Genomic DNA, 72,089 nt, shown 5'->3' on the forward strand with positions numbered 1-72,089 from the left:
CTGTAGGCCACCACGCTTATCACCATGACAAAAATGGAATAATCTCAGAACTGTAAGCAACCTCAATTAACTGTTTTCCCTTATAAGAGTTGCCATGGTCATGGTGTCTCTTCACAGCAACAAAACCCTGACTTAGGCATCAGTCAAATCCAATTTTTAAAAATTAAAAATAAAATATAAACATTTAGTACGTTATTTTGTTCCATTCATTATAAGAATTTTTTTGTTCTTTTCTTGACTCTGAAGTAAATACTGCTTTTAGGATTTCAATGTAAAAACATCTAAGCATTCCTTTGTAAAAAATTTCTGCCAAAACAAGCAACAGAAATAACTCCAAAAAGTTGGAGTACAGGGAATATTTACAATTTTTATGTCATCAATATAATGTTTCCCGTTGGAACATTTCTATCCATGTTCAAAAGTAGCTTGGGAAAAACAAGCAGGTTTTATGAGTGAAGTTCAGTTAAGATATATGAAAGCCACGCTGAAAGTGTTTAGAGTTATAGTAAGTTGGGTGAATTTACGGTACAGCGTATGGTGTCTTTCTAAATTCATATGGCACGTTGGAAAGATTGTAGTGTGAAGAAATCGTAGGTTAGTCATTCATTCTAAGCACAGTGATGGAAAAAAGTCAATGCTGAAGCTCCTCCGCAGTTGCAAACCCTATAATTTTGCAGTTAAATCTCATAATTCATATTCACTTGTTGAAATTCTACTGCTTGAAATATTAGAAAAACCTAACACATCAGCTGTGAAATGGAGGAGACAGATGCAGAAACATTGTTGCCTGTGTGAAATTAAAAGTGCTCAGGGTCCTATAACTCAGAGCAATGTAGGATTCTAATTTTCCTATGCTTTCTTCTCTCTTCTCTAATCCTCCATAAACTGGCAATTCTACAAGGAGTTACAGAGGCACTAAATGCAGGCACTTGTTCCCAAGGCCATGACTTTGAAGCTGCAGAGCTTCCTCTCCCAAAAGAAAATAAAGAAAATCCTTGTTTTGTTTCTATTTGATGTTCTTGGGCTCTTTGTTGTTGTTGTTGTTGTTTGTTTGTTTGTTTGTTTGTTTGTCTGTTCGTTTGCTCCAAACTCAGAGATGTTAATGCTGCAGGAAGTGCAGAGGAGATTAAGGAAATGCTCTGATTTCTGAAGAACTCAAGTTAGGGTAGAAAAGAAGGAGTTTGGGAAAGCAGCAACTCTGTGTGGGTTTGGCAAAGAGTTAGGAACATAAATCAATTAGACAGGAGGAATTGCTGTGAAATACATCCGCCCAACTGATTGTTTCAGAAGAGGACAATAATTCACCATTAGAACGATAGCCATTGAGCAAAATGTGTTGATAAAATTAGGCATCGTAGGTCAAAATGATCTGAACCCGAACTTTACGCTTCCTCTAAAAACTGACTCAAATATATCATGAATGTAAATGTGAAATGCAAAGCTTCAGCCCTCAGGACACCATGAGGAAAATCAGACCGTGAGAAGACTACAATGTTAGACATGATGCTGAAAGCTCAGTCCTCACGGGAGTTCATACTTGAAACACTGAACATGTAACAGCAACATGGACCCAGATGTTCAGAACTGCTTCATCTGTAACAGCACCACAGTGGAAACAACCGCTAAACCCTTCAAACCTCAAATGGATAAACAAAGTATGAGGAGATATAAATAAATGAGCTACGAATACACTAAAAAATGTAGGTGATTTCAAAGTGCTTTTTTTTCTACACAGAAACAAGTAGATTTCAAAATGTTGCATTATAGGAGCTTAGGAATGGGTCAATGCTTAAATATGTTTGCTGTGCAAACAGGATGTTCTGAATTTGAATATTTAGGATCTATATTAAAGTTTGATATGTTGAGCAAGCTTCTATAATCCCAGTGCCCTTCTGGGTAAGTGGGAGATACAGACACGAGAAATCATGGAATCTCAGTTTTGCTGGAGAAAAATACCAAATAGAGTCTATTTCAAACAAGGTAAGAGTTGAGAATGAACATTCAAGATCCTGTGACTTCTACATGTGCACATTTACATTCAAACACACAAGAGTATGAACACTGACACATATAGCCCTCATGTCAACACTTACACACAAAAATGTTATTCTACTTTCACAACATGCATGACATAGTAAAATGATAATGAAGATCTCCTAAATAAGTTGTTACAAAAGTTGTATGTGGTTCCAATGAGCATTTTCCCCCCTGGAGAAAGAATTTTTTGCCTTCTGCTGAAATGTATTCGTTTTGTAGGATGATAGTTCATCATACCTGATCATAATACAGCTTCCAATATCTATACATACAAAACAAAATGAAAAAAAAAAGTGTGTGTAAAGGCTGTTGAAATGTGAATAACACCTACAAATTGGTTAAAATTTTTTTCAGGGTGGCAATGTGCTGTGGCCATCATTAACAGTCACCAACTTGAGACTAAAATGAGCATAACTCCCCTTTTTGTAATCTTTGCAAGGTAGCATATTCATAAGTGGAGCATACAATTAGAATAAAAGTGAATCCCGAAGCTTATGGATAATTAAGAGCATGCGCCATGAAGGAAAGAGCCATAAATATCTTGAAGAAGAAACTCATTGTTCAGTTTTTATATTTACCTAACAGTACAGAAATTGAGACAAATTTGTATTTAGTAATATAAAAAATAGATAAAACACAAAGTAACTTAAAATTAAAAACCCAACGGAATGTAATAGTAATCCCCTTGGTAGTAAGATTTACCATATCAAATTTATTCTTTTAAAGTGCAGTATTCTAAATTAACATATATTTTTTAAAACTAGATAATAGGTTAGTCTTACTTCATAGTTTCTGAAAGAAATAAGTTCTGGAGAAAAAACTCATACTGTGAGTTTTATGGTTCTAAGACAATATCATCAAATTTAGGAGAGGCTCTGACTCCTATAACTCCTCATTATGCTGGCCTTCATTTATATGGATTTCATTGTATAAGGAAGATGGCAAAAAATATCCCACTCTTATATTCAATTGCATAGAAATAACTCCCTGTAAACTTTTCCAAAATTAATTCTTCTTGTCTTCAGACAATCTGAACAATTGGGTGACTTGGGACACTAATACCAACCTTCGATCCTTCTTTACATGCCACATGCTTCAAACATAATGGATTGCTTGTTTTGCCCAATTATGTCTCAATGCTGCGGTGGGGGGGAGATTCTTAAAAAACCCTGACACTTGCAGGAAGTCACCTTCACCTTGCTCTGTCATGCAATAGCTGTCAAAGATGTCTCTTGACTGATCTCCATCTCAAAGAAGTATGGTTTATATAGCAAAATCTCTCTTCTTCCACCAGGACAATTGGAGGGCCTCCTCCTTGTAAGACTTATTTCAACAGTGACAAGAATCTCAGGTGACAACAACAAAGATAAATACTGTGGATTATAATGTAAGATTTATAGCCTGCCCTTGCCTTGCAGCAACAGAGATGGGCAAAATCCTACAGACGCTGTTTTTGTCAAGTTAAGAATAAAGGTTGGGACTAAATCCAGAAAGCATTTCAGCTGTCAGTGACTTTGCATGAGAATGAAATTTTCTCGTGGACATGACCTATTTTAAAAACATGATTGCCTCAGCCTTGTGCATGTAGAAGTTGGCAACTGCTTGGGAACCTGAATGGAATTAAGTGAATCATCAACGTAATGAGAAAAAAATAATGGGAAGAAATGTAAGAAGATGTGGCTTCCCTGAGTTTTTCCCATGTTATATGCAATGTGCCTTGAGACCAAACCACTACGTGTTAATCCATATTTTAAATATAGCATCGCAAATATATAATCTCTATGTGTTAAGGTTCTTGTTTCTTTTGTTTGTTTGTTTTGATTGGTTTGTTTATTTTATTTGGGGTTTGTTGTTTTGTTTGTTTGTTTTGTTTTTTGAAACAGGGTTTTTCTGTGTAGCCTTGGCTGTCCTAGTAGACTCACTTGGTAGACCAGGCTAGCAATAAACTCACAGAGATCAGCCTGTCTCTGCCTCTCTGAGTAACTGGGATTACAGGCTGTTTGTATATTTTAAAGAAAGAGAGATAGCATAAAGTTAGATGAGCAGGAGATGGGAAGGGTTGGGAAGAAATTGAGGGAAGGGAAGAATGTTATTAAAATATATTGGATAAAAAAATCTTTTCAATTTAAAAAATCTACATATTTTTTCTCATTTAAAAAAAAAATTTTCCCCAGCAGCTGGGGATAAGTTCTTACCAAGTTTCATTTCTTACCAAGTGATTAAAAGGCATAGCATGTATAACTGACACAGGTTTGCTTGATTGTTCTGTAAATCTCCTTCCCCAAAGGATGTTCCCAGAAAAGTTCTTGAAGCATTATTGTGCACAAAAGGAGGATCATGGGAGGTCCTGTCTCAAGGGCTGCTATGTCAAGGGTAGGCCTCCAAATGGAGGGCTTATGAAGTACCCAGGCTACTGAGCTATAGACTTCAGCATCTGTACCTCATCTTTGAAGGAGGCTGCTCTTCACATCGTATTGTCTTTTTTACCTCTTTGAGGAGAAAGAACTCCACCCAAACATCTGCTCTGGCTTTCACGTGAGCTCTTCTGCTATAAATCCCCAGCACTACTTTTAGGCAATTCTGCAGACTTAATTCTTTAACACTTAAAAAGTGAAGTGTAAACAACATTATTAAAAGTCAGAACCAGCCTTTGTCCAATATTTTTTCACAAGTATGACTCTACACTTTTACAAATGCCTCCATGTCGTTTACTAAATTTTACTAATTGATAATTTAGTCTCTAATAGATATAGATTAGTTCATTTATTGTCAGTACCAAGACCTATTTGACCATGTTCCTGTTACTGAAGATTTAACATATTTTTAACTTTATAATAGATAATATTGTGTCTTTACAAAGAACTAGTTACCTACTATGATGTTTAACCTACTTACTTGTGTGGAAGTAGAATAACCTAAGAGACAGAACCATGAGTGTGTCAGGAAGGTTTAACAAAGGAAGGAAGACCCACCCTAAACCTGATCTGTTTAACAAGACTTAGAGAAAAAAGGAAACAGTGCAAAACCTACGTGCCCCAGCAAACATCACTCCCTGCTTTCTGACTGCAGAAGTAATACGTCAATCCATCTCATATTCTAGCCCTCCATGTTGGACTGTATCTTCTCAAACTGTGAGCCACAATAAATTCTTTCTTCCTTCAGTTGGTTTTGTCATAGCAAAGAGAAGAGCAACTAATGCACCTATTAAACAATAATTTACTAGTGATGGAAGAGTGGCTATAAAGTGAGTGAATAATTTGACTTAAAACATACTTAACAAATTGTATTCCAGTAGCTAATACAAAATTGTCCTCTTATTAACAGTATACAAAACCTCACATTGTCTCATTCTCTCCCATATACTTTATTTTGGTTTTTTAATCCTGTCATTTGTATTATAAACAATATCATGTATAGAGTTATTGATACAAAACCTGCGAAGCATCTAACTAAATATGCAAAAGATGAAAGATGTATGTCTAAACCCATTACATTATATAATGATATGCATGGATTTATACACATTATGCTTCCATGGGGCTTTTAAAAATAAAATCTAATTACAATTGAAAAATGCAAAACCCACTTCCACATTTGAACTTAGACCAGACCCTTGAGGACTCTCTGATTCAGTGTTTTCCATCATTTATGCAAAGGAAGGCAGGGGAGTCTCCTTTGGGAGGAATGACAATATGTGAAGACTTTTTCTTCACAAGGAATCTTTTGGAAGAGTTCTTGTAGGATTTCTGAATAAATATCCACAAATTAATTTGCAGGACCAAAGCAGTCTTTTCCTTCACATGCAGTAGAAGAGTCAGGGAAAGCTGACCACTCCACTCTGTAAAAATGGCTGATTTTGTTCTTTAGAGGGCCTCAAAAGGCTGTGGGCTGCAGACTATCAAAGCAGATGCTGAGACTTATGGTCAACCTTTGGGCAGAGTGCAGGGAATCTTATGAAAGAAGGGGGAAATAGTAAGATCTGGAGAGGACAGGAGCTTCACAAGGAGAGCAACAGAACCAAAAAGTCTGATCACAAGGGTCTTTCCTGAGACTGATACTCCAACCAAATACCGTGCATGGAGATAACCTAGAACCCCTGCACAGATGTAGCCCATGGCAGTTCAGTGACTAAATGGGTTCCATAGTAATGGGAACAGGGACTGTCTCTGACATGAACTGATTGGCCTGCTCTTTGATCACCTCCCCCTGAGGGGGGAGCAGCCTTACCAGGCCACCGAGGAAGACAATGCAGCCACTCCTGATAAGACCTAATAGACTAGGATCAGAAGGAAGGAAAAGAAGACCTCCCCTATCAGTGGACTTGGGGAGGGGCATGTGTGGAGAAGGGGAGGAAGAGAGTGGTGGGGAAGGGAGGAGGGAGGGAGCTACAGAGGGGATACAAAGTGAATAAAGTGTAATTTAAAAAAAAGAATGCCAGAAAATATTGTATGTCATTCCATATGCTAATATGAATATTTTAATTATTAAAATAAAATTTGTCCTTAAATTTTATAATTCTTAAATATAATACTGATTTTATATCTTGAAATGAATAAAGAGGTATTTGCATGTTATAAAACAAACAAACAAACAAAACTCTCAAACTTGGAAGTATTATGTTCCATCTCTTCTCTTCCAAGAGAATTTCATTATTTGTTACAATCTTTAAGATGCACAGAAGCATATTCAGTTGTAGAAACACTATTTAGCAATGAAGTTTCTTTCTTAACTCACATTTAGGCTGTTGAAAACACTTAACTTTTTAAATATAAGAACACTGAATGACGTGATAACCCACCCACGGTATTTGTAAAACTATGTTTGTGAGCCTGCACAGATACTATTCAAAGATAATAACACAAGCCGTAGTCCAAACTAATTGTGTCTTGACATAACGCTGTGTCTTGAGCCAGTAAACAACAAAGCACTTTCTTCAATTTCATATTACACATGGCTTTATATTAATGAAGACACTGATTTCTATTATAAAGAAAATTCTAGATAATTGTCCAATTGTATTTAAGATTTTCCACAGGTATCGCAAATACAACGAACATTACATGCTCTCTGAATGATTTGTAACTAAAAATGACTTTCTCAAGAAATAGAAAGTATTTATATTATCATTAAAAAGCAAAGTGAGATTCATTAAAGGATAATGGCTTTTCTTAAGGGAAAAGAAAAAGGTGAATCATATATGTTGATATTCTTGGATTATTCATTAAAATAAACCAATGTTCAGTGATACTTATTCTTTTACAGAATCTGAAACCACATAGAAAAGTCCAAGGATGAGATTTCTTTCCAGAAACTATGAGGGTTCACACTTGCTGAGACATATGCTTAACTGGAAATGCTCCAAAATGAATAGAAGCTGTTTCTACTGGAACAATCCTTTTGATTAGAGTTGGTTGAGCTATATACTCAATTATCATGTGGAAAGCTACAGTTTCCAATAGACAACTGAAAGTATTGCTAAATGTCTTTCTGAATTTATTTAATACACAGAAACAATCAATGCCATAATTAATAATTCTTCCCAGTAACATCAGGACTGCAGAAAAAAATGGGAAATAAATGAAGTTAGATTGATGACCTTTAAAAAGCTGTCAAGATAAACACAACCATTAAAAATGATGGCATAGTAGAAGAAAAGTTTCTGGACACAGTGAGAAAACCTCAAGTTTCTCCAAAATGTGCCTTTTTCTTTTTTATCCTACATAAAGAATCACAAGAAAGTAGCTGCTACAGCTCTGCTGTAGCTCCCATAATGAAGAAAAGAGGACTGGTGGAAATGGCCATAGGGATTTTTTTTTTTTTAAGTTTCTATGCTCTTTCCTCTTTCTACTCCAGAGAACATGTTCATTTGTATCGTACTCAATACAATAAAAGACACTTTGAAAGACACTTAAATAATAGGCTAATGTAAACCCAAAAAAACTCAGTCACATCTAGGCTGTAAAGTATTATCAGAATAGTTTCAAAGGGAGGGGGGCATTTCTGGGCTGACCATTTCTTACGGGGTTACCAAATTGTGTGCTTTTCTTTGGGAAAGGCTAGACATACCTGACTTCTATCAATGATGCACTGTAATGTGTAAGAGGAAGGTAAATAAAATCTTCACAGAACTTACACAAAAGAAAAGGATATTTTCTGTAAAGGTACCCAGAATGGGAAAAGACATTGTTGGTTGTTCTTCAGACTGGATTTACTACATTTATAAATAAGAAGGTTTCAGTAGAACATTTTGTAAATGAAAACAAATAAACAAACAAACAGATCTTGTCTTTATTTTCCATAGTCTATACTAGGTACTGAGGGGTAAAATTATGTATGAAAAGGAGATTGAAGATTTGGGAATGTAGAGAATAAACAAGTGAGGCAAGATTTCCAGGGAGTCAAAGTTTGAGACACAGAGAACAGGAGTTGGGATTAACTGAAGGTTGAAAAAAAGGGAGGTCAAGACCCCTTTAAAACAAAGGAACGAACCTAATTAAAAATGGAGTACAGAAACATAATGAAGGCTATACACCTAAAGAAGATAAACAAGAAAGTAGACAAGAGGTAAGATGATCAATCCTTACTTAGAAAGACAAATGAGATGTACACTGGACATATGACAGGAGTCTACCGCAGAAGGCATCTGAAAAGACCCTACCAAGCAGCGTTTCAAAACAGATACTAAGACTCATAACCAAACCTTCGGCAGAAGGGGAGTTAGTATGACAGGGAAAGGATAGGAGCCCCACAAGGACCATATATATCTGGATATAATCTAGAACCTTTACTCCGACGAAGCTCATGGTAGCTCAAAAACCAATTGGTTTCCCATAGTAAGGGGGACAGGGACTATCTCTGAAAGGAACTCAATGGCAGGCTCTTTGACCTCCCCAACCCCCAAGGGAGGAGCAGTCTGGCTGAGCCACAGAGGAAGACTTTGCAGCCAGCCCTGAAGATACCTGGAATATAGAATGGCAGAGAAACACTTAAAGAAATGCTCAAAGTCCTTAATCATCAGAGAGATGCAAATCAAAACAATCCTGAGATTTCACCTTACACCCATCAGAATGGCTAAGATCAAAAACTCAAGAGACAACACATGCTGGAGAGGTTGTGGAGAATGGGGAACCCTCCTCCATTGCTGGTGGGAATGCAAGCTTGTACAACCACTTTGGAAATAAATCTGGCACATTCTCAGAAAATTAAGAATAGTGCTTCCTCAAGATCCAGCTATACCACTCCTAGGCATATACCCAAAATATGCTCAAGTACACAACAAGGACATTTGTTCAACCATGTTTGTAGCAGCTTTATTTGTAATAGCCAGAAGCTGGAAATAACCCAGATGTCCCTCAACTGAGGAATGGATACAGAAATTGTATTTACATTTACACAATGGAATACTACTCAGAAATTAAAAACAAGGAAATCATGAAATTTTCAGGCAAATAGTGGGATCTAGAAAAGATCATCCTGTGTGAGCTATCCCAGAAGCAGAAAGATACACACGGTATATACTCACTTATAATTGGATACTAGACTTACAAGATAGGACAAACGTACTAAAATCTGTACATCTAAAGAACCTAAACAAGGAAGAGGATTCAGGGTAAGATGATCAAACCTCACTTAGAAAGCCAAAAGGGATGGACATTGGAAGTAGGAGAAAACAAGAAACAGGACAGGAGTTTACCACAGAGCGCCTCTAAATGACTCTACCTAGCAGCATATCATAGCAGATGCTGAGACCCATAACCAAACCTTGGGCAGAGTGAGGGAATCATATGAAAGAAGGGGGAGTTAGTAAGACCTGGAGAGGACAGGAGCTACACAAGGACCAAATATATCTGTGCACAGGGGTCTTCTCTGAGACTGATTCTCAAACCGAGGACCATACTGGATACAACCTAGAACCCCTGCTCAGACATAACCCATGGCAGCTTAGTGTTCAAGTGGGTACCCTAGTAAGGGGAATAGGGACTGTCTCTGACATGAACTCCGTGGCTGACTCTTTGACTCCCACCTGAGGGAGGAGCAGCTTTGCTAGGCCACAGAAGAGGACATTGCAGTCAGTCCTGATGAGACCCAATAAGCTAGGGTCAGATGGAAGGAGAGGAGGACCTCCCCTATCAGTGAACTCAGAGAGGGGCAGGGAGGAGATGAGGGAGGGAGGGTGTGATTGAGAGGGAATGAGAGAGGGGACTACAGCTGGGATACAAAGTAAATAAACTGTAATTAATATAAAAATAAAAATTTAATTTAAAAAAACAAAGGAACAAAGGCCATAAATGCCCAGATAAATGGTTGAGTCTTCAGAAATAAGAATGTTTTCTTCAGAGATAGAGCAAGAAAGCAGTAATTATTAGTCTTCAACCTAAACTACATGGGAGTGATAACATATATCATTGAAATATTCATCCATTCAAACACCATTGACAGACTACTTAATGTGTAATAGACTATATATTATTCAGATATAGCAACTTAAAAATCACTTATAGAGTTACTGGTAAATTAAAAGCAATGAGTAATATTTTAAAATAAGTCCATAATATATAGAACAAGCTTCAAAATCAAGTATTGCAAACTTTATTTATTAATTTGTACATAAGTCATGTATATACAACTCATACATAATATGTTTCTTTGAAATCTCTATTTATCATAGGATGTCTAAGTTGAGAAAGAATCATTCATATTCTCTTTCTCTTCTACTATGACCAAAAATAGTTGGAGATGAGTTTTTTACCTGCACTGAGACTCTGCCAGTCTAACCAATACGACATACGTTTCTGCTCTGAGTAAAACATTGGAATTAGAGAAATGTCTCAGTTGCTTGCCCAAATTACACTATGAGAGAAAAACTTGTGGCAACCTGAGTTTTTTATGTGCAACTAGACAAAACAGTTGACGTCAGCAAACAATACCTGACCTAACAAACCTGCAGTCTCCATGACTTATATTGCTGGTGTGTGAGTGTTTTCTAGAAATTATGATTTAGTGGTGTCTTCTCATAATCCAGTACAGCCTACAGAGTGGTTTTCAGAAGGCATTTTATTTGTTTAACTGCACCTAAAAAATATTTCCTGTAACCTCATTTTACCAAAAAGTATCTTTTTTTTCTTTACAGGACAGGCTGTGCATTGAAAATGAATATTCTAATCATACACTAGTCTTTTCATAATCCTCAGGTTGGTAAGAAAAATTATTAATGAATTCATGTGACTTAATAGAATAGGCTGAAAAATCACAGTCATTTTGTTTAGGAGGTTTGAGTAAAAGAGCAATAAAGGATTCTTCCTATATGTAATGATATTTAGGTTTATAGTCCTTGTCCATTTTCTATTGCTATCATAAAGATTACTATAAACTTGGTGGTTCAAGTTAACAAAAATGTAGTGTGTTACAGTTCTGTAAGTTAAAGTCCAGGAAGCATTTTCTATGCCTTGGAGTGACTTGGGCTGAGTTCCTTCGCAAGGCTCCAGGAATATATTTGCATCTCTACATTGCAACTTGCCATAGGCTACCAGCATTTCTGAGATTTTGGACTTTCCATTTTCTTAGCAAGCATTGTTATATTTTTCTGACAATTCTTAAGCAATTATTTCTCTCCCTATCCCTTTATTTTGCCCCCTTCCTTTTTACTTTTATGAATAAAGAGTTTAATTTTAAAATGATTTATAATTACACATTTTAATAATCTACTGAATTTATTCATTGACAATTTCTTTTTATTTTTCCTTCTTTATTTATTTATTTATTTTCTATTTATTACAATTTATTCACTTTGTATCCCAGCTGTAGCCCCTCCCTCATCCTTCCCCAATACTGCCCTCCTCCCATGCTCCTCCCCCAGTCCACTAATAAGGGAAGTCCTACTCCCCTTCCTTCTGACCCTAGCCTATCAGGTCTCATCAGGACTAGCTGCATTGTTGTTCTCTGTGGTCTGGTAAGGCTGCCCTCCACCCTCAGGGGGAGGTATCAAAGAGCCAACCACTAAGTTCATGTCACAGACAGTCTGTGTTCCCCTTACTAGGCGACCTACTTGAACACTGAGCTGCCATGGGCTACATCTCTGCAGGGGGTCTATGACCTCTCCATCATGGTCCGAGGTTGGAGTGTCAGTGTCAGAAAAGACCCCTGGGCCCAGATTTTTTGGTTCTGTTGCTCTTCTGTGCAGCTCCTTTCCCCTCCAGGTCTTTCTATCTCCCCCTTCATTCATAACATTTCCTGCACTCTGCGCAAAGTTTGGTTGTAAGTCTCAGCATCTGCTTCAATACCTTCCTGGGTCAAGTCTTGCAGAGGCCCTCTGTGGTTGGCTCCTGTCCTGTTCCGTATTTTCTCCCTCTTCTGATGTCTATCCTGTTTGCCTTTCTCAATAAGGACCTTACTTAGCTTCTTTAGGTACAGATTTTAGTATGATTATCCTCGATTATATATCCAATATCTACTTATAAGTGAGTATGTATTCTGTGTGTCTTTCTGTTTCTGGGATACCTCATTCAAGATGTTACAATTACTGTAACCCCCCATTCATTTCTATCTACCCACAAATCAACTATCCCTTCTTCCATTCTATAAGTTCCTCCACCACATTTGTGTCTTCTGCTTTGTTTTGGGAACCACTGAATTAACCATGGCCATCCCATTCACCATGGGATTCAAATCATTCACTGTAGCCTGGTGCATATATCAGTGAGCACAAGACTGAGGACAATGACTGCCACTCCTCCCAGTTTATCACGGAGAGGTCGTACTCTCTAAACATCTTCTAGCTTGTTGAAGACCATTGTAGAAACCGTCAGCTGCTACCGGATCATGACTGCAATGGCTCTTCCATGCTCAGAAGACAGAATTCCACACAGATCTTTTTCTTATCCTCTGGCTCTTACATCCTTTCTTCTGTAATATCTCCTGTGCCTTTGAGGGCATAAAATATCTGTCTTAGGCTGAGCACTCAACCATCAATTGTTCTCTGCATCTAAGCAGCCATCTGTCTCTGTATTCACTTTCATTTTTCTAAAAATGATGCTTCTCTGAGTAAGGCTAAGACTAGCATTTGCCTGCTCATACAAATGTAGATATATAGAAAGCACACTGGTACCATTTCAGTTTCAATAAACAATCACGGTAAGCTTGCTCTAGAGACTTAGACCTCTCTGCTTCTCCATGATTGGGTTTTTGTTTCTTTGCTTATTAAGACAGTCTGTGGTGTAGGGTGCACAGAGATTGAAGAGTTTTGAATACTGTTATTATTAGAATTTTCATTGTGCATTTAGAAAACCCTGCTTAATAGAAAATTAATAAAAGGAAAAGCTGACAAGGAAAAGCAACAATATTAAAGATCTTAACACTTTTTAAATGTTAAAGCTTCAGTGAGACGAAGCTATATTTTTTATATTTCATACAGTGTCATCAGTATTCTTATATATGAACAATTATCAGAGAAGCCAAAGCATGTATAGAAAGAGACTGTAGGAAACAGTAGGCTATCTCAAACAAGGAATCAAGGCACATGGAATCATATTGATTTATTTTTATCCTATGAAATCTGAGAAATGTCATAATTTTAAAGGTCAATTTTATGTGTAAAATACACGTTAGAATATTCCTAGCATAACTGTAGAAAATTTAGAAACATGACATTTTATCTTGCCAGTCTCAATAATTTGAAAAACGTACGCACACATACACATACATACACCCCCCCCTCCACACACACACACATACCCTATGTGAAAGTTCTCTTGAATGATGAAGACGAACTGAAAGAAATGCTCAGTGTCCTTAGTCACCAGGGGTATTCAAATCAAAATGACTCTGAGATTCTATGTTACACCTGTCATAATGACCAGGTGCAAAAACTCAAGTGACAGCACGTGCTGGCAAGGTTGTGGACAAAGGAGAACACTCCTCCATTGCTGGTGGGAGGTCAAACTTGTACAACCACTTTGGAAATCAATCTGGAGCTTTCTCAGAAAATTGGGACAATCTGTAACTTAAGACTCAGCTATATCACTCCTGGCATATATCCAAAAGATGCTTTACCATACAACAAGGACGTTTGCTCAACTCTGTTCATTGCACTTCTATTCATAATAGCCAGAAACTAGAAACTAATCAAATGTCTCTCAATCAAAGAATGTGGGCATGTTTACACAAAGGAATACTACTCAGCTATCAAAAACAAAGAAATCACAAAATTTGCAGGCAAATGGATGGAACTAAAGAAGATCACCCTGAGTGAGGTAACCCAGACCCAGACATACATGGTATATACTCACTAATAAGCAGATATTATCCATATAGTACAGGATAACTATTCATAACCACAATTCACAGATCCAAGGAAGATAAGTAACAAGGAGGGCACAAAGAATGATACTTAAATATTATTCAGAAATGGAAATAGAATAGATAGCAGAAGTGGTTGAAGAGAAGGAACAGGGTTGTAGAATGAGCATGGAGAGAAATGAAGATATAGCTCAGACTAAAGAGAGGCTGCAAGAGGAAGAGGGCTTGCCAAGAGAAGGGAAACCATGGGCAGGGGCATCTCTGAGACACGCTGGAGACCTATGACAGGTTAGGCTTTTGGGAGGATATGGGGGTGACTATAGCTGAGACTTTTAGTAGCAGGGGTCATAGAGACTGAAGAGGGAACCCTCTAACTATACTGGACTCCTAGTGGAGGAAAGGGAACACCAACTTACCCACAAAAACTTGAAAGGCAAATTTACCCTACCTACAAGATGTGCAGAGATAAAGATAGAAAAGAGATTGAGGGAAGGTTCTGCCAATGCCTGTTCCAACCTTCTACCCACTCCATGGGAAAGCACCAACTTCTGACCCTATTAACATTTCTCTGGTATGCTTGCAGAGAGGAGACTAACATAGCTGTCCTCTGAGGAAAGGCTCCACCCAACAAGGGATCTAAGCAGATTCTGAGATTCACAGCCAAACACTGGGCTGAGCACAGACAGTCATGTGTAAGAATGAGGGAAGAACAGAAGGACTCAGAGGGTCCTTCTTGCTCAGGAGTTCCAAAAGAAGACCAACAGAGCCAACTAACCTGGCCCCAGGGGAGCTTATGGAGCACAAACCAAGAACCATGAATGTACTTGACCTAGGTCCCTTACACGTAAGTAGCAATGGGTAGCTTGGCCAACATGTGGGTCCCCTAGAAATGGGAGCAGGGCTGTCTCTGACATGGACTCTATGCCTGCTTTTCAATCACTTTTCTCTGGTAGGGCTGCCTAGCCAGGATACAGGGGAAGAGGAAGAACTCAGTCCTTATGCAACCTGATGTGCTAGTTTGAGATGGTAGGAGGGAGACTCCCTTTATCTAAAGAGTAGAGGAGAGAGGATAGGGGAAAGTTGAAGAGAGGGTGGGAACAGGAGAAAAGTAAGGGCCTATGATTGGATGTAAAGTGGATTGATTGATTAAAAATAAAATGAAACATAAACAAAAATTATAAAACACCACATAATTATGAGAAATTTCTATACAATTTCAATGCCTTTTATAACTTCTGACTAAAAGAGTACCATAGTAGATGAGAGTTTTTAATACTAGAACAACTGTGAATGACTTAATGTTTATTGTACCAATTCATATCAAAAGATATTCTAAATTTAGGCTTTCTGTTAACAGGATTCTTTTCCCCCAACCTCTCCTATGACCACTTCTATTTCTATCTGTCATCAATTAAACATCTAACAAAAAAAATCACCTAATCACCTAATTTCCACCATTGTTGACAACTTGGCTCTGATGAAAAGAAGACCAAAGTATTCACATATAGGGAGAAAAACATAAAAAACATGTACTAATGTGACGAAACTGATCAGATTAAAGTTCTACCAGGAGATCTGCATGCAACCAACCACAAGGGTTTATCTTGTGGGTGGGCAGGGCTAATCCTGGCAAGACAGAATGCGATACAGAGTTGTTTTTCTTTTAGAGAAAATGGTATAGAGTGTGCAATGATTCCAATCCAATATCATCTGTGACACTTTAAAGACAAACAATTCTCAGGGGTTGCCAAAAACATAGAAATACCCCAACTGTCATCAAAGAAATGTAAATAAGTAACACGATGCTCTATCTAGGCAGGAGATGTAGGGTATGTTTGACAAGCTCTTGGGGGTCCAGATGTGTGACAGTTCAAAGTACATAGGAGATCCTCACCTTGGAACATGCTTACAGTTCCTACATGAAGGGCACCATCCGCTGTAGGTTTAACAGCCACAAAAAATTTCATTTTTTCTGACCATAAATAGACAGGACAGAGCCCCCCTCCCCTACCCACCCACATCTCTCCTACACCCTCGCTTCTGGTGAAAATTTAACATCATATTGTCTTCCACTAACTGAAAGGCATTCTCAGCCTTGGGCTCAGGAATTTTATTGGGAAAATCAGTTGTTCTGACTTCTATGCTATGCTCTCATTCAATTCATTTCTACGGATGTTCTGAAACAAGATGAGTATCTACTGCCTTACCGCATGTATCCCTAAGATTGGCTCTCCTAAACCTATTTTATTGCATGTAACCATTCTTCCTACCCTGATTTACCCAGACATGGATGGACACCAGTGACCCATCTCCCACATCTCCTCTACCAAAATGAGCATGTGGCGACAGACATCATCAAGCATGAACTTTCTGAAGTGGCAGACATCATGGATGAGTACAGGTAGTATAGAGGCAATGTTGATTTGGAAATGTCTCTCCTGGATCTTCTTTTTCCTGGAGGATGACAAGATTAGCATCTTGTCAACTGCAAAGGTTCTATCTTCCAAGCCATCCAAAAGACTCTCACACAAGTCCTGAAGTCCCTTATCACGCAACACTAACTAGGTCTGGATCTAGCAGTTCCTGGTGAGATGGAGAAGGAGTTCCTGATCCTGACTGCCTGTCCTTCCACTCTCAGTAACACTCATTTTTATGTGTCCATGAAGAAGTGACTTGCCAGTTTAAAAGAACCCGCCATGTAATATCACCTCTTTCCCAGTAGAAAGATTTCTAACAAAGTAAACAACAAGCTTGGATAGTTTTGTGCATTGGGAGAAACACTGCTAGATTATGTGTTATTTTATGTTGAGTTTGAAGTCATAGGTGTCCTCAGCACATTGGAGGTGTCAGATTGGAATGGTCAGCTCTGTGGCCACAGAGGTTGAAAATTCTAACATGAACTTAGAAACTGCTTTGCTAGAAAGCATTGATTTCCCATTCTAGCTCACAAGGTAATGAAAGAAGGAGGGAGGAGAGCCTGTCATGTCTGCCTTGGTTTTGTGTTAGTGTCCCTCACTGAAGTCAGATTCCTGCTTGACTCTGCACAAAGGTCTTAGTCATTCAAAGAGTGTCAGTCTACCTAACTTAGTTTGCTCCTATTCAAGGCTGAAGACACAAAGGTAAGATTCCTTATCCTAAGCCTGCAAGTCACCTGCAATTCCAGGGACACTAGATGGTCACCCCTGCAGGCCACCCCTTAATTAGGTTTGCTTTTGGCTTCTGCTCCTTATCTCCCTCATTTAAGTAGAGTACATCAAAAGCCTGAAGAAGGACTTGGAGTCACTGAACCCCTTTATCTTTATCTGTTCCTCAAGGTGAACATTGCTTTTCACCATTCCTTGTTTTTTCAACTGTTGTACTGGGACAGTTGGATGTACTTAGTCCCTTGTGGAGGTGGAAAGGGAAGGGTACCTAAAAACTCTAGTAACAAAATTATGTCTTTAAGAATTAACACACTGAGAAAATGTCCTTGTGAAGTACACATGTGCCCAGGAGTAAAGGCAATTTAATTTCTCTTTTAATTAGAAACAACAGCAAAACTCTGTCTACAATAACCCTGAGAAGTTGACAGTATGAATCCTTTTAGAGACAATGCAATTTAGGCTGAGAAAGTTTAAGTTGTGTTTATGTGGTTGGTTGAAGTTTTTTACAAGGGTGCTAAAGCATTTAAAGAGGTGGTTAAGTCAGAGTGCTTCTCCCTGTTCGCAGTCTTAAATGGGGCTTTCTACAGACATTAGAGGAGCGGGCACAGAGGCAAAGAGCTGACAGAATTGTTAGTCATAATTATTCTTTCCATTTATGCAAAATTAGCATTTTAAGTATATATACAAAGTAAATGAGCTTATTATAACACCCTTTACATAGATAATATGTATCTTACTCATACTCACATCCCTGTTCCCTTCTCCTGTTCCTGCTGCAGTCCAGCTAGTCTGGTCCTTACCCTTTCAAATAATTGACTTTTCCTTTATATATCTCATCTATGCATCTACGTAGAATGTATGTATGTATATATCTATCAATCAATCTATCTATATATTCTATTTATCATGTACCAATCATATATATATATATATATATATATGTCTATATAATCTATATCTATCTACCTACCTGATATATATCATCTGTTTGCCATTTACTTAAAATTAGATTCTGTAGTTCTATTATAGATATACTATGTATTCTAATAACATGGAATATTATTGTTTCTGAGTAGGCTTTTTACTTTTATTCTTTCATTTAGCATGATATTCTCCAAATTCCATTTATTTTTCCCAAAATGTATAACCAAGTGCATTTTGGTTACATTTTGGGTTTGTAGTTTGGTTAGTCAAAACCAAAATAAGAACAGTGAAGACATCATAGAGAATGATACAGTACCTGAAGCCGAGGAGACCTCACTGGAGTCATTTCCAAAACAGTGTTCTCAAACCAAAGGAGAGTGGTAGCTTTCTGCAGGGAGGCTATACCTGAGAATACAAGGAGTAGCCTCTTCCTGAGCATCCTCTGCTAAAGAGCACAGCAGTTAAAATGATTGAGAGGATTGCTTCTGCTTATACCAAGTTCTAGCTGACACTGAAGGAAAGAGCACTTGGGAGTGCATTAACATGTTAATGCCTCTGAAGGTGCCTGCTGCCTTAGTGGCATTGCATTATGTGACTCCATTCTAACTGAAATAAGGTATAGCCACACTAAAATTTTGATTTGTATTTCAATACTAGATAAGGAGATAAGGATTCTAAACATATATACATACATATATATTATGTATATTCCATTTGTACTTCATGTATTACGAAGTATTTGTTATATGTATTTGCCTATTTTTGTTTTTAATTTTTTTACTTCTTTTTATTTTAGATGTACAGTTTATGAGACCTTCTCTCATTTTGTAGGTCATCTCTTCACTCTGTTAATCATTTCTTTTTCCATAAAAAGCTATTTTAAGTCCTTCCCTTAATTATTAAAAGGAAGGTATTCAAGAACTTGGCATAAATTAGAACCCCTGTATGCTTTGGTAGGAATGTGAAAAATGGGATGACAATGAAAACAGTGTCATGGTGCCCCAAACTATTTAGTGCATAGTTACTTTTGCTTGGCCAAGCTTGATTCTAGACAGATAGCCCCCCCAAAAAAAAAAACTAAAAAAAAAAAGAACTTCCAAGAGAATCTTGACACACAAATTCTTAGCAAAGTGATTCACAATATCCAAAATGTAAAAGCAAACCAAATACCCTCAGTGTTGCCCAGACCTGCAACATGCATGGCATGCACATGGAATGTATTTTTTAGTCTGATTTTAAAAAAAAATACTATGTTTCACATGCTAGGACATATCTGCAGTTTGAAATCACTGTGTTGAATGCAGCAAGTCAGTTGCTTAGCTGGCTGTGCAATTGCACTAATAAAATGCATCTAGCACAGTGAGATTTATAGATAAAGTAAGTTAGTGGCTGCCAAAGCACTAGGACAGAGGGATAGAGTAAATTGCCATTCAAAGACTGCTGAGTCTTTATTTGATGGATGAAGAATTTCTAGAGTTCAGTCTCATCCATGCAAATGCATTTAACTTAGCAAGACTAAACTGTACACTTGTAAAACTGGTTTACCATAGAAAGTTTTATGCGAAATATTTCACCATTTTTTTTAATTCTACATACATCCTAGTAAGAGTCATGGATTATAAAGAACAAAGATAAATCAAGGAAATCCTGCAGCCAATAGGAAAGCACAGTACTGACAATGACTTCAAATACACAGCCTCTGCCTCCAAGACAAGTCCCAGAGTATCACAACAAAGGGTTAAATGAGAGCAGCTACGCTCAAGGTAATATCCTACAATACTATGTACAGCCAAAACCCCACTAATCTCTTGCTTCAGGCAGAGAGAATCCTCTTGACAGGCACAGCTACTATCCTACATGAGAAAAGGAAAATGGAAAAAAAAATATTGAGTATTATCTACCAATGTGGGTATTCCAACATAAATATTTAAGATCATAAGGTCTGATATTTTAAACAAAGTGTATGCTTAAACAATTGAGACCAAAACAATGTTAAATTTCAGTGAAATTTTTGAATAATCCATCTATCTGCTGTCTTATTTCAAAGAATGAACATTTGTCAATTGCATATATATATATATATACATATACATATGTATACATATATTCTGCAGACTTCAGTCATAATAATCTTAAAATGAACATAACCTTTCTCATTTTTAACTGAGGTGGGTATCCTGGATAGTGACTGAAAAGTCACTAAAAATAGGTCAAAATCCATCTCAGTGGACTTGTCATGGAGATAGGTGGAAATGAGTTTTGAGATTCTCAGGAGACTTTCTACTTCTGTTCCTGGAAAAATGTGTAAGAGAAAATAAAATGATTTTTTTTTTTTTGTAGGAAAGCAAACCCACTGGTTTACTTCACTGTGATGACTGCTGAGCTACCAGATGTTTCCTGCAGGACAAAGGTGCCCAGTGAGATTCAGTCTATATTTATAAAAAGAAATGAATAAGACTAAGGTCCACCCAGAGTCTTGGGATATCCACTGGTCATTTGGTATAACTTGCTGGCACCTGTTCTTAGAGCCCTGAGCGTTTGACATGATTCTGAAGTTCTTTCAATGGTTTCCTTTTCTCTGAAGCTCCAAACACAGCAGAGGAGAAAAATATAAAATGTACCAGTTTGGGGTTCATCTGGAGTCCTGCCCCAGAGAATTACCTGGAAGAATTTTTCCAGGAAAGGATAAATCATCAGTTCCCCAGGAACTGATGGAAAAAAATATAAAACCTTGGCCACAGAGATAAAATCCTGCATTCTACTGCCACAACCAGGAAGTAAGCAATCCTTCACTGTCCGACCATATATGTTCTACATGGCAACAGAAGGAAGACTTAGCATGCACTGAAATCAGCTTCATGGCTTGCCTAGTTCCGGGGAAAAGCATATATGCACTCTTTTGCTGTGTTTGCATTGTCACAGCTGGCAGTTCTTGGTCTCATTGCCCACTGAGAAAGAGCTGAAGGGGGTGGGGGACAGCTACATGCAGAAAGTAGAAGCATTTAGTGAGGCAGAGCTCTTAACCATGTCCCCCCAAAAATAATTAGTAGACTGAACATAGCTGACAGTGCCTGCACTGTGGGTTAGTGTGAAGCATCCCAATTAAACAGAGAAATAATTCAATGCTTACCCAAATATACATATCACAGCTAATGTTTCTAGGTGCATTTTAAGTAGTTTGCTGCCCAGACAGCACAAAGGATTGCTTTGCTCAGCTTGAGAAACGGCCCTGCATGCCAAGATGTTTCTTCAAAAACCACAAAACTACTTGATATACAGTGTGCCTAAAAAAATTCCCAAAAGGTATCATAAATTGAATTTCTTAAACATACTGCCCACAGATGAAGCAAAGCTGTGGTTTAAGTGAGAGACAGATGCTGCATTCCTTTACATAAAATTCCATCTGAAAGGAAAACATTGGGAATTAAAGCTGTTACATTAAATATGCTATTGTAAGTTGAAGTTTATCTGCATGAAAAGAAAAATATGCATAGGTGCATGAAAAATCAACCACAAAATGACAGCGAAGGTATTTTGAAATGTAACTTACGTATGGGCAACATCAGTTGTTCTAAATTTAATTTATTTTTTATTAAACCCACCATGCTCATTCGATACTTGGAGACTCAGGGTATCCTAGTAGTTAAAAAAAAATTAACTGGTTTAATCTGAATGTTAGTTGTGCACGACTCTTTTACAAAAAGGTTAACATCAGTTAGAGTAAAGCTAGCTTCTGAAACAAATCATCTCTTTACATGTGTGTGGAACTGTGAAGGTAGATGGCAGATAGATGAAGCTTAGAACGTGTTTAGGTCTTCATTCTCACTCACTCAATTCTCTTGGGAGGACACATTGTCTTTGTGGATCTTTGCAATGGTCTCTTGAAAACATCCCGAAGAATGGACAATGTGTGGCGAATGTGGTCACAAAGAAATCTCTAAACCTCCTACTGCCCTGCCTTAGTCTCAGGAAATACTGGAGACAGTAACACAGTTACACCATGGCCACTATGTCCTCTCCAGAATGAGGTGATTGATCTTTATGGAAAGATGAACATGTATGTCTCCTGTCTCAAAAAACCTGGATGGTCATCTGTGATATGTAAAAGGGCAAAACTGAGATGCCTGACAGCATGTTTGTGGTGGGCAAATTAAGATACAAGCTTCAAGGGCGCAAAGGTATCATGGTACACCCTAACCTGACAACAGGAAACATTCCATGCACCTGGATAGGAACTGGTAACCAACACATTAACCTGTGCAGAGTTTCATTGTTCAATTTCCACAAGAGAAGTTACATATTATATAGCAAGAATGTGTGATTAAGAAGAAATACCTAATCCAAACCAACTTGGGGAAGAAAAGGTTTATTTCTGCTTCCTGGTTACTCTCTATCATGGAGGGAAGCCAAGGCAGGAACCTGAAGGCAGGAACTGAAGCAGCCTTTTAAAATTATTTTTTGAGATTTTATATATATATATATATATATATATGTGTGTGAGATTATAATATAATTGCTACATTTCTTCCTTCCTTTTTCTCCCTCCATTCCCTGTCATATACCCCTCCCTCTTCAAATTTGCTGACTCCTTCTTCACTCAAGTATACTGTAGCTTCATTTTTTACAAACCCTAATAGCACCTGCCCAGGAATTACACTGCCCATTGTAGACCAGACCCTCCCACACTGATCATTAATCAAGACAATGTCCTACAGACATACCCACAGGCCAGTCTAATAAAGGAATTCCCCAGTGGAATTCTTCTCAGGAGACTCCAGTGTGTGTCCAGTTCACAAAAAGTAACCACCATAGTTAATATAGCCCTTACGATTGATATCCTGCGCCACCAGGGCCTGTCTAAGTTTGATATCCTATGAACAGATAATTGATGATATTTAGTTTGCTAACATAGTTACGTGTTGGAATGTATATGATATTTCATGAGAAAAATGTTTTTTTAACCTTATTTTTCTTTTATTGAAAATAGATTTTTTTTTTGGTCAGACATGAAGTTTGATCTTTAAAAAATCTTGAATCAGAAATTTTTTCTTATATAATATCTAATCTAGGCCAAAGAAAAAATTAAATATATCAAAAGTCATGTACTGCAGACCTTTGTCCCTTGCCATAAATAGTAAAGGTTTGCCTTTAGACACAAAAGAGCTGTGAAGAATACATGGCATAAAGAAATGACTGAAGACAGGGTCTGTTATTATTTCCTAATTTGGCTCATTGTTTTATAGCAATTTACAATTAGTGTTAGAAGAAAAAGTGATTAACTTAGGATAAAGTGAATAAAAAAAATTTAAAATAAAAATTTGACCAGATGTAGATTTTTTACACTTAATAACTGTCGATAGTATATATGCTTCATATCTCATATATGTAAAATAAGCATATTTTATCCCTTATAGGCAAGAAATAATTTCTCTGAGAATTATGCTAAGTTGTAGCTGACATGTCTGATTTAAGTGAAAAAAATAGATTTTCAATGTGAAAAAAATAGATTTTAATATAAAAATATTTTCTAGGCTCATATTTTCTTTAACTAATATAATTTCCCTGAGTATTAAAAAATGTTTTAAAATAGGACATTAAATTCTTTTTCTCATTTATTTATTTTATTCACTTTGCATTCTTATAGCCCATTCAGGAAACGGCTGAAGAGAGGAAACGAGGTAGAAGAGGAGGCACAGAGAGTTAGAAGTGTGGAGATGAGACCTGTGAAGAGCAAGGGCAGGAGGACAGCAGGCCTGTGGAGAAAGGAGAAACCTCTGTGAAAGCTGTAGACCTAAGTAGGGTAGGCCCCTGGGAGGATCTCAGGGGATTCAAACAGAAACATTAAGTTCTAGGATGAACCTGATGCCTCAACTTGTGCTTTTATGAGCAATTTTTTTTCTTTTCGACAGGACCCCATACTGCCCTAGAACCGAATATGCTTATGGCTGCTCCCCTCCTAATATTCATGTACTCGTTTGCTCTCCAAGAATTCACCAGATATTGCAAGATATTTCCTGCCTATATCTTATCCTGTAAAGCCCATATTCTATTCACTATTATCCAGCCAGGGCTGATGATAAGTGCTTTATTTTATCCAAATGCTTACCAGAACCAACAATGTCCTTCAATTCACTGTACTTCTTCTGAAACTGCCCGGCCCTAGAGTTAGCAAAGCTTTGAAATGCTAGTCTTCGACCCATACAACACTATGAGCACACGTGTCTTGCTATTTAACAAAGTACCAGCCTCAGTATATCCTTACAGATGATGATGATTTTAATGCAGAGATTACGAGAGATGCTGCACAGATAAAGTATGATGCACATTCTACAACAGAAAGCTTCCCAACAAATTATTAAACCTTTCTATTATTTTTTCCTATTCCCTGAATAGTAGTAACATGAAAGGAACCAAGCTCAAGTCCCCCGGTGAACAATGCTACTGGAAATGCAGTTTATAAAACACATCCTTGACACTACCCAACAGCTCTGTATTTAGATAACTTTTCTAATATCTTCAGGGCTCTTACAAAAGTATTTTATTAATGTCTCCTTTATTGGTTCTTCAAATGGAATTCAGAGTCTTATGCACTGAGCTATACACACATCCACTAATGCTTTATTCCAATGTCAACATTTTGCAGCCTGTGCCAGAGTGTGTGATGCCGTCTTTATAAAGATAATAATCACAACCCTGAAAGCATGATGTGAGCATCACGGCATCCCACAGCCTCTCCCCTGCCTATCATGTAACTGTAGACTGTTGACCTCTTCAGATGCTGTAGCTAAGTACCAATGCTAGGAAATGAGCATTTATTAAAAAACACGGGTTTTCTTCTACTGAACACCAAATTCACTCTTTTATCACAATAGTTGAGTGTATGTTGGAATTTAGAGTCTTATATCTGAGTTTCAGATTATGCTCAGACATTTTTTATTGAGATTTTCACAATCCATGGGAGCTATGAATACAAATGCCCATTGGGGCTTGTATGTACATTCTTTATATGTACATTCTTTATTTACATGTATAGAAAATATAGAACACTGTGTACACGTTTAGTCCTTACAGTGCCATTTGCAGAGACAGAAGTGCATTGAAACCATAGCTGCAGTTCTGGTTATAGCCTATATATTCCAGCTTTTTGTTCTTTTAAATTTATGTTCACACACAATTGTGTACTGATGGAAAACATTATGGAGATTTGGTGCTGCCAATACAGCGTGTGGGCTATTTCAGGCTCTCTGACATGCTACCTTCTGTTACTCTACTTTATTCTTGACTCTAGGAGGCTAATAACTCTCTAAATGCACTTTTGGGGAATTATTAATCCTAATAAACATTTCAGCCCACATCCCCAGCTTCATGGGCTGCTGGTATGACAAAGAAGTAACAGGACTAGAAAGAGGCGGCATGCCATGCCCAGTGGAATTTGACCTTGTTTGAACGTTAGTTACGTGTTGAGTGTTTATCTCTTTCTCCACCATCGAAAGAGGACAGAACTCTAAATGAGGGCATCATATGGGAAGGCAGAAAAGCAGACCTGCTTAGGTTTTAACCAAACACCATTTTTTTCTTGTTTTTTGTTTGTTTGTTTGTTTGTTTTTGTTTTGTTTTTTTATTACTAAGAAGCTCAACATTAGCAAGTTCACGAGTAGAAGCCATATCATGGCAATACATGATGGGAAATAATTATTTAACCAGATGTTCTTTATCCTGATTGTGTGTTAACTACTTATGCCTTTATCTCCTGATGTATATAAAGTCTTTCTCCCTTCCTTTTCCTCTTCCTCCTCCTCTCTTCCTCATTTCTCTCTCTCCCTTCCTCTCCCTTTTCCTCTCCTTCTCCTTCTCTTTCTCTCAGACACACAAACACAAAAAACACAGTATGAGTTCAGTGATTACATGTAAACCTTTAATGACTCTTAACAACCAAATCAAATATCTATTTATGGTTTTATATTGACATAAGTAGCATAACGATTTTCTTCTTGAAATACGTACAAAAGTTAATAAACTATTATATTGATTACTTTCTAAGATTAAAATATTTTGTTACTTATGTCTTCTCTGATACACTCTTATAATCAAAAAGAAGAAAGACAATTAAGGGAAGGGATTTAAAACAACTCTAGGATATCTGAGCAGGTTCATACTGCTATTTCGGTTTTATAATGTGATTTCCTCTCATATTTATTAATTTGTTTGTTTTTTAAGTCACTTTAATTGTAACCAGTAGTAGGAAAAGCCAGGTCTCTGGGCTGAAGAGTGGGGCTCTGGTTTTGTAGATTCTACAACAAATGCTACCCCACATCTCTCTTTGGTAGCAACTTCCCATTAAAGAATGCACCGGCCTTTTGCAAGATTAGGATGTGTTAAGTCTGTATATTTAAGGACATTGACAAAGGAAGGTTAAGGAAGATTAAAAATGGCACTTTAGATCTGATTTCTGCTGGCTCGAGAGCTGTCTCAGTGCTTAAGATCACTGGCTACTCTTCCAGAGACCCAGCCTCAATTCCAAGAACCCACATGGCAGCTCACAAAAATCTGTAAACTGTGGCCACAGGAAACTCAACATCCTTTTCTGGCCTCCGCAGGTATTACATTCATGGGAAATAATTATTTAACCAGATGTTCTTTATCCTGATTGTGTGTTAACTACTTATGCCTTTATCTCCTGATGTATATAAACTCTTTCTCCCTTCCTTTTCCTCTTCCTCCTCCTCTCTTCCTCATTTCTCTCTCTCCCTTCCTCTCCCTTTTCCTCTCCTTCTCCTTCTCTTTCTCTCAGACACACAAACACAAAAAACACAGAACTCTAAATGAGGGCATCATATGGGAAGGCAGAAAAGCAGACCTGCTTAGGTTTTAACCAAACACCAGATTTTGTGATACACAAATATCATGCAGTTAAAACATCCGCACATATGAAAAATAAAGATTAGATCTGAATTCTATTTAGCTCATACATGTCACTGTCATTATTAAAAAATACACTTTACTGCTCTCAAAACTCAGGGAGTTAGGCTCAGCATGCTGTCTTCTGTTGCAACATCTAGCATATAAAGGGCTAAGTCTGGACCAAGCATAAATTCTTTTAACTACTGGACCATATCAACGGAGGTGAAGCAATGATCTAGAAGCTCAGAAATTTCCATGTTCAGTTATATAAAAAGGAACTCCAAAATATAGATATGTTTTCTGATTGTGCCCTAAATAAATTTACATTTTAATAATTACTGTTGTTTATAGAGTTTTTGTTTTAGGGGTTTTACTTATTTTTATAGGCATTTTCTTTGTGTATTTCTAGATATCCTGTTAGATTCAGTCACCAGGATGGTCTTCGACTCAACTATCCCTCGGCCTCTGTCTCCCAAGGACTGAAATTAAAGGTATGTGTACCATGGCCAGACATTTTATAAGGTTTTATTCTTTTATTAGCACATATCATTTGTACAGTATAATAGATGCTTCATTGTCACATTTGCCTGTGTCCACAGCTTCCATTTCCCCCTAATTTTTTTCCTATAATAGTTTTAGAGTTTTTTATTTTACATTTAAGTCTTCAATCTATTTTGAATTGATTTTTATATGGGTCGAGGTAGGAGTGTTTTGAAAAATATTGTTTTCCTGAATTTGTAAGTAAATCACTTTTATCTGTCATGGACTTTCTTAGTTATATTATTTACTGTACTTTATTTTTGCATACTAACTTAAACTTATATTTCACATTTTCACATACAATGAATTTTTAGTATGATATTTTATTGATTTTTTGAGATTTATCTGCATTCATACAAAATATTTTGATCATATTTACACTCCACATCCCCAACCCTACTCTAAAAACTACCCCTGACCCTCTGAATTTTGTGTTGTTCTTGTTGTTTGTAACCCACTGTGATCACTTTGGCTGTCCATAAACACACAGGTACTGGAGCATAGACAACCTACCATAACGGAAATCTAAGTATAAACTGGAAGAAAGGATTTAGCTTATTTTTAAATAAGCCAAATTGTTAAACAACTGAACTTGCTTCAAGGAAACATTATTACCTAAAAAGTACATACAGATCTGAACTAACAAGCTTATCTAATCAGTCACTCCAATCAGCATTGCTATTAGCATAACTATTAATTATTTCTAAAAAGAGCTCCTGAGCATAGAATATTAGTTAACACTATTCGTGTCACGGTCTTCTATTGTTTCATCCTTGAAAAAAAAAAACTGAATACATCCATTGTCTTAAAATACTGGTGCATGCCAGGAATAAGTACTGGTGACGACCATGCTAAATGGAAAATGAGTAGCATGTTTAAATGTAAGTTTCCTAAGAGTGGATATCTAAGTCTGACTTAATAAAATGAATGCATTATTTAAAAGATGTGCGTATACATTTATGGTTACCAGAATTAAATACTGTAGGCTTCTTTTAACAAAGTAAAAGTTAACGGCTTCCTTGAAGTAAGTGTAGCATGATTCACTGTGAAAAAGTGCCCAGTATGTGTGAACCATTTACAAGTAAGCCAGAAATAATGAGCTAATATGATTTTGCAATGATTTTTCTTATTGGATGGATGAAGTATGGTTAATGAGATATTATATGTCTTGAAGTTTACAAGTCTGTCAAACTGGGACCTTGCCAATTTAATACATATATAAATATGACTATATTGAATTATTAGCATTTATTAGTAATACATTTTAATGGTTTCTTGTGACATTTTCATATACGTATACAATGTATTTCAAGCATATTCCACCCACGTCAGCCTCTTAGTCCCCTTTTCTGATATTTTCTTCATGGTCTCTTGGCTTATTCTTTTGTATAGCTAACTCATTTTGTTATTTTAAATTGATAACAATTAATAATAATTTCACATGGATTTGAAATTGTCAGTCAAGGACATTTCAGCATCTTCTTCTGGAAGTCAGCTCTTCATTACTTTTACTAGTTTTGTTTCTTTGTTTTCAAAATGTGCTGCAGTTGTTCCCTTACGTTTATAATTGCTGGAACCAACTGACATTATTTAGTTTAGTTAACCTTATTTTCTGTTCCCACCTGGAGAAACATAAGAAGTTGTGACGCCTTCTTCCTCTTGCTAACTCAGCTTTTTAGTCACAGTAGACTTTTTCGTGCTAATTAGCGCAATAAACAAACTTTTTACTTGGTTTTGAGTTTGCAAATTTTCATACAATTTTTCCTTATTTTAAATCTCCATGCACTTAATAATTAAAGATCAAAATGTGCTTAGGATTATTTATCAGAATATTAGAACACAGCCAAAATGTAGGTAAGTTCAATGAAGTAAATTCCCATTGGGTATCATGATTATAGATTTTCTTTCAAATTTAGCTCAGTCTTTAATAAATACCCTTTAATAAGTTAAGGTAGATCTCCAAAATATATACTAATTGACCAAAATTGTTAAACAGTTTAATAAAGCAAGTAAAAATAAATATAAAAATAAATAAAATATATATTATTATAAAAATATATTGAAAATAAAATGTTAAATAGACACATGAATCACAGGTTTTCTTTAATAGAGACATGTTTAGTCCCACAGCATTAAGAAATGCACCCATTGCTAATCCCAATGGGATGCACAGATTTTTCAAGTAGTGGCTCATTATAAGCATCTGGGGGTTTTGCTTTTAGCTGTGGAAGTTTGCTTTTCTGGATGGCCTCCTTACTTCTGTGCCATTCTGCAGGACTTCACCAGGTAAATAAAAGGCTAGGCCATCATCTGGACTTAGTAAAATAAACCCGTGAGAGGGATCAGAAAATAAAAAAGATAATTGTTACCAAACCTGAATGTATGGGTTCTATCCCTGGGACCTATGCAGTAAAAGGAGAGAACAAACTTCTACAAATTGTCCTCTAACCTTCATGTGGACACATGGACACACAGGCACTCACTCATGTTAAATCGCTACACAGAAATATAATAATAAATATACACAATTAAATATTTAAAAATGAACAAAACATAATTGAATCTGGTTTGGGGGTGAGGAATGCATGTCCTTGCAATTCATATGCCTAAGCAGAGAAGCATTTTAGGAAAAAAGAAATACTAGTTTGCTGATAGCCTAAACACATTTGTAAGCTCTGCATGGTATGTACACATCTAGATATATAAAGCAAAGGACACTGTCATCAAAACAAAGCGACCACCTACAGATTGGGAAAGAATCTTCACCAATCCTTTATCTGACAGAGGACTCATATCCAGTATATATAAAGAACTAAAGAAGCTGAAAAGCAGCAAACCAAGTAATCCACTTAAAAAATGGGGAACAGAGCTAAACAGAGAATTCTCTGTAGAGGAATACCGAATGGCAGAGAAGCACTTAAAGAAATGCTCAACCTCACTAGCCATTAGGGAAATGCAAATCAAAACAACCCTGAGATTTCACCTTACACCCATGAGAATGGCCAAGATCAAAAACTCAAGTGACAACACATGCTGGAGAGGTTGTGGAGAAAGGGGAACCCTTCTCCACTGCTGGTGGGAATGTAAACTTGTACAACCACTCTGGAAATCAATCTGGCGCTTTCTCAGACAACTAGGAATAGCGCTTCCTCAAGATCCAGCCATACCACTACTGGGCATATATTCAAAAGAGGCTCAAGTACACAAAAAGGACATTTGCTCAACCATGTTTGTAGCAGCTTTATTTGTAATAGCCAGAAGCTGGAAACAACCCAGATGCCCCTCAACTGAAGAATGGATGCAGAAATTGTGGTACATCTACACAATGGAATATTACTCAGCAATGAAAAATAAGGAAATCATGAAATTTGCAGCTAAATGGTGGGATCTGGAAAGGATCATCCTGAGTGAGTTGTCCCAGAAGCAAAAAGACACACATGGTATATACTCACTCATATAGACATACAACATAGGACAAACCCACTAAAACCTGTGCATCTAAAGAAACTAAGCAAGAGAGAGGACCCTAACTAAAACGTCCAATCCCCATCCAGAAAGGCAAAGAGGATGGACATCAGAAGAAGAAGAAAACAGGAAACAACCTAGGAACCTACCACAGAGGGCCTCTGAAAGCCTCTGCCCTTCAGACTATCAAAGCAGATGCTGAGCCGGATGGGCAACTGTTGGGCAGGTGAACGGAATTTTAGGTAAGAACTGGGAAATAGTAAGAGCTGGAGAGGACAGGGTCTCCACAAGGAGAGCAACAGAACAAGAAAATTTGAACATAGGGAACTTCCCAGAGACTCATACTCCAACCAAGGACTATTCGTGGAGATAACCTAGAACCCCTGCACAGATGTAGCCCAGGGCAGTTCAGAGTCCAATTGGGTTACATAGTAATGTGAAGAGGGACTGCCTCTGACATAATCTGATTGGCCTGCTCTTTGATCACCTCCCTCTGGGGGGGAGCAGCCTTACCAGGCCACAGTAGAGGACAATACAGCCACTTTTGATGTGAACTGACAGATTAAGATCAGAAAGGAGAGGAGAACCTCCCCTATTAGTGGACTTGGGGAGTGGCATGCAAGCAGAGGGAGGAGGGAGGGTGGGATTGGGAGGAGAGGAGGGAGGGGCTTATGGGGGGATGCAGAAAGAATAAAGTGTAATTGATGAAAAATTTAAGAAAAAGAGGAAAAAAATAATTTAAGAACCTTAAATGACTTTCAAAAGTGGAGGAAAACATGGAGTTAGTCAATTGGCATGGAGCACGTCTCGCCCCTGGGGGCAATGGTCTCCTGAACCTACTCAGACCTCGGACACCACCACTGCTAATTCTAGAACTGACGCAGGATGTTTCAACGAGGGGCTAAGGCTTCTCATAATATTTCCTATAAGCCCACACCTGTTTGTCTATATCCCCCATTTTTATTCATTATTAGCCAGATAGAGCCAAGTAATTGTGGTAATGATACTTGCTTTTTTGCCCAATGCTGGAATGCTAGTAAATTTAGGTATGCCCTGGTTACTCGCATGCCTCACTGGGTGCCTGTGCCCATTGATGCCCCTCACGCTATGACTCTCTTCAGACAGAAAAGGGATCTTGGAACTACAGCCACCATTGTTACTACCATCTCATTGACGGCTGTTGGAGCTACCACCAGGGCATTAGCCATGAGTCATACTGGGCAGACTGCTCAGACCCTGAATAATCATTTAGCCAATGTAGCTCATGCCTTAGTTGTACATAAAGGAATTAATGCTCAACTAAAAGGAAGCTTGGTGGTGTTCAATCAGAGGATTGACCTCTTGCAGGAGCAAATTGATACCCTATGGCAAATCGCTCAACCTGGCTGTCAATGGAAGTATGCTGGACTTTGTGTCACTAGCATACAACATGAGAATTTTTCCTGTGCTGCAAATCTGTCTAAACAATTGTCGAGCTATATTTTAGGTAATTGGACTGGAGAATTCAATACTACGATGGAGCAGCTGAGAGTGGCCATTGTCACAGTAAATTCCACCGGAGTGGACGCAGGACTAGCCACAGGATTATCAACATGGATTGCTGCAGCCATGAATCATCTGAAGGAATGGGCGGGCATGGGAGTATTAGCAGGCCTTCTGGTGTTGGTCTCCTTGGTTTGCCTGTGGTATATATGCAAGATTAGAGTCTCACAACAGTGTGATGCAGCCATGATCATTCAGGCCTTTACAGCCATTGAAGCAGGACATTCTCCCCAAGCATGGTTGGATACCATAAAAAGCTAAAATGATACGCTCAGGATGCGAGGCTAAGCACTGCACTCAGGGTCAGCCGCTTTGGACCCAGAGAAGAGCATGTCTGATTGCATGCGGGTTGATGCCCCAGGTCCCGCCTCTGAGAAAAAGGTATCAGACGGGTCTGATGCTCTTTGGGTGGATGACACCTAAATGAACATCTGTACAAAGTCCCAATTTATTTCTAATATCAGAGATCAGACCTCTACTCTTGCCTGATGCGTCTAAAACAAAAAGGGGGAACTGTAGAGAGCTGCGGAATGCTATGCCTTAAAGATGGAGCTGGTTTCCGCCTTCCACCTTCCCGATGGTGAGTGCTCTCTGTCACAAACAACTCCACATTTGGCTAAGGCCGAGGATCTGGCTTGCTTCCATGTATGTGGACCTATCTGCATTGCCCCCGTGGCACGCCTGGGTTGGCTACCCAGAGGCTATTTAAGCTGTGGGCTGGCTTTCCCCGGGGTCCGAGGATTGTTCAATGTTCCTGAATAAACTGCATTGAAAAAAAAAAAAAGAAAGAAATTCTTACAATTTGAACAAACTTAGGTCATGTCTACTATGTGCCCACATTACCCTGTGTGCATTATAATCATGGAATAATCCTCACAGTAGACTTCGAAGCAGGCAGTGTTTTTAGCCAGGTTTGCATATGGAGAGACAAAGAGATTTATCATCACTCAACTAGTACGTGGCTTGAATGACTATCTTACTGGTTTACAATGTGGGAAACTGCAAGCTTAAGGATTGGGTGAAGGTGTACAGATTTTAGTTATGTTTATCCTACATAATATGTCTGATATCCACTTATAAGTGAGTATATACCATATGTGTCTTTCTGAATCTGGAATACCTCACTCAGAATGATCTTTTCTAGGTCCCACCATTTGCCTGCCAATTTCACGATTTCCTTGTTTTTGATTGCTGACTAGTATTCCATTGTGTAAATGTACCATAATGTCTGTATCCATTCCTCAGTTGAGGGGCATCTGGGTTGTTTCCAGGTTCTGGCTATTATGAATAAAGCTGCTATAAACATGGTTGAGCAGATGTCCTTGTTGTGTACTTGAGCATCTTTAGGATATATACCTAGGAGTGGTACAGCTGGATCTTGAGGTAACACTATTCCTAATTGTCTGAGAAAGCACCAGACTGATTTCAAGACTCTCTCAGATTACAAAGCAGAAGAACATCAGAAGAGAGAGAAAACAGGGAACAGGGCAGAAGCTTACCACAGAGGGCCTCTAAAAGACTCTACCCACCAGGGTTTCTTTTTTCTTTTTTTCTTTTTTTTAAATTTTATTATTATTTTTTATTTTTTTATCAGTTACATTTTATTAACTCTGTATCCCAGCCGTGTCCCGATCCCTCATTCCCTCCCAGTCCCTCCCTCCCTCCCTCATCTTCACCGTGCCCCTTTCCAAGTCACCAGGGTTTCAAAGCAAATGCTGAGGCTCATAGTCAAACTTTGGGCATAGTGCAGGGAATCTTATGAAAGAAGTGGAAGATGAAAGACCTGGAGGGTTCAGGAGCTCCACAAAGAGAGCAACAGAACTAGGGGTCTTTTCTGAGACTGATACTCCAACCGAGGTCCATGCATGGAGATTACCTAGAACCCCTGCACAGATACAGCTCATGGCAGTTCAGTCTCCAAGTGAGTTCCCTACTAAAGGGAACAGAGACTGTCTCTGACATGAACTCAGTGGCTGGCTCTTTGATCATGTCCCCATTATGGGGGAGCAGCCTTACCAGGCCACAAAGGAGGACAATGCAGCCAGTCCTGATGAGTGCTGATAGGGTTAGATGAAAGGGGAGGAGGAACTCCTCTATCAGTGGACTTGGAAAGGGGCATGGGAGGAAATGAGGGTGGGGGTGAGGTGGGGTTGTGAGGGATTGAGGGAGGAGGCTACAGCTGATTTACAAAGTGAATAAACTGTAATTAATATAAAAAATTTAAAAAAAAAGAAATGGGTAAAGGGCTTGGAGAGGAGGCTCAGCAGCTAAGAGCACTGGCTGCTCTTTTCAGGAGCTGGGCTCAGTTTTCAGTACTCACATGGAGGTTCACAGGCATCTGTGACTCCCATTCTAGGGCATCCTATGCCCTCGCTTGACCTCTGTGGGCACTGTACACACTGTACACATACATACATGCAGCAAAAAGCATTTACAAATAATCTATATATCTAATAGGAAAAAATAAAAATAAAAGAGACAGATGATATCAGCCTAATGATCTCCACTGGCACATGTAGAAATTCAACCAGAGAGCATTTTAATTATTCTGCTCGATTGAACTTGAATGGTTACAAGCATGGCTAATCCTCACATCCCCACTAAAAGACAGATTCTGGTTGCTGTCTCAAACATGCTTTCATTATAACATTTTACAAGGTTCTAGAAAAACAAACAAACAAACAAACAAAAAACAGAACAATTACCCAAAACAATTACATTTTTTTATATTCATGCTCTAAAAATATAATTTATTAAAGTTAAATTTTAACCTGTGAGTGAATTTTTATAAAAAACATAATCAAGATTCCAAGTTAAAGATTTAGATTGCTCCATGAGGAATACTTACATGATGTATTAAAAACAAACCCTCACGTGCAATATCTGAAAAAAAAATAGTTGAGTTTTTGTTTGCTTTTGCCATAACAGTTAACTATTTATTAAATGTCTACTATATCCAATATTTTGAGTGATAAATGACTAAATGACACTGAAATGCAGAAGAAAAGATCATGAATTCAAGTTACCCACATGAACCAATCAAATTCTCTATATTTTTAATGTTAGAAAAATGTAAATGATTTTACCGCTTGTCTAGTTCCAGTACAATATAAGTAAAAGTGAAATATCAGTATGAAAACCCATATTAACTTCTGGCAATAATGAATTTTAATGAAATTATATATCATTCACTCAAGCCATCAACTGTTAAAATAATATTGGAGTATCCAAACATATTGAAAATCAGATACTACGTAAAAGCTCCATGTAGACCATAATATACTATAAAGTGTGTTAATTGGTCTGTAAACGTCAACTTGGTAATTACATTTAAATCACAAATTTCAGTGGATTTCAATTACACTTGGATACTGCTGTCACTGGGACAGACAGATAAAAAGGGTTAATTATTGCTGCACAACTGTAAAGGGCCATATGCTGTACCCATGCCTGTGCGCAAAGAGAAGTCTCAGTCTCTCTGAGATATTGTATCCCTATTGTCACAGTATATGCCTCTACTAGACTGCTGATGTTCTCTGGTCAAAATCAATGTCCTGAAGCTCCCCATTACATTTTAACCTTGAGTTTTACAGAAGTAGCTCTTCTACTTATATCTTTGGTGTAGTTTGAATGGTTTTTAAACCTGGTGTAAGATAAGGATTCAACTCAATTCTTTTGTGTGTCAGTGAGCACCCCAAGCTACAATGAATGGCGTTGCCATCTGCTGAAATCATTTGACCATGTACACAAGGGTTTATAGCTAGAGTTTCTCCTCTTCGGTGTCTGTGTATGTGTGTCACTAGGCCTTAACCACAGTTATAGTTACTGTAGTTTTATTATATGTTTTGAAATCAAGAAATATGATACCTTCAATTTAAATTTTCTTCTCTGAGATTATTTTGGCTATGCTGATTCCCTCGTGTTTCCATATTAATTTTAGGGTGGATTATTTTACATTTGCAAAAAAAGTGTCATTTGAGATTTCTTTGCAAGGCATTCTGAAAGGCAATTATATTCAAGAATGTTAACTTTTCCCTTCCACCATCGTTTCAATAATCTTTCCATTATTAAATAAATCTTTTTTTTTCTTATGCAGTTTGACAAAGTGTAAGCCTTTTGTTTCCTTGGTAAATTTGCTCCTAAGCATTTTTTTTTTTTACTTTTGACAATATCGTAGATGCATACATTATGCTATAATCTTTTCTTACCCCCCTAACACCTTTGCCAAATTCTTCTTCCCACCTTGCCCCATCCTACCTTCATATCCTTTTGTATGTGTGCAGTCTTTGTGTTTGAAACTTCCAGACCCATACCTGGTGGCCCCGCTTTCTCATGCCAGACTCCAAAACAGCACCCCCTGCTGAGGACTAAGGGGGCTCCTAACATTCAAATCGCATCCTTCCCTTCCCTTTTCCATCTGAGAGGAAAGACTCTCAGCATTATTCTGTTAAAGTTGATGTTAGTTGTGAACTTTCCATGAATGACTTTTACTGGTTTCCTTTCAGCCACCTTTCTTGAGTGTTTTCATTGCTTTGGATCTGATCAAAAGCTTCTCTTTTGTCATGTCTGAGACACTCAAGACTCTTGTGGTCTTCACTATGCTAAGGTGAATACATTACACTGGTTGACTTTCATATTTCAAACCTCCCTTATATTTACCACCCTGATAAGTTGATTTTTGCATCAACCTTCATCAAGGACACTGGTTATGGGGTTTTATTTCTTGCAGTATTTTTACATTGTTTTTTCTGGCTTCAGTCTGAGGTAAATTCTGGCTTCTGTCAAAGTGAATTCAGGAATGTTATCTCCTCTTTCAATTTTTTGTTTTTCGGAGAGTTTGGGGGATAGCTATTTTAGCTCTTTTTAGCTACCTAGTATAATTTTTTTAATGCACCTAATTAGTCACTGTTGAGGTTTCTCGAAGGGATATTATAGACTTAATATTATTTACTTAAGTTCCTTTGATTTTCCATTTTCTTTATGATTCATCATGGCTCAGGTTGTCCATGTTTTCTTTGTTGTATGAGTTTTTGTCAGACAATTGTCCTTAGTGATCTTTTATAACCCTCCATGTTTTATTAAATTGTAATATTTCATCTACTGTTTATGATTTTCATTGAGTCTTTTTCTTAGTCCATCTGGCTAAGGGATTGTCAGCTTATTTTAGTCATTTTGAACTGACTCATGGCCTCCAAAGTTCGTCAGTTATATACTAATTTTGCTACTTGTGGTTTATTGAAATCTATTAAGATAAAAACACATCAATATATTAAATTAAAGAACACATTACCAGAATAGGACTAATCATGTATACAAAAAAATCACATAAAAGAAACAAATGTCTTCCAGGCTAAATGCCCATTGTCACCTCACCCAGTATGTGGCAGGGTGTAGTTTTCTAGATCCATATTAGAACACTCAGTATCATAATTAATATAACTGATGGCATGACAGGATGTTGGGTTACTAAGCAACTAAAATTAAAATAGTAGATGCAGTTGCTTTTAAGAGAAAACAGAAATAGAAGTAAATTACAGAACTACTACTGTCTTATGTAGGAGTCAGGGAGAGGCAGGACTTTAGAAAGAAGCCCAGTGAGACTCTGCTCCTAAGGACCCACATGCAGCAGGTTGCGGGAGAAGAAAGGGTTGACTGGATAATGCAAACCTGACATTTCTACCATTTTGTGGCTCAAGCTTCCATCCTTTGTTAGTGACAACGACGTTATTCCCAGATATATATAAATTAACCTAAAAGGAAATCTTTCTCCAGGATTTAATAGAAGAAATCTCCCGTAATAAAGTGAGCAGTTAGTAAATTGCCCTTTGAAAAGTCAGGCAAGTCTTGATTCATAAGACAGCTCTGTGTTTATGCCAGACCTGTCATTCATAATGGCGTTTGCCAAAGAATTTCCAAATTGTTAGCATAGTTGGTATTAGCATAATTAACAATAAAGCTTGTAAATCAAAGTGAAGATTTCCTCATATCCTATGAGCCTCATATTTTTCACTGTGAAAGCAATTGCACTTTCTGTAAAGAATTGAAAATTGAAAGTTAATGCAAGTTTAACTAATTTGACAATGGCCAACTTATGTCTGTTAAGTGGCTTGTTAAAGAAAGAATTTAATGTATTTCATTATATATAATGAGGTAGCACAAATTTTACAGAATTGAGAATATTGATTCTTTTAAACTTCAAGTTCTCTGTATTTCAATCAGATTTATACTATCTAGACATGATTATATCTAAAAGCAAACTTTAATCTCTCATAAAAATCATATAATCATTGAATTCAAAGGAAGATTAGTAGATTGCCCCTGCAGCTATAGTAAGTTCTGCCCATCATTTTAATGCTGTCTCAATGAAAATGGCCTTCAATAACAAAAAGTCTGCAACTTCTTTTTGTAACTTAGATGAAGTCATTCTAAGGTCATTCTTGCTCTTCTGCAGCATAAGCATTCTTCCTTATTATTATTGAGTAGCATGCTCTCTTAGATTTACATACATTGATTCCATATTTGTGTTCCCTTTTACAGTGCCTCTTTACATCCCCAAGTGGCATCAGTGCACATGGCCTTGTGGTATCAGTCAGTCCTAGGCCTTGACAAGCTCACTGATAGAAAAGTGATGAGATTATAGTTACCTGCCTATTTGACCCTTCTCTTTCTTTAGGTCGAGTGGTGCAGCACATGACACTACCCTTCTCCCACAAAGCAAACTCAGGTTCAGCCTTATCTCTCCTTAGACTCCTGTATCACCTGCTTCACATTGCTTGAAGATAACTCCATCCTTGATACTGACACTGGTATAGCCCTCACCAGCCTCTGTTAGGCCTACTCATTAACCATTTAACTGATTTGTTTCCATAGACTTAGTTCCATTCACCTCTTTAGAGTGGGCTTCTCCTGCTCCTCTGTTGTTGCACTGGTTTGTTAGGAATATTATTGTTCTTTGGAAAAGCATGGAGCACTCACGTAATCCTAAATGCAGTCTGAATATTTATCATTGTACCCACAGTCCAGTGTATCTCTTACCCATCATCAAAGAAGCTTCTGTTTGCAACAGACAGAGACCATTGTGGAAAACTAAAACTGATCAAACAGTAGAGAAAAGATGATCATGTGATGCTTATCCCCGTCTGTAACAAGTAAGGCTCCGGGAACATAATGGAAAGGGGGTCAGAAACATTGAAATAGCCAGAGAAACAGGAAGTGTGCTTTGCAACTGTGTCTCCTAGAAACGTCAGAGAATCTCACCAGCAACGTGACATAATTCAGGATGACATGTCACATGCTAACATGCAAGGAGGAAATCTCATGAATCCCCAATTCTAAACAAAGAACTGAGGCAATGAAGGACTACTGAGATCAGGGGAAAAGGTCTTTCCCAGGGAAGAGCTCCTTAATTGGTTATTCAATAACAAGTGTTCAGCTCTGAAATCATACACAGTAATGCTATACTGTCTTGCTGGGCAGGTTGTTAGTAATATATTTAGAAATATATATGCATATACATGTAATTAATGGAACACAGATCACAAATTTAAGAGACAACAAGCAGGGACATGCATAGGAGAGGTTGTAGGGAGAAAAGGTAAGGTGTAACATGATGCAATTATATTTTAATTTCATAATATAAAAATGTACAAAAAAATTGGTTACTGCAAGATGAAAATCAATACTTTTTATGTAATTCTCAGGTTTTAGTTTCTCAAAACACAGAAGGTTTGGCTACTGTGAGTAGAGAGCCACCCCAGAGTCCACATCAGTGAAACTGTGATAACAGTTTGTATTTTTATTTTTGAAAATATGGTTACTTTTGATATTTGGGTCAGTCATTATATACTTTTTCTAGTTTAATTAATTTTTTCCTAAATTTAGGCCTTATCTAATTCTTACATACAAACTCTCAGCAAAGCTACCCTCTGATTATCTTACTACATGTGAGAAGTAAAAGAAGAGAATTGTATCAGGCTATGTCAAAATTTCCTAAAGAAAACTAGGAAATTAGTAAGGAAAGAGATTACCTTTCTAATTTATTAACTATTTAAGAAATTAACTATTTAAAAACTCTCATCCATAAAGTAGAGTAAATTTGAAACAATAACAGCCGAAGAATTATTTTAGTGGAAATCACATGGATCCATGAAATCAGGAAAGGACATTCCCATTAATTCACCTCTCTCAAAAGCCTTTTAAGCTGATGTGTAAGTTTGTCTGAGATGCCTCTCACACCATGTTCATACAGTATTGTAGTCATCATATTCTTTTACTGTATTTCTTGATTCTTGTCTTCCAATAAATAATTCATGGAATATCATACCCTTCCATTTAGCAATACCCCTGACCCATACTACTCACAGAAGATGTGGTTATAGAATGGATGCAATGAATTATTATATAATGTGGAAAAAAATAATGTTCTGTATTCAAAATAAACTTAGTGTCTTTCCTTTGTTTTGGCTGTGTAATCACACTGAAAGCTCTTTCCTTACTTTGACAGATTATTTACAGGACTTTTCCCAAAGCTACCACTCCTCTGACATCCACCTCTCTGACTTTCTCTACTTCCACCACATTTATTCCCTGCACTTACTCTCTTTAATTGCTAGGGCATTTTCATGTCTCATCCTTTGTCCATGTTACCCCTCCCTTTATTGTTACCTCTTAGGCAGCATGTTCACATTTAATATCCACTGCCAGAAAGAAATCTGAATCAACACCTTCTGCCTAGGTTTCTGCAGGTATTTCTCTATAGGTATCAAAGTTTACATTTCCTTGCTTTCCTATATTGTACTTTATTTTTCTCTTTTCTCAACCTAATTGAAAACTTTTTGCAGGGTTATTTTTATTTCCATTTTCTTCTTCACTTTCCCACACGCCTATTATGGCCCTTTCCATATGGAAGAAGAAAAATAAACATGGATACAGTATGCTTAGCCCAGAGCTCATGGCAGCTGCAGCCTCCCAAACATGCTATGCTTTCAATTCTCCCCACCAGTGCTCAATCTGGCTTTTGAATTTTCAAGGCAAACACTCAGTTGTAGGCAATGTCATTTGACTTCCCTGTTCTTCTGTATCTGTTTTCTTCAAGGAAGGGTTGGGAGAAAATTACTCTTTCTGATAAGAAACCTCAGGTCTTCATTTTACATTTGCTTTTCCAAAGCACCTTTCATAGTCCATAGCTCTGATTACATCATTATTTTGTTTTATTTACAATTAATAACCCGGCATTCACAGCAGAGTCATCTGGGTAGGGTCAGGTATAGGTGTTATTGGTCACAGCTCCACTTGAATAGCTTTCTTATGTATGAATATCAAAAACGCCACTCCCTGAGAGGTGAACGGTCTCTCCCCTCTCAGATGAGGACAAAGCAATGTACGTCATGATACCATGGCTCCTAGTCCTTTGGAACTGGGAAATGAATCAAAAAACTTGGATTTGTTGCTTTAGAATCTTAGTTGCTACCGTGTTGTCAGAAATGAAAGCAAAAGGAAAAAAAATGAGAACGTGAGACAAACTCGAAAATCGGAGACCTGAAATTTTCTTCCTAGGATGTTACAGACCAGATGTGCATGTGTTGGATGCTTATCTGAAATGAAAGAAAAACAGAGCAAGAAACTTACTAGTACCAGTATTGGTCACTAATTCTGAGCCTGCTATTAAGAGTTACTAAACAGTTATTAGAGTTACTAAATCAACAGTTACATGTAAAAAGGGGCATTCATGAGTCTACTTGTAAGACAAACATATTTGCCCTCATTCAACTCAAATCATCACAGGCAGCAAAGTTAAAATGAATAAATATATTTTTTTGTTACAAAAAAATAAAGAGACTGTATGTGACGATCAGGGGGACCTGATGAATCTACTCTGTGAAGGGAGGTCGTTCCAAAGACTTGGTGTTTATGATGAAACTAGTGGGCTAAATAGTTGTTAGATCCATTAAAAGAAAGGACACAGAATACTGTTGAAGTTTATGGAGAAAGATAGTGTGATCAATAAATATTATTCATTATGGCAAGAGCAGAAAATGAGGAAGATGGTGGTAGGTTTATAGGAGTAGACAAATACTACAAGGAAGAAATTGTTGTTTTCCAGAAGATCCGTATCTTCTGGAAAAGAAATATTATGCCTTAGCAGAGAATGGCTAAAGCGGATTTCCAATTTTTTATCTCTTTAATTTGAAATAGAATTACTTTGTTCCTCCTTCCTTTTCCTCTCTCCAGCCTTTCCCAGAAACTGTCTATTGAATCCCTCTCATGCCCCTCTCTTAAGTTGATACCTACTTTTTATTTGATTATGTTTGTTAGCCAAATGTGTATGCATAAATACATATAATTACAACTTTATAAGTTCATTTTTTAACACAATCACTATAGGTAGACAAAAAGATGAGCTGAAAATTACAGTTTGGATGTTGAATAATAATAATGACAGAGTCTATATAACTGTTTTGCTGGTAAAACCTCCATAATCTATTATAATAGTCCTGTGTGCCCCTGTGTGTATATATCAGACTAACCACACTCTCATTTTTTTGGAGTATGAGACTGCAGATTTTTGCCTAGCCTGCATGCATAATTCATTAGTCTCAATACAAATATGTGGATTTGAACCTAAATTGTCATACAGAGTGTCTTTTTAAACAAGCAATTCCCTAATTATATGCATATATAAATATATACACATATAATAGATAGTAGATATTTTTCTCAAATCTTCTCTTGTTTCCTTTTTTAGTTTTTTATTTAACTTTTATTAATTACATTTTATTCATTTTGTATCCCCCCATAAGCCCCTCCCTCCTCCCCTCCCGGTCCCACCTTCCCCCCCCCCTTTTCTGCATGCATGCCCCTCCCCAAGTCCACTGATAGGGGAGATCCTCCTCTCCTTCTTTCTGATCTTAGTCTATCAGTTCTCATCAGAAGTGGCTGCATTGTCAGGGCTCTAGGTTATCTCCATGAATAGTCCTTGGTTGGAGTATGAGTCTCTGGGAAGTTCCCTGTGTTCAAATTTTCTTGTTCTGTTGCTCTCTTTGTGGAGTTCCTGTCCTCTCCAGCTCTTACATAAAATTCCCACTTCTTACATAAAATTCCATTCACTCTGCCCGACAGTTGGCCATGAGGCTCAGCATCTGCTTTGACAGTCTGCACGGGAGAGGCTTTCAGAGGCCCTCTGTTTTCTTCATTTTATCGGTTTTCCCAATTTTTTCATAGAGACAAGAGATTCCTACTACCATCTTGGAGAGAGAAAACATTTATTGGTTACTTGATAGCTTGAAAACCCCATTACAGAAGTTGTTCTGTAATGATTAGTGTCAGGGTCATATAATAGCTATGGAAGTATTACTGATCATAAATAAAACAGAACAACAATGAAGGGGTGATCATTGGATCAAAATACATCCAATAAAGTTCTCAGAGAACTAATAAAACATTTTAAATAAATAAGGGGGTAGTAAACTTATTTTGGTTTGTGGTATAGGAAAGACATTGTAAATTCATCCTAGTTCTTATTTATTAATTTAATTTATCCCTTGAAGATTTCATATGTGTACGTAAGCATTATGATTACACTATCCTCCACATTCTCCTATCTCCCTTTCACCACTGTCAAATTCCTTCCTTCCTTCCTGTATACCATTTTTAATATTTGTGTATTTTTGAAGTGCTTTTGACCCAGTGAGCTAAACCAGAGCCATCTGTAACACCATGAGTGTGGCGCTACCCTGGCTGATTCATCAATGAGTATATAACTAAAGATAATGACTCCCCCTTCGCCAGAATCCTTCAGTAGAAAACAGTCCCCCAGGGTAGGGTAGAGTCCTATGGAGCTCCCCCCTCATCTATGACAAGCAGCTGACCGGACTATGTATAGAGATGGTGCAGGCTTATGTGATAACATTCCAATTTATGTAAACAAGAGTAGCAACTTCCTCCCTTAGGCCTATTAACTCCAACCACGGGTTCTGACAGGACTTACAACATCAGGAATAAATTCTGTCTTGTAAAATAAGACTTAAATTCAATAAGAATTGGGTTGGTTGCCCCTAAAACAGTCATGTCACTATTTTAACAACAGGTGTATCTTGCTGGTCAGGCTCATGGTGTTCTTAGTACAGTCCATAGACTTCATAGTTTGGTAAGACCACTCATAATTTTTCTCCCTCAGCAGCCTGCATAGCATTTTTAGGCATTCTCAGAGCTGGCCAGGAGAAAGGAAGTTTTCAGGTCAGTTTCATCACAGTGGCTCTATATCTTGTAACTGAAGTGTGTGTTGTCAGTAATAATATAGTCTTATCATTTATTTCAGCGGATGACAAAAAGTATCAACAAGAGCCTGTATGGGTCAGGGGGTATGAGGCTCTCAATTCTTTCTAATTAAATCTCTTAAAAGGATGTTTCCCACACCTGGCACTGAGACATTGTTAATTACCCTTCATTTATAAGAGAGGTATTATCCAACCAACCAAGCAAGTTCTCTGCCTTCTAACTCTTATATATATATATATATATATATATATATATATATATATATATATTTGATTTACAATATAGTAGATTTTCATATGGTCTTTTCATATAACCTTTTAGTAATCCCTCCCTTTCTCCTTTCTCTTAATTCTCTCATAGCCCCAATTCTCTTCACTCTATCCCTGTTTAAACCCTTTCATCTCAAGTTATTACTCTCTTTACTGTCCTATCACCTCAGCTGTGTTTTGTATCACCTTCTCCCTTGAGGCACTTCCCTGACCGATCCCTGCTTCTACTTTTCTGGCTGTGCAGGTACTCCACATCAAATATAGAACTCTACAGATTCAAGGCTAGGATCCACAGACAAGAACTCACAGATCCAAGGACAGGATTCACAGAAGAGAGAACAAGCAGCATTTGTCTGGGTTATCACAGTACGATTTCTTTCTAGTTCTATACGTTTGTCTGAAAAAAACACAATTTCATTTTTCTTTATATATGAATAAAATTCCACTGTGTGTATGCAGTGCATCTTTATTACCTGTTGATGGATTAATAGGTTATGAATAGAGCAGCAATCAAAGTAGATATATAGGGCTTGAAAATGAGATCAAAAATCCTTATAAGTATATGCCCAAGAGTGATATGCTGGGTTACGTGGAAGTTCAGTTTTAGCTTCTCAAGGAACCTCAACACTGATTTCCATAGTACCTATATCGTGTTTAAAAATCTACCAACAGGGAAGGTCCCTCTTGCCCCAAATTCAAGCCAGCATTTGCTGTTGTTTGCTCTCTTGAGGAGAGCCATTCCGACTGGGGAAGGAAAAAAAAGCTCAAAGTAATTTTAGTTTACATTTCCCTGACGAGTAATATGATGTTGAAATTCACTTTCTTGTCCAATAAATTGCCCATTTTTTAATTTGGTTGTTTTTTTTTCTTAATGTGTTTTGTGTGTTTGTTTTTGTGTATTATTGATATTAACCCTTTGTTGGATGTATAGATGGCAAATATTTTCCTCCTGTTGTATAGGGTCCTTTCACTCGGTTGACATTTTGGTTCCTCTACAGAGGCTTTTCAATTTCATCTATTCCCATTTGTCATTTGTTGGACATACTTCCCAAGCAATCAGAGTCCTGTGCAGAAAGCCTTTACCTTCATCCATATCTCGCAGCATATACACCACTTTTTCTCTTAATAGTTTTATATTTTACATTTTTGTTCTGGTCTTTATTCTATGTGATATAAATCTTTATGCAGAGGGAGAAATAAGAATCTAGTTTTATTCTTCTACATGGGCATACCCAGCTTTAAGTCCCAATGGCAACATCAATAAAGGGAAAGAAAAACTTTCCTACTCAGAAAATTTCCCTTTCTTGTAATGGCCTTAATATCAGTAGCTAGCCATATACTCTGCATGACACAACTTTATTTTGTCAAACTTTTCTAATTTGGCAAGACAGATTTTAAACACAAATAACTTGGCAGAAAATTCATCAATCTTACTTTTAGTGGCAAGAAATAATGAATAACATCTTACAGAAAGGAATGTTACAACTATTATTCAGCAAGAAATAAGTGTTGAATCAATTGTGATTTTTAAATGTAATTCTCCCTTGTCATATTTCTGCAATATTCAACCTCATATCAGGTTCTATTAAAAGAGAATTTTAAACTACCTTCTAAATATTTATGCTTATACCCATAGACTAATGCTTCTGTCAGCTTTGTGTAGAGAAACTTCTTTCTAAAAATGTTTTCATACAATACATATTGGTAATATCCTTCCTCCACCTCTCCCCAAATGCCTCTTTTCATACCTACCCACCTACATATTCTTTTTAACTCATAAAACGGCAGTGGTTAATGCCAAGACTCATCACTGCTCAACATGCTGAAAATAAGGGAGTTCTTAGTGCACAGCCCTGAGACATGCATATTACCTACTTCAAGGCCCTAGAAACATTGTAGAGTAGAAGGAGAGTAGGAAGAAGTACCGTAGAACACAGTGTCCTGAATATGACATCATTGTGACATCATTGTGATCTTAAGCACAATGCAGATGTAACTACCCCACAAGACCCACACACACACACGCACACACACACATACACACACACACATGCATTAAAATACACATTAAATTTTTCTTTGTTTTTTGTTTGTTTGTTTGTTTGTTTTATTTATTACTTATACAATGTTCTGCCTGCATGTGTGCCTGCAGGGCAGAAGAGGGCACCAGATCTCATTATAGATGGTTGTAAGCCACCATGTGGTTGCTGGGAATTGAACTTGGGACCTTTGGTAGAACAGTCAGTGTTCTTAACCTCTGAGCCATCTCTTGCCTGTGGTATATATGCAAGATTAGAATCTCACAACAGCGTAATGCAGCCATGACCATTCAGGCCTTTACAGCCATTGAAGCAGGACAGTCTCCCCAAGCATGGTTGGCTACCATAAAAGCTAAAATGTTACACTCAGGATGCGAGGCTAAGCACTGCACTCAGGGTCAGCCTCTTTGGACCCAGAGAAGAGCATGTCTGATTGCATGCGGGTTGATGCCCCAGGTCCCGCCCCTGAGAAAAAGGTATCGGATGGGTCTGATGCTCTTTGGGTGGATGACACCTAAATGAACATCAGTACAAAGTCCCAATTTATTTCTAATATCAGAGATCAGACCTCTACTCTTGCCTGATGCGTCTAAAACAAAAAGGGGGAACTGTAGAGAGCTGTGGAATGCTATGCCTTAAAGATGGAGCTGGTTTCCGCCTTCCACCTTCCCGATGGTGAGTGCTCTCTGTCACGAACAATTCCACATTTGGCTAAGGCTGAGGATCTGGCTTGCTTCCATGTATGTGGACCTATCTGCATTGCCCACGTGGCACGCTGGGGTTGGCTACTCAGAGGCTATTTAAGCTGTGGGCTGGCTTTCCCCAGGGTCAGATGATTGTTCAAGGTTCCTGAATAAACTGCATTGAAAAAAAAAATACACATTAAAATAGGTAAGGAAACTAGACACATGATATATCTTCAGGAATGAGAATAAGAGGAGGTGATGGGGAAGAATGGGCTCATAGAATCTAGCATCAGCACATGAGAGTAGAAAAACTAAAATAAATTTTAAAAAATATAATTTAAATGATAATATTTTTAGTAAAAAAAAAAAATTCAGAGAGGGAAGCTTAGAACCTTGAACTAGAAATGTTCTTTCATTAATCTATCAGCATTAGATATTTGAATTTTCCAAGAAAGTATTCACTGCACTTTGTCGTTTTGTCCTAATTAACTATTTGAAGTCTCTGATCTCTCAGTAATTTCAGGAAAAAAAAATAGTAATAAAAGAGTGCCGAAAGATAATCATTATCTTCTTGGTTACAATTGTGATCAAGCTGAACAAATCTACTCCTGTCTCCTGAATGATCTCCTAACAAACATCACAGCCCCCATCTGGCCTGAAGTTTTCACTGTAGCCACTCCTGTTTTCTACTCGGCTGTGCTCTTGGGAATGAAGAGTCATCTGTTCCCCTTCAGATTCTTGGATTTGCTGGCTTGGCTTTAATGCTTACTATACAAGCCATCAATGAAACTCAAAAGGCTAAAGGAAAACAGATTGCAAAAAAAGAAAAAAATCACTCTCTAAATTCCTGCACCCCCAAAATCCAATTAGGAATACAGAAGGTCTTACCTACATATTATCTGAGCATAGTCATATACTAGGGAGGTGATGAAATGGACTTAGCATTGACCAAACTAATGAAAGAAGAGAATTAATTTTGAACTTGATATGGAAACACATGTTCATGTTTCTGCTTTTTTGCTTTTTCAAGAGAGAGAGAGAGAGAGATAGCCATGGGATTTTTACAGAAGGTTTCAAATAGTCCCACTTCTTCTTGATCTGCTTTTCACAGGTACTCTTAAACCAACTAAAAAGATAGGAAAACAGCAAATTATCCCTTAAATAAACAGCATTGACCTCAAAAGATAGGCTATAGTGTCTGTTTTTGTATACCATGATTTTAAAGGTTTTCTGTGTTTCTTGGGGTTTAAAGTAACTAGTATCAACTACAAATGTCTCCGATACACCATTTTAATTTTTTCCTAGAATATGTCAAATTACTCATGGCTTTTTCCCAAATGAAAGATGATGTTCAGTCAGTAGATAGGCAGTTCCACCTGGCTCTTTAGGATGGAATACTTCCCCTATGTTCCCTTTTTCTGTCTAATATTATACCCACATAAGAATTTTGGTACCAGGTACATCTTTATGAAGCCATATTTCTTTCAGTGTAAATAAGAATACTTAAGTCCAGCTTCACTTTATTTGCATCTTCCTAATACTTCTTTAAACCACTCCAATCTAGTGCCTACCTGAACGCCTCTGTTTACTCACACATTAATTGTGATAAACTTATCTCAAAAACTGCCCATCTCTCTCAAAAACTGCTTAGCATTTTGCTGCTCAATATTTTCTATTTCCAAGAAATAAGATTTCAGAAATCATTATCAATAACAGATATTAATCAAATATTTGACCAATCTTAAAAGCAGCACTATAGTGGATTTTTTTCTAATTTGAAAGCATTGACTTTAGAAACATTTATGATATATTGATTTTTTTCCATTGCCAATCAGGGGAAATTGCTTTTTAAAAAATAATAACACTCTCTTAGTTTCTACAAATAAACAATTACAGCAGTTCAAATTTAAAAAAAAAATCCTATTGCCACCTCAATTGTACCTCTCCATCTTCCAAATCTTTTATTGTTCTAAACAGTTTAAAATCAGAATACTCAAACTGCATTCCTGAAAGTTGTTTTTCCTTTCTTTCTATCAATTCTCTGGTATTGTTTAATATACACCTAACTGCCAATAAGTGTCCTAAACAGACAGAAGTAAAATAAATGACATGGCTAAAATTCATTTTTGCCTCATAAACATTATACCTTATCAATTAAAACAAATACTCATTTTCTATGCCAAGAAAACATTTTCTGTTACATTCACAATCTGCTTCTGTTGCCATCAGGTACTAGCAAAACCTCCAACAGATGGGAATCAGTAAAAAGCAATTTCAACTATAACTGACTGAATGAGTAGCAAATGGAAGACGGTTCCTGTGAGTACCCTGGCAGGCACACACTGCTAGGAGAGCTTTCTGCAATGTTCTACTACTGATTCTGAGGATAGTATTGGGGTCTGGACAACAAATAACATTTTGCATGGTATAGCACTTAGTATATATGAATAAATGTGTGTACTCACACAATTATCATCCACAACAACAGTCAGGGCTCTTGAGACCTTTCTGCTCTTTTTAGAAATATGTCAGAAGAGTGCAATAAAGCAGAAGGCACCAACTCAAAAAGGCATGCAGTCTTCATCAAAAGATAGGAGGCTTATACAGCCGACCTTGTAATTAAGGAGTACAGTGGTCTTACTTTAACTTATATTTTAATAAGGTTTAGGCAGAAGTGTTATTCAGGTGGGTAAACATGGTGATTACTTTCTTCCTAGAAGCGCAAATTTTAGAATGTGATGCCAAGAGAAATACACAGATCATAGCCAGGAAGAAATAGAATTTTCCTTTAGTACTGCATGCCTAAAAGATCCAAAGAAATATTTGACCTCAACTAAGCAAAACCATGAAACCATCATTCTCTGCTTTCTGCCCCTTGCCCAGTCTTGCTTGGGACAGCAATTTTGAGGTTCTCTTTCAGTTCTACCCAGCACCTGCATAGAAATGCCAATGCCAGCAGGAGGGCATCCTTCATAGAAGGTGGTGAGTGGAAGCTGGGGTGGTAGGGAGTCAGGAAATACAGGGTTCATGTCTCAGTGGCTTTAGGTTTTCCTAACAAACAAGGCCTGAAATGTAGGGTCAGAGTAAGCTATTCTTCATAACTCAGACTGATCACAACTGAATTCTTCATTATCTGGAAGATTCACTTTGGCGAAAAAGGTCAGAGTGGAAGAAAGTAAGGTTGCTGTCTTCTCAAGCACTGATGCCTCATAAGACATGTCTGGTTAGTCATTTTACCTTCTTTAAATATTTTTTTTCATTAGATGATCCTTAACCCTTAGAGGAAGCATTGTCTGCCCAGATGAAAAAACTTCATTTCAACTAAGTATGTGTATATGTATACACAGAATTATGTGTATTACAGCATAGTTTAGGGAGATCATTAACAGCATGATTGTTTATGAATTTTCAGACATCCGTGCTGATATTTTACCACCCTCTATTCTTCCATTTTTCTCTCTCCCTCTTTTTTCTCATTTCCCCAATTAGATCCCTTGTACTCTGCCATCCCCCTGTCGATTTTTCCCCCTAATTCCTATATTTTCAATGGTCCCTTTTTACTCTTCTGGTATCTGCAATTACTCCAGGAAGATATAGAAGATATAGAGTTAGGAGGCTCCAATGAGAGAAAAATATATGTTGTCTTTCCAGGTCAGGGTTACCTCACTCACTGTGGTTATTTCTAGTTCCATTTTTTTACCTGCAAATTTCATATTTTCATTTTCTCTTTATAGCTAACTAGCATCCAATAATGTATACATTGAACATTTTAAATATATATTAATCAGTTGAAGGACGTTTAAGATTTTTTTTCCATTTCCTAACTATTGTCATGGTGCAGCAGTGAATATAGCTGAACAAGAAGTATCTGTGGAGGATGGTGTTGAGGCTTTTGAGCATACGCCAAGGAGTGTTGTAACTAGGTCATGTGATAGATTTGTTTTATATATATATATATTTTGGGGATTCTCCAGACTGATTTCCATACTGGCTGCATCAGTTTGCAGTTCCACCAACAGTGAATGAAGGCCCTCCAGGCACGTGAAACCCTTTTTTGAGTTGTTGAGAAGAGTTATCCAAAAGAATCAAAAAATGAAACAATTGCTAGTGTCTTAACTGCCCCTCCTACAGGTGGAAGGATGAACTTCAGGCACAGGGCCCAAATTCCCCTAAGCTAGAACTGACATGAATGCCTCCTCCCTAACACTAGCTTTCATTGCACCAGAAGACATGATGCAAGATTCAGAAGGAGGGAAGCAACGAACAGTCCTACCGAAATATGATGCCTGTGAACCAAAACAATCACCGGCATGACATGATAACCCCACGGGTAAAGTAGACGCACACATACCTTGAAAGTAACCAACAGCTCTCTGGTTTTACAAGAGACCAAATAAACAAGAGGGAAATCATGTTTAAGAATAGAAACATAGCCAACTATCTGAAACTAGCCGAGTCATGAACATTTATGAGAAGAACCTACAATCACTAATTTACTAAACATCATAATACCTAACTGGGCTCTAAATAGCTGTCCTTATACTCAAAAATAAGTGTCAACCTCACTCTTGATTGGAGAAACTTCTCATTTCAACAGATATAGATTGTTTTAGAAAACTTTAATCAATCAAAGGTGAGAGTTATGGAGTCCAGTCCCAGTAGATATACTTACAAAATATACTCCCTGCACCTAAATTTCATGTAACATTTTGGAATGGAAGGGCAGAAATATTCTAAGAACCAGAGTATCAGATGATTTTCTTTGAGGCCATGTTTCCTATGATAACAGGACCTACACCCGTAAGATCTCACTGGTATAACTGCCAAAACATTGAGCTAAACAAAGACCGCACCAATGGACACGTCGAGATGGTCAGGAGAAACACGCTGGTTCCTCAACTCTAACCAAAGGACTACAGGCAACTAAGAAGAGCTGGGAGAAGGAGAAATAGACTTACACAGGGAAGAACACACCCCTTTGGTTAGTCAATACTAAACGGACAGCCTTGAAACACATGTATAAGTAACATTACACAGACTGAGCTGGTTATATTTAGGAATATATGTATATGCATATACACACATGATGTAAAACCAATGAAAACAGAGGCAATGAGCTTGAACGAAAGTAAGGAGTTACATAAGCGAGGGCTTGAAGGGAAAGGGATAAGTGATGTGAACATAATCTCAAAAGCAAAATGAATAATTAATCTTTATACAATATACTTTTATCACATTTCTTTTCCCTCCCTCAACTCCTCCAATACCCCTTCCACCTCCCTACCTACCCAACTTCCTGTTTATTTCTCTCTCTTTCTTCCTCTCAACAAAAACAAAGTCAAAGAAATAAACAATAAGACAAAAATACCTTGGAAACCTAATACATATACATATAGGAAGGAAATTTAAATGGATTAATCATGTGAAGGGAAAGAAAATGCTGCAAATAGACAGCTTATGCCACCAAACAAATGAGCTAGTGCTAGGAACAGGTTGTCTCTTACTGAACTCCCAAAGGGGTTCTATAGACTTCCCCACACAACACAGGCTACTGTTAAGGCCGTTGATGTAACGGTTTGAATAGGAATGGCCCCGTAGACTCATGTGGTTGAGTGCTTGGTCCATAGGGAGTGGTATTATTTGGAGTAGCTGTGGCTTTGCTAGAGAAAGCATGTCACTGTGCGGCCAGGCTCTGAAGCCTCCTATGCACAAGCTATGTCCAGTGTGTAATACAGTCCCCTGCTGCCTGTATATCAAGACATAGAACTCTCACCTTCTTCTCCAACACCGTGTTTACCTGCACACTGCCATGCTTCCCACCATGATGATAAATGGACTAAACCTCTGAAACTGTAAGCCAGCCACAATGAAATGTTTTGTTTTGTTTTGTTTTGTTTTTTTAATAAGTGTTGTTACGGTCATGGTGTTTCCTCACAGTAATAAAATCCAAACTAAGACAATTGGTTATGCTCTATAACCTGATAACAAGACCCTGTTGTTGAAGATACTTATGTCATTGAACATGATGACATCAATCTTGTGCTCAAGCAGAAGCTTCCCCACTGCTGGATAGCATTCATAGTGCTGCAAAGTAATTTGCATGTTACCGGAGGAGGATAGTAATTATCAATACCACAGATCCATAAAACCTACAACCTGCGACAGTGACAAGCCTCCAAAATATACAGGAACAATAGTATCACAAATGTTATAAGAGTAACCAACCATATTTTATTGGATTTCTGGCTCATTCATGAGATAAAACCTTGGCTGACACTGCTAAAGTGTCCAAGAACCGGAAACTAGAGAGGTCAAGGACCCTGGAGTAAAACCTACTATTATTCCACTAAAGAAACATAAAAGGAGGCCAGAGAGATGGATCAGTGGGTAAAGGCACTTGCTGCCAAACCTGCCTGTATGAGTTTGATCCCCGAAACCCACCCACATAGTGGGAGGCAAGAATCAACTCTCATCAATTTATACTCTGACTCCCACGTGTAAACTGAAGTACAAACATACCCATACCTATACACTCTCAATACACATATGAACACAAACACACACACACACACACACACACACACACACATTGAATAAATGAATGTTAAAAAGTACTATAGGAAAATTACTAGTTAATATTTTTGATGGATATAGATGTAAAAGTCCTCAATAAAATAATGTTAAACTGAAAAAAAAAAAACAAAGACATCTCTTTACTTACATAAAAAAAAGAAACATAACAAAGAAAGGACTCCTATTTACATCTTGACATACCCATATATTAATTCATCAAGCTTCGCTGGAGATGATTCTTCTTGTAATGCCTGATAGATAAAACAGACTTGCTATTTGACTATACAGACAAAGAGAGATTTTGGAACACTCATTCCTAAAGGAAATGTGTTTGTCGCATTTATCCTGTCAAAGTTTAGGGCTCTTTGCATAAGAGGAGAAGCTATTTCCCTGTTGGGAAAGAGAAAACCCATTTTCTCCTACAGAGCACAATTGGGTATGTCATCTACACTCCAGAGAAGGCATCATGCCCAGGAGTAGCTGGCCAACAGAAAGTGGACTTCATCCTTTTACCTTCTTTTTGTTTTTGTTCTTACAGTCTTGAATCAACGGCACGGATTAAAATGTAAACTAATCTTTGCTGTCACCTAAGATGGCTTCTTTGGGGTGGTAAGACATCAATTACCATAATATAAAACATATAAATTATGAAGATTTCATCTTCATGGGCTTTTGAAAGTGAATTAGTGTATTTTTTCCATCAATGGAATACAATTTGGAATGAAATTTTCTTCTTGTGAGATTTAAAATATTATAACTGTCCCACTTTCTCTTCCAGTAGATTTAGTGTATCTGGTTTTATGTTGAGCTTTTTGATCCACTTGGACTTGAATTTTGTGCAGGGTGATAAATATGGATCTATTTACATTTTTCTATATGTAGACATCTACTTAGACTAGCACCATTTCTTGAAGAAGCTGTCTTTTTTCCATTGTATGATTTTGGCATATTTGTCAAAACTCATATGTACATATGTGTGTAGGTTTATTTCTGAGTCTTCAATTATATTCCATTGATCAACCTTATTTTTATTTTACCAGGCAGTTCTTATCACTATTGCTCTGTAGTATAGCTTGAGGTCACGTAGGAGATACCTCCAGAAGTTCTATCATTGCATAGGATTGTTTTAGCTATTCTGTTCTTTCTTGTTTGTTTGTTTGTTTTTCCATATGATGCTTAGAATTGTTCTTTCAAGTTATGTGAAAAATTGTGCTGGTATTGTGATGAGAATTGCATTGGATCTGCAGATTGTCTTTGAGAAGATGACCATTTTTACTATGTTAATCCTACCTATCCATGAGCATGGGAGATCTTTCCATTTTCTGGTATTTATTCAATTTCTTTCTTCAAAGATTTGAAGTTCCTGTCATACAAGTCTTTGACTTTTTTGGTTAGAGCTACCCTTAGATATTTTATATTATTTGTGGCTATTGTGAAGGGTGAGGTTCTCCTAATTTCTTTCTCAGCCTGTTTGTCACTTATATACAGGAGGATTACTGATTTTTTTAATTGATCATATATCCAGCCACTTTGCTGAAGGAGTTTATCAGTTGCAGGAGTTTTTTGGTGGATTTTTTTGGGGGCCGCTTATGTATACTATCATATCATCTGTGAAAAGCAATACTATAACTTCTTCCTTCCCAATTTGTATCCCTTTGATCTCCTTTAGTTGTTTCATTGCTCTAGTTAGAACTTCAAGTACTATATTGAAGAGATATGGAGAGAGTGGGCAGCTTTGTCTTGTCCCTGCTTTTAATAGGATTGCTTTGAGTTTCTCTCCATTTAGTTTGATGTTGGCTTGATGTATATAGCCTTTGTTATATTCAGATACGGGCCTTTTATCCCTGAAGAGACTTTCATCATGAAGGGATGTTGGATTTTGTCAAAGGCTTTTTCTGCATCTAATGAGATGATAGTGTTTTTTTTTTTTTCTTTCAGTTTGCTTATATGATGGATTACATTGATTTTTGTGTTTTGAAACATCCCTGGGTCCCTGGGATGAAGCCTACTTGATCATGGCAGATGTGTGTTTAATGTGTTCTTGAATTTGGTTTGCAAGTATCTTATTGACTGTTCTACCACTTCACAAGGGAAGAAGATAAACTCAATCCTCATGTGAATAAATGAGCAGGGCTGTCTGGATAGGGGGCTGTAAATAATCTCTGAGCAATTATCATAATCATGGTTTGCTTCTATTAAAAGTCATAATCATTAACACTAAAATATTGTATAAAATCCTTATCATGCTTCTTGTGCACTTATACACAAGCACAGATTTCTGAGTGTCAGAGATTTAACTGGGAGACCATTTGAGTATCTCTACTGTTTCCTTTTATCCATTCCTTTAACAAGTTTCCCTATATCTTTTCCACTGGCCTCAGTGCTGTTTCTTAACTCTCTTATATTCCCCTATGTGTCCTTTACCATGTGAAAGCACGAGAGGTAACTCTAAACCCAACCATACTTCTTTGTAAAGCACAAAGAATATGCAGCTTTTTCAATGGCAGGGTATTTACGGCTTCCATGAAATTCCTTATACCCATATGCTATATTGCTACTGTCTTGCCACAAAGTTATGTAGGCAATATTCTTTATTGAGCATTCTCTCCCAGTATAGAACATATGTGCACACACACTCAGACAGCTTATAAGAATTCATAATTCTAGACTATGAGAAAAAAAACATATTTGTGGAGATAGACACAAGTATTGTTACAAGTACTGATAGTGTAAGAACCTCCAAAAACCAATTTTTAGTGTTTAAGTATGGGGCATCACCTCAGTGTCTTTGCAGCCTGTGAAGAAACCTCTATTCTATTTTGTGACTTCAGCAATCTAGCTTTTACACCTTCAGAAAAAAAAATTCTTTGTATGTGGTCCCCCAGAACTCATGCTCAATTCTGCATAGTCTGTGAATACTGTGTCTTCATTTCCCTGAATTTCTCCAGGAGAAAAAAAAAAAAATCACTGTATAACCTTGGGTTAGAAAACCATTACATGTCTCTTCACTACCAGATTTCCCCTCAGAACAACAGCATTATACTTTTTTGCAAATCCATGAATACTGAATAAAAACCCAGCTCAGAGATTACGTGCTCACTCTTTCCTTTATCTTTGTCTTCTTTTGTGTTTACTGTTTAGGACATAACAGTCCCTGTATCTTCTATCAATCAGTCCCCTGCTTTATGTAAAAACTCATTTAGGTATATGTTAATAAGGACAGTGTGTTTCTCCTACATATAAAACCCAATTATTTTGATGTGAATGAGATGGTTCAGTGATTAACAGTACTTACCGCAAAGTTTTTTTAATTTAATTTTTTAAAATTTTATTACAGTTTATTTTCTTTGTTTTCCCCCATAGGTCCCTCCCTCCTGCCCTCCCAAAACACCCCCCTCCCTCTTTTCCACCCAAGTCCACCCAGTGGAGTCTCTAAGTCTACTGAGGGGGGAGGTCCTCCTCCTCTTCTTTCTAATCCTAGTCTATCAGGTCTCATCAGGAGTGGCTGCATTGTCTTCCTCTGAGGGGCCACTAATTTTAAAGAGAGTGACAGGAGGGTTTAGAATAAGGAAAGGCAAATAGGAAGTGAGATAATTATATTATAATCTCAAAAAATAAAGAATAATTAAAAAGCAAAATCAGGAGAAAATATGTACATATTATATACACATATTGAAAAACAAATATATATAAAATATCTTGATTTTTAAAATGTAGGAAGCATAAAAGAACTTTAAAATTTCTATCCATTAGTTCTGACATTGTCATATGATATCTTTTTACATTGATGAAATGAGAGAAGTATTCCATGAAAAGAGAATAAATAAAATGAAAATTTACTTTTAATAAGTTATAGTATATGTAATGTAGTTCCCAAATCTCATGAGAAAAGTTTTTATTCTCAGCAGATGGTGATTAGCACAGAAATGGTGTTTAGCTGGCCAAGTCACAGAAAATAAGAGACTACAGAATATTCATCTCTGAATAGAATATATACACCATGCCTCTTCCTGAAGGCTTCAAGATGAGGAAGCTAAAGGTGAATGACTACAAACCACCAGAGTAAAAATATGTTTGTTTTACAAGGAAAAAAATAAACAAGGTAAACAGACCTTTCTTTACTCTCCACCAAATACAAAAAGTACAAGAACATCCTGGTGGTCTAATACAAATGAAAAACTGTCTGGACGCAGCACAGTGGCTGAGACAGAATGTACAGGACCTGCGCAAGCACGGGCCAGACCAAACAGCAGCATTAGGAGTGGTGTTGCTCACATAGCTGTGGAGCTATAGCAATTATCAGCTGCTATAGCGCAAAGTTTTATGACCCGAGTTTTAGCCCTAGGGCCCACCCGTGTAATGAAAGAAAAGAACTGACCCTCACAAGCTGTCTTCTGACCTCCACAGATGTCATGACATGCACACACACAAAATAAATGAGTACAGAAATAAACAAATAGTTAGATAAGTACATCAAAAATAAATAGACAAATAAATTTCAGATACTATTATCTTAACAAATCCTTTTTGTGACAGTAAACTTCATACATTTCAGAATGTCACTGATATTGGGGATTTTAGAGGTCACTTCAAAATCTATCAACCACAGATAGAGCATTTTTCTTACCACTGCAATCAAACGCCTAGCAAGAATCAACTTAAGGGAGTAAGGATTTATTTGGTCTCGTAGTTTGAAAGGCTACAATTCAAACTACGAGACAGTAGTTTCAAAGTGAGACAGGCATGGCACCAGACAAACAAACCCAAGTGACAAGATTATGCAAGAGACTCTTTATCCCCTCAAATTTGGGGCAAACAGAAGGGTGGCAATGGTTCGCAGGTGAACTTCCCAAGGTGCTGCATAGGACCCGCAGAAGAATGAAAGATGACAATAGCAGCCAGAACAACTTTTTTTTTTATTAATTACACTTTATTCATTTTGTATCCCCCAAAAATCCCCTCCCTCCTCCCCTCCCAATCCCACCCTCCCTCCCCTTTCTGCATGCATGCCTCTCCCTAAGTCCACTGATAGGGGAGGTTCTCCTCTCCTTTCTGAACTTAGTCTATCAGATCTCATCAAAAGAGGCTGCATTGTCCTCTTCTGTGGCCTGGTAAGGCTGCTCCCCCCTCAGGGGGAGGTGATCAAAGAGCAGGCCAATCAGATTATGTCAGAGGCAGTCCCTCTTCCCATTACTAGGTAACCCACTTGGACACTGAACTACCATGGGCTACATCTGTGCAGGGGTTCTAGGTTATCTCCATGAATGGTCCTTGGTTAGAGTATGAGTCTCTGGGAAGTTCCCTGTGTTCAAATTTTCTTGTTCTGTTGCTCTCCTTGTGGAGTCCCTGTCCTCTCCAGCTCTTACTATTTACCACTTCTTACATAAAATTCCATTCACTCTGCCCAACAGTTGTCCATCAGGCTCAGCATCTGCTTTGATAGTCTGCAGGGCAGAGGCTTTCAGAGGCCCTCTGTGGTAGGTTCCTAGTTTGTTTCTTGTTTTCTTCTTCTGACTTTCAGAGGCCCTCTGTAGCAGGTTCTTAGGTTGTTTCCTGTTTTCTTCTTCTTCTGATGTCCATCCTCTTTGCCTTTCAGGATGGGGATTGAACATTTTAGTTAGGGTTCTCTCTCTTGCTTAGTTTCTTTAGATGCACAGATTTTAGTGGGTTTATCCTATGTTGTATGTCTATATGAGTGAGTATATACCGTGTGTGTCTTTTTGCTTCTGGGACAACTCCTCAGAATGATCCTTTCTCATTAGCCATTAGGGAAATGCAAATCAAAACAACCCTGAGATTTCACCTTACACCCAGGAGAATGGCCAAGATCAAAAACTCAAGTGACAACACATGCTGGAGAGGTTGTGGAGAAAGGGGAACCCTTCTCCACTGCTGGTGGGAATGTAAACTTGTACAACCACTCTGGAAATCAATCTGGTGCTTTCTCAGACAACTAGGAATATGCTTCCTCAAGATCCAGCCATACCACTCCTAGGCATATATCCAAAAGAGGCTCAAGTACACAATAAGGACATTTGCTCAACCATGTTTGTAGCAGCTTTATTTGTAATAGCCAGAAGCTGGAAACAGCCCAGATACCCCTCAACTGAAGAATGGATGCAGAAATTGTGGTACATCTATACAATGGAATATTACTCAACAATGAAAAAGAAGGAAATCATGAAATTTGCAGATAAATGGTGGGACCTGGAAAGGATCAGAACAACTTTTGAACCTGCAAGAGGTGGGAGACGAAAAGGAGAAGGATTTGAGCCATCTCTCAAAGCAGTATACAAGCAGAAACCTTCGCCCTTATACAAAGATAAAATACAGACAAACTACACGGGATGCCCCTGAAGAGATTCACAACCGTGACTTCAGGGGATAGAGAGAGAGATGCTCCAAGGGAAAAAGAAATAGGGACTGGAATCATCCAGCCCGAGAACATACAACTTCCTTTTCATTGTCAAAGAAGCCCCGCTTAGACCAGATTGCTGTTGCCAAACTTGATGCCGACGATCCTCTTACAGATGAGAAAGATCAGGATTTTGAAGAAGAGAGCGGAGTGATGAAGATGATACTGCGGCTCTTCTTGCAGAGCTGGGAAAAAATTCAAGAAGGAAAGAGCTGAAGAATAGTCCAGGAAGGAACAAGAACAAAAGCAGAGGAAGGGAGAATTTGCCCTAAACTCTCAGAGATCCTCCTGCTTCTGCCTCCCTGAGTGCTGGGATTACATGCATGGGCCACTGCACCCAGTGGCCCCCAAACTCTGACAGAAGTGCTACCAGCATAAAGCCCAAAAACACATGAGCCTATGACAGACACTTTATGATTTGGATAAACCATAACAAGCACCACTCAGTGAGATGAGGCTTCCGACCTTTGCTTGCCTTTTGTCTGTAGTTCCCTTTAACTGGAATCTGACAGGACTCATAGCCAGGAACTTAGCCCTTCTCTTCACCAGCAAAATTTATTATCTTGCCTCTCATCTCCATAATGTTTTATAAAGATACAACTACCTATTGCTCTGATGCTTGTAATGTCACAGGATTATTTGATTCTGGTTATGCTCTGATAGCCATTTATAACAATATTGAAATAAATATATAAATGTTATGTACATAATTGAACACAGTAATAGGTTATATGTTTCTTTCTCTATACAATACATGCCTATTAAATTTAATGGACATTTTATTACAGATAGATAAGGTTCATGGCTTGAAAATACTGCATATCTGGCCTCATGCCATAAGTCCACGTGAAAGTTCTACACAAAAGAAGCTTTTGAATATGTATAGTGACTTAATCTTAACAGTAGTATTATATTCAATGCTCATATGCTCACAGAACATTGATACAGGAGAAAAATAAGCAGGTCCGGAGCATCCACATACACTAGGCTTTGGATGAAACCACTTTCACAGAGTTAGAAACAGTTATTCATGGAGCAAATAAAAGCCTGCTGTATGGTTTGTGTGGGACTTTGTTGTTATTTTTGTTTATGCCTGTCAGGAAACCAAAAAGAATTTTGTTGTTTAAGCTACTTGAATTTAAAAATCTGTTATCAATGTAACAAAAGTGGCAGGTATGGAGGCTCATGCCTATGATCCCAGTACTGTAGAGGCAGAGACAGGAAGAGCTCTATGGTCTACAGCAGCTTTTTAATGCTGCGACCCTTTAATACAGTTCCTCATGTTGTGGTGACCTCCAGCCATAGAATTATTCCATTGCTACTTCATAACTATTAATTTTTTTACTGCTATGAATCATAGTGTAAATATCTAATATGTGATCCATATCCCACAGGTTTGAGAACCACTAATCTAGAAGCTACTATGTATAATATGAGTTCAGAGCCAGACAGAGCTACATAATGGGATGCTGTCTCGAAAACTTATTTAAAAATAAATTAGCAAAGCAAAAAAAAAAAAAAATAGAACAAAACCAGCAGATGGGGAACCACAAAATTATGATAAGTAGCTAGAGGATATCATGACCATTTCTCAGGTGCAATGTAACTACTGTATAATGGCACGACCCTAACTGGACAGAGGGATGACGCTGCGATGCTGTCCTGAAGTCACTGTTGCAGTCAACATTGACTGGATCCTTAGAGAGCAGCTGGGAGTGAACACTCCCATTAATGACACACAAGTCAGGAGCTCACATTGATCCCACAGAAGTCAGGGCCCAGGAGTATGGATGCTCTCTACTGCAGTATCCACAGGTGCTCTGGTGATAGAATTCCTGAAAAGAAGTTCAAGCTTGCACCCGTTTCTCACGTTACAGCCAAAACAAATGAAGAAAAATATGCTCTAAAAATTCTGGTTTTCTGGTGTATCTCTAACCAAGCAAGTTGAAGGACCTGAATGACAAGAACTTCACATTTCCAAAGAAAGAAACTAAAGAAGATATCAGAAGACGGAAGTATCTCCCATGTTCATGGATCACTAGGATTAACACAGTAAAACTGGTGACCTTACCGAAAGCAATCTACAGATTCAATGCAATTCCTATTAAATACCAACACAATTCTTTTTTTTATTTTTTTTATTTTTTATTTTTCTTTATTAATTACACTTTACTCACTTTGTATCCCCCCTATGGTTCCCTCCTTCCTCCCGTCCCAATCCCTCCCTTCCTCCACCCTCTGCCTGCATGCCCCTCCCCAAGTCCACTGATAGGGAAGGACACCTTTTCCTTCCTTCTGATCCTAGTCAATTAAGTCTCATCAGGAGTGGCTGCCTTGTCCTTTTCTGTGGCCTGGTAATGCTGATTCCCCCTCAGGGAGAGGTAATTAAAGAGCAGGCCAATCAGTTCATGACAGAGACAGTTCCTGTTCCTATTACAATGGAACCCACTTGGATACTGAACTGCCATGGGCTACATCTGTGCGGGGATCTTAGGTTATCTCCATGCATAGTCCTTTGTTGGAATAGCAGTCTCAGGAAAGACCCCTGTACTCAGAATTTTTTTGTTCTGTTGCTTTCTTTATGAAGTTCCTGTCCTCTCCAGATCTTACTGTTTCCCACTTCTTTCCTAAGATTCCCTGCACTCTGCCCAAAGACTACCCATAAGTCTCAGTATCTACATTGATGGTCTGCAGGGCAGAGCTTTTCAGAGGTCCTCTGTGTCAGGCTCCTGACTTGTTCCCTCTTTTCTCCTTTTTCTGATGTCCAGCCTCTTTGCCTTTCTGGCTAGGAATTGAGCATTTTAGCAAGAGTTCTCCCTCTTGATTCGTTTCTTTAGATGTACAGATTTTAGTAGGTTTATCCTATATTATATGTCTCTATGAGTGAGTATATACCGTGTGCATCTTTCTGCTTCTGGGATAGCTCACTCAGGATGATCTTTTCCAGATCCCATCATTTACCTGCAAATTTCATGATTTTCTTATTTTTCATTGCAGAGTAATACTCCATTGTGTAGATGTACCACAATTTATGCATCCATTCTTCAGTTGAAGGGCATCTGGGTTGTTTCCAGCTACTACAAACATGGTTGAACAAATGTCCTTATTGTGTACTTGAGAATCTTTTGTATATATGCCTAGGAGTGGTATAGCTGGATCTTGTGGAAGCACTATTCCTAATTGTCTGAGAAGGCACCAGATTGCTTTCCAGAGTGGTTGTACAAGTTTACATTTCCACCAGCAGTGGAGGAGGGTTCCCCTTTCTCCACAACCTCTCCAGCATGTGTTGTCTCTCCAGTTTTTGATCTTAGTCATTCTGATGGGTATAAGGTGAAATCTCAGGGTTGTTTTGATTTGCATTTCCCTGATGGCTAATGAGGTTGAGCGTTTCTTTAAGTGTTTCTCTGCCATTCTATATTCCTCTGCAGAGAATTCTCTGTTTAGCTCTGTACCCCATTTTTTAATTGGATTACTCGAACTCATTGGCACAGGAGACAACTTCCTGAACAGAACACCAACAGCACAGGCTCTAAGAGCAACAATCAATAAATGGGACCTCATGAAACTGAAAAGCTTCTGTAAAGCAAAGGATACTGTCCTCTGAACAAAACGACAGTCTACAGATTGGGAAAAGATCTTCACCAACCCTATATCTGACAAAGGGCTAATATCCAGTATATATAAAGAACTAAAGAAGTTAAACAGCAAAAAACCAACACAATTCTTTACAGATCTCGAAAGAATAATTCTCAACATCATAGGAACAAACAAAACCCCAGAAGAGCTGAAATAATCCTGAACAATAAAAGATCTTCAGGCGCTATCTCCATCCCTGATCTCAAGCTATATTATAGAGCAACAGAAATTAAAAAAAAAATGGCATGGTACTGGCAAAGAAACAGACTGGTGAATCCATAGAATATAATCATAAACCCACACACCTAAGAACACTTGATTTTTGACAATGAAGCCAAAACCATGTAATGGAAAAAAGATAGCATCTTCAACAATTGGTGCTGATCTAACTGGATATCTATATGTGGAAAAGTGCCAATAGATCCATATTTATCACCCTGCACAAAACTAAAGTCCAAGTGGATCAAAGACCTCAACATAAAACCAGACACACTAAATATATTAGAAGAAAAAGTGGGGAAGAGCCTTGAACTCACAAGCACAGGAGACAACTTCCTTAACAGAACACCAGCAGCACAGGCTCTAAGAGCAATAATCAGTAAATGGGACCTCATGAAACTGGAAAGTTTCGTAAAGCAAAGGACACTATTAACAGAACAAAATGACAGCCTAAAAACTGGGAAAAGATCTTCACCAACCCTACATCCAACATAGGGCTAATAATATCAAGAATGCATAAAGAACTCAAGAAATTAAATACCAACAAACTAAATAATCCAATTTCAAAAAATAAAATAAAATAAAATATTTTTAAATGGGTTACAGAGCTAAACAGAAAATTCTCAATAGAGCAATATTGAATGGCTGAGAACCACTTAAATGCTCAATGTTATTAGGAGAATGCAAATCAAAATGACTCTGAGATCCCATCTTACACCTGTGAAAACACATAATATCAAAATTCTCAAGTGATTGCACATGCTGGCAAGGTTATGGAGAAAGGGGAAGACTCCTCCATTGCTTGTGGAAGTGCAAACTTGTACAACCACTTTGGAAATCTAGCACTTTCTCAGAATATTGGGAATAGCTATACCACTCCTAGGCATACACCCAAAATATTCTCCACCACACAATAAGGACTTCACTGAACTATATCCATAGCAGCTTTATTTGTAATAACCAGAAGCTGGAAACAACCCAATGTCCCTCAACTGAAGAATGGATAAAGAAACTGTGGTACATCGACACAATAGAAGATTATTCAGCTTTATAGACAAGGAGATAATGAAATTTGCAGGAAAATGGATGGACCTGGGAAAGATCATCCTGAGTGAGCTATCTCAGAACCAGAAAGATACACATGGTACATACTCCCTTATGTGTGGATATTAACCATTTAATATAGGATAACTATAGTAAACTCCACAGACCTAAGGATCCTAAATAACAAGGAGGAACCTAGGGAGGATGCTTAATTCTCATTCAGAAGAGCAAATAGAATAAACACCTGAAGCAGTTGAAGAAGGGATCAGAATGGGAGCCTACCATAGATGTCCTCTGAAAGACTTCCCCAGGCAAGATTAAAGCAAATGCTTTGAATTGGAAGAGTAAAGAAATAGAGGGACCCAGAGAGACAGGAGCTCCACAAGAAGAGCAACAGAGCCAGCAAATCTGGGCCCAGGGGGTCTGTGGAGACTTATGCACAAACCAAGAATCATGCATGGAGAGGACCCAGGGCCCCTGCTCAGAAGTAGCTGATTGGCAGCTCTGTTGCCATGTAAGCCACCCAGTAAGGGAACCAGGGGCTGTCTCTGATATGAACTCTGTTGCTTGCTCCTATATCACTTAACCCTGGCGGGGCAGCCTTGCCAGGCCAGAGAGGAAGAGGATGCAGGCAGTCCTGGACAGACTTGATAGTCTGGAGTCAGTTGGTAAGTGAGGAGGACTCTCCTTTTCTGAGGACTATGGGACGGGATAAGGGGAAGAGAGAAGGTGGGTGGAACCAGGAGGAGATGAAGGAGAGTCTATGATTGGGATGTAAAGTGAATAAATTAAATATAATAATAATAAATACTGGGGGTTTTTTTTGTTCTTCCAACTTCTTGCTCAGTACCTTTCAATGTGATAGTTACAAATATTTAGACACACACACACACACACACACACACACAAACATTTTATAGACATGCATCCCCCCAGCACCTGGAGCAAATATAAGGACACGGAAAATAGGAAATGGAGCTGGATAGCAAGAAAAACAGACTCAGGGCTCTATAGAGAAAGTATATAAAGAAATCTCTGTAAGCCATCCCTCTCCCTAAGAATTTCTTTTTCTGGCAGTTTGTCTGAGTCATTCCTCTTTCTCTCTGCAGCATGCAATTGTCTTCACTTCTCCAGGTACACCTGGATTTCCATTGCTGTAAACCAGCTGTGTCACCCTCTGTAGGCTGGAGGGCCCCGAGCTCCCCATATTTCCCTTTATTCTGTCATAAAGGAAACATTTGGCTCACCAAAGAAAGCATGGTTTCTGATTTGGTTTTTACTACATTTGATTGTTTTCCTCACAGGAAATCGACCATCTCACAGTAAGAATATGTAAATGTGAGAGCAGAGTCTTGCTTCGGATTGATTGCAACTTGGAAAAATCTTTGTGTATAAAATCTTGAAATGTTTGGCCCACTCACTGTTGTGGGGTTTATACAATATAGTTCTTTAAAATAACTAATTACTGCCTTACTCATTTTGAAAACATACCATAAATAACCCTATAACATCTTGGAAAAAGAAAGACTATAGAGTCCCATACCAAATATTACACACACACACAGAGAGAGAGAGAGAGAGAGAGAGAGAGAGAGAGAGAGAGAGAGAGAAAACACAGACATTTGATTATATGATCAAAAATAAAATTCTTTTGTTTAGAACACTGGTTCTCAACCTATGGGTATCCACTCTTTTGGGGGTTGAATTATCCTTTCACAGGATTGCACAGGTCACAAATATCTGGTATATCACATACTTGCATTATAATTCATAACAGTATCAAAATTACAGTTATGAAGTAGTAATAAAGATAAATTTATGGTTGGGGGTCACCATAACATGAAGGACTGTATTAAATGGTTACAGTATTAGGAAAGTTGAGAACAACTTTTTTTTATAGCATGTAGCAACACATCCACCAAACAAACTTCCTTTTGTTAATTTTGGCCACTATGTAAGGCATAACCTAAAGGCATCACCTTATCTGTACCTTTTCTTCATGATTTTAAATACCTTTTTTGTTTAGAGTTCTGTGACAGCAGCCATTAAAAGACAGGGTATGGTACAAAGAGGAGGTAAGAAAATTTAGCCTTCCACACTACAGAATGTAAATATGACTGACAATATCATAAATGGTAAACGTAAAACTATTTGAGTTTGGAAATATGGAAATCTATGCCATAAGGAAATAAGAAGAGTGAGACACAAATTTAATTTCCTTGACTGCTTAGCCTATAGCCATACATTTCATATTCCATGGTAATTACACCCTTTTCCTCTCTTGATAGCAATGAATACTTTAAGATGATATGTAATTGAAGGAAGCTTAGAAAGGAAATCAAGGCAGAGTATAACACTAATATTTATTAGTAGCGTTTTTCAGAACCACACACTAAAAAAAAGTTTTTTATTTTTATTTTTATTTGTATTAATTACAGTTTATTTACTTTGTATCCCCCCTGTAGCTCCCTTTCTCCTCTCCTCCCAATACCACCCTCCCTCCCCCTTCTCAATCCATGCCCCTCTCCAAGTCCACTGATAGGGGAGGTCTTCCTCACCTTCCTTCTGATCCTAGTCTATTAGGTCTCATTAGGAGTGGCTGCATGAGTACAGGGAATCATAAGAAAGAAGGGGAGTTAGTCTGATGGGGAAAGGATAGGAGCTCCACAAGGACCAAATATATCTGGGCACAGGGTCTTTTCTGAGACTGACATTCAACCAAGGACCATGTATGGATATAACCTAGAACCTCCACTCAGATGTAGCCTGTGGTAGCTCAGTAACCAATTGGTTTCCCAAAGTGAGGGGAACAGGGACTATTTCTAACAGGAACTCAATGACTGGCTCTTTGGTCTCCCCACCCCCAAAGGGAGGAGCAGTCCTGTTAGGCCACAGAGGAGGGCTTTGCAGCCAGTCCTGAAGATACCTGATAAAACAGGATCAGATGAATGGGGAGGAGATCCCCCCTATCAGTGGACTTGGAAAGGGACACGGTGGAGATGAGGGAGGGAGGGAGGGACTGGGAGGGAATGAGGGATCGGGACATGGCTGGGATACAGTTAATAAAATGTAACTGATAAAAAAAATAAAAATAAAAACAAAAATTGACAAATGAGAAAAAAAAAAGGAGTGGCTGCATTGTCTTCCTCTGTGGCCTGGTAAGGCTGCTCCCCCCTCAGGGAGAGGTGATCAAAGAGCATGTCAATCATTTCATACCAGAGACAGTCCCTGTTCCCATTACTATGAAAACCACTTGGACATGGAACTGCCATGAGCTACATCTGTGCAGGGGTTCTAGGTTATTTCCATGAATGGGCCTTGGTTGGAATATCAGTCTCAGAAAAGACCCTTGTGCCCACATTTTTTGGTTCTGTTGCTCTCCTTGTAGAGCTCCTGTCCTCTCCAGGTCTTACTAATCCCCCTTCTTTCATAAGATTCCCTGCACTCTGCCCAAAGTTTGGCTATAAGTCTCAGCATCTGCTCTGATACCCTGCAGGGTAAAGCTTTTCAGAGGCTCTCTGTGGTAGGCTCCTGTCCTGTCCCGTTTTCTCCCTCTTCTGATGTCCATCTTCTTTGCCTTTCTGAACTGGGACTGAGCATCTTAGCCAAAGTCCTCCTTCTTGATTAGTTTCTTTAGCTATACCCCTCCTAGGCACATATCCAAAAGATGCTCAAGTATACAAGGACATTTGCTCAACCATGTTTGTAGCAGCTTTATTTATAATAGCCAGAAGCTGGAAACAACCCAGATGCTCCTCAGTTGAGGAATGGATACAGAAATTGTGGTACATCTACACAATGAAATATTATTCAGTAATAAAAAACAAGGAAAAGATCATCCTGATTGAGGTATCCCAGAATCAGAAAAACACACAGGGTATATACTCTCTCATAAGTGGATATTAGATATATAATACAGTATTAAAAAGTTTTAAATGAATCTATCTATATTCTATCTTAACAAAAGCCAGTTTTATTTTAAGACTGTAAAATAAATGGCCAGAAATTGTTCAGAATTTGTAGCACCTGTTTTGTTGTTGTTTTTTTGGCGGGGGCGGGTTCAACACTTTAAAAATGTTTACATTATGAACCATAATAAAACAAATGCTCATTTTAAATGTTGAAAGATGCTGACTGACTTGTAGCAAAAACTTGTAGAAAAATGAAAAACTGTAATAACAGCAATATGTTCATTTAAGGTCCACCTGTTTAAATGTTTTCTAGGTTATTTTTTTGCTATATTTTTTTCTATATAACAAAATAAATTTCAAAAAGTATTTGTAAGCAAAAAAATAAAGTATCTGTATATATGTGAAGCCAAGTTATATTCAAAAGATATCTAAACCAGGAAGGAAAGAAAGAAGGAAGGAAGGAAAACAGAAAGGAAGGAAGGATGAAAACCTTCATAAAGTTAAATTGGTAATAAATAAATAAATAAATAAATAAATAAATAAAGTCATGTTCTAAGAATCTTAGACGGTTTTCCCTCCAAAGAAGGTTAAATAAGGCCACTGAGAAGAAACTGAATTAACTTCAGCCATCAGACAAGGCACATCCTACTTCAATATCCTGTCTCTTCTTAGTCATTGGCCAGAAAGCATCCTCTCAGATGTGTGGACACTGTGCACACCAGGATGTAAGTTTTAGAGTACAGTTCAGGTTCAAGATGGAAAACCCTTCTGTAGACACAGACTTAGAGTGGATATCCTCCTGGTCAGCACAAATAACTCTTCACAGCCTCTCTGCTCTGCTATCCACCTCAAAGCCTATCTGCTACCCCGAGAACCCTCTCTTTGATCCAGTTGTTCAAGCATCACTTGTGCATGCCTTTACCTCTATTTTCTCCACCTCCTTTCTTCCATGGTCTCACTTAGAAGCCTATTCAAATTTGTACCATCCATCATTGTTTCCAGGTCCATTAAGAGCCAAGACTTTATCTGTACTGAGGAAATTAAACATCTTCTGATTACTAGGATTCTCCCATCCCAAAGACAGTGGAAAGAGGATTATGCTGAACATATCAGTGTTGAGTTGTGCTGTTACCAATCTGTTATGTCCTATTTATTATGCAACACTCATCATCTGGCTTCTCTATCCAACAATATATGAAATTGCTTCATAAAGTCATCAGTGTCTTTTTAATTGCCAGTCTATAGACAATTTCATAGTCGTATGGTTGAGTTTCATACTCATTTCACATTACTGATCATTTATTTCTTAAATTTTATTTTATCTAGACCACTCTGGCATAATGGCATACTTTCTTTTTGTGTAATGGTTAGTCCTTTTCTATATTTCATTATGCATTTCCCTCTTATGTTTAAGATAGTGCCATTCCTCAAGATGATAACCTTATCGTGCATATTTTGTAGTCTTCTTTCTTTCCTAGGAGCTTTATTTTCTTTTTTATAAAAACAACTTTCATTTGTTCATGTAATATTACATTTTATGCTCTATTATTATATCTATTCTATGCTCTATTATTATATCTATCCCATGTTATATTTATGGGATTAAACTGTAATGGGGAAGGGGGAATTGAATTGTCCAGTACTACTACCAGGAGACATAGATTATAAAATGAAAACCCCAATGATAGGCACAGGAAATCCCCTCATTCAAGGAGGCCCCAGGGCCGCCTAAAACAACACACGCTGTTGCTGTTGGTCTTGGTCCTCACCATAAACGGAAGGTAAGATCTTATTTCTGAAGAATCCACTCCCTTTGAGTGCAGGACACAGAGAAATCGCCTTTCAACTCAAACATGAGGATCTTCCAGTGGCTAATTTCCATCATGGCAGAGGTTCCAGGCAAGGTGCCAGGAGACAAAAGGCATCAATGTTTTTACCTAGTACTGGCTTGCAGCCACGATATGCCCACTGGTTTAATAGTTGCATGATGATTCTAGGGGTTTCACACACTTTCTTTTTGGATCTGCGGCATGCTGCACAGTAGTATTTAATGTCTGTAAACCTGGGTAAAATAGCCCATGGCTGGAGATATCTTGAAATGAACCTGCTGCTGTTATTTGTTAACTGGTCATGCCATTAAAAATGCCTTCTGAAAAATTATTTTTACACTCATAG

Source organism: Meriones unguiculatus, chromosome 4 (genome assembly GCF_030254825.1).
Source record: "Meriones unguiculatus strain TT.TT164.6M chromosome 4, Bangor_MerUng_6.1, whole genome shotgun sequence".
NCBI classification, from domain to species: Eukaryota; Metazoa; Chordata; class Mammalia; order Rodentia; family Muridae; genus Meriones; species Meriones unguiculatus.